The 72,089-nt window shown below is 42.8% G+C and overlaps 1 protein-coding gene across 2 annotated transcripts; it reads right to left on the bottom strand.

Moving 5' to 3' along the window:
- Nucleotides 1–22,821: 22,821 nt before the first annotated feature.
- Nucleotides 22,822–71,780, bottom strand: LOC147896204 (glutathione S-transferase 2-like). 2 transcript variants are annotated; one of them, XM_087382942.1, is made up of 10 exons: nucleotides 71,758–71,780; nucleotides 71,589–71,664; nucleotides 71,434–71,490; nucleotides 71,191–71,276; nucleotides 69,646–69,717; nucleotides 54,350–54,403; nucleotides 54,179–54,254; nucleotides 53,637–53,698; nucleotides 53,470–53,526; nucleotides 22,822–23,066 (listed from the first exon to the last, which is right to left on the bottom strand). In XM_087382942.1, exons 1-10 carry the CDS (start codon nucleotides 71,770–71,772, stop codon nucleotides 22,968–22,970), a joined length of 654 nt encoding a protein of 217 aa, XP_087239068.1. In that variant the 5' UTR covers nucleotides 71,773–71,780; the 3' UTR covers nucleotides 22,822–22,967. The 2 variants fall into 2 exon arrangements, with proteins under 2 accessions (XP_087239068.1, XP_087239069.1); XM_087382943.1 differs by having other exon boundaries at nucleotides 71,589–71,661.
- Between the last annotated feature and the right edge of the window lie 309 nt (nucleotides 71,781–72,089).

Raw genomic sequence — 72,089 nt, 5'->3', positions numbered from 1 at the left:
CCCCCCAGGAGTCAGCACTACAGACTCCAAACCACCCCACACCAGCTGAGATCACCCCAGCGGAGTCAGCACAGCCTAGTCGGCTACACAGCGTAGGCCCATCTCCCATGCCATCTTATGTCCCTTCCCCCATGCCATCTTATGCCCCTTCTGCCATGCCGTCTTATGCCCCTTCCCCCATGCCGTCAGGAGGTCCTTCTGTCTCGCAAAGCCGTCGACGTACTCCTACGCAGTCGAGACTCGGTTCTCCAGCTACGAGTGGTCAGCGTAGTCCCGTGCAGTCTCTTGCTACGAGTGGCCAACGTAGAGCTCGACACGACACGGTAGCAGGCGTAGTAGCAGGGAGACCGGTGGGGGATGCATGGCACAGTGCTTTGGGAGGGATGACGGTGGGGACGATGATGATTCAGATGATTTAAACGTGCCTCCGGGTGATGGTACGATATTCTATGACATCATTCAGACAGGAGGCATCTTGATGGATGCGCAGGGGAAGGACATCATGGCCTTGATACGCTCTGTAATTGCTAACAATTACAGAGATTGCTTTATCCACTTCAAAGACCAGCCAAAGAGGTTGGCTGATGAGACCCTCGCTGCTCGCTCTAGGTATCCTAACCCCCCCAATCGCCAGTTCACAGATAAATGGGCCAAGTCAAAGATTGTTATGATACTTGGCAATAAAAGATCTTCGCTTTAAAAGGCAGGCACTAGCAGAGCTTGCCAGGCTTGAGGGATGTCAACCACCAAGGGGCCCGCCCCACACCGCTCACAAGCATGAGTGGAAGAAAGCAATGAAGTCAACGAGGGAGGACCCCAGTCTGCAGCACGTGGAGGCATGAAGGATCCAGATGGAGGAATATGGAAGCACGCATTTTGGAGCAGGGGGTGTTGAATCATGGGAGGCCCAATTTGTAAGTATCGATCTCAAATTATATTGCTTATGTAGTTTATTAGGAGGTTGTTTCTTTGTACTAATGCCTCCGCAAATTGTGTCGTCTTGCAGCTTGAGATCGTGGGCAGATACCCCACTCCTATGGAGACAACCTACCACCGCCACCATCACAGAGGAGATACATGGAGGCACTTCTATGATGACGAATTGATTACTGAGGAGCAGTATACTCGGGCTACTGGAGCGGCCCCCGAGGTATTTGAAAGTAATTAAATAATGCCAAAAGTATAAGTAAAGATTTGATTTTTCATACATTGATATATGTTGTCCCTTGTTTACAGGCCCATGCACAAGACGACGAGGAAGACGAGGAAGGAGGCGCAGAAGGGAGCATGGAAGGCAGTGAGGATTAGTCATAGAAGTAGTGCTAGCTACTCTTTTTTGTACTTAAAGCCACTGGCTTGGCTTCGTGCCTCTTGTATATACACTCCTCTTATTTTTTGTACTTGAAGCCACATGACGTGGCTTAGCTTCCTTATTTTTTGTACTTGAAGCCACATGACATGGCTTAGCTTCATGCTATATGTACATACAAGCACTTTTTGAGCTTTCAATTTTATTGCGTTTTGGAGTTGTAATGTTTTATTTCGAATTGTAATTAAAATGCGGTTGGCTGTAAGAATTGAATTACACATGTGGATATGGGATTCTTGTAACTATATAGCATACACAACATACACAGCATTCTGTAAATTAAAAAATATATATTATAAAGCGCATCTATCAGGGCGTCTATAAACATGTCTATATACGTGTCTGTCTGTTCGACAAGCGTCTATTTTTGCATCTATAAATGCGTTTATAAGAGCGTCTATTTACGCATCTAAATACACATCTATACGCACGTGTCTGCTATATAGACGCGCTGGTAGACGCGGGTCTCCAGATGCAAAAATAGACGCGCAAATAGACACGCCTGTAAGTTTTTTATTTAGTTCAGTAAACGCGTCTGTGTGTGCGTATATGGGTGCTTTGTCTTGTTGTGGTAGGTCGAGATTTAGGACTTGCTGAGTGTTTTGGACGGCGTTGGGATGAGACAATGCATTTGCAATAGTGTTTTCTTTACCTAGCATGTATTGAATTTTGAAAGTGTAGTCGTGCAAAGCCAATATCCATCTCATCAACCGAGTAGGGGGATGTTTCTTTTTGAGAAGGGGGATTATGGGTCGATGATCTATTTGCACTAAAACTTCAGTTCCATGCAAATGTGGATGTAGCTTGTTGAATGCCCAAAAAATTGCTAGAACCTCTTTCTCTGTTGTTGAATAATTTATCTTTGGAGTAGTAAGAGCGTGACTGATGAAGGCAATGGGCCGTAAATCCCCACCATCTACTTGTAAGAGTATAGCCCCAAGCCCTTCGTTGGACGCATCCGTCCGCAACAAGAAAGGTCTGCTGAAATCTGGGTATTTTAAGATGGCTGATGTGGACAAGAGTTTCTTCAATGCTGCATATGCTTGTGCACAAGAATTGGACCAATGGAACTTTGTTGATTTCTTTAGAAGATGCCACAATGGAGAAGACACCTTTGCGAATTCGGGGAGGAACCTTGTTGTGAAATTTATCATTCCAAGAAATGTTGCAACTGGTTGATTGACTGTGGGGGTGGATAATCTAAAATGGCATGGACCTTGCTTGCATCCATGTGAATACCTGCATCTGAAATAATGAGCCCCAAGAATTTTACAGATGTTGACGCCCATTTACATTTTTTGAGTTGTAATTTCAAATTGTATTGTTTAAGCTTGCGAAGTACTTCTATTAAAACTTCCATGTGTTGAGACCATGTGGTTGTGTGAACCAAAACAACCTTAAGGCATAAAAACAATTAGTTTTTCCATGGATTCAAGAGTTGATCTTGCCTCCGAAATACAAATTCCGTAAAGAAAGACCACATAATACTGACTTGCTTGCTTACTTAGATACTTTCTACCCTACCTTTGCCTATGAAGAGCTACACCACACAGTGTAGAAAAGCATTGTCAACTTCAATTTTGGTGAGAACACAACATCCTTTTCAAGAACCCCTCTGCATGACAATGCAAACAACCACTCCATCCAAAACAACAATATAATGGAAAGTCTTACCAATTTTGTTTCTTCTGCCTCATGGCCCTTGGTCGCACTTTCAACCACTCTTTCTTTGTCCTCTTGTACAATGGCCATTCAGTTTCTCAAGAAAGGGAGTGGGCAACATAGAAAACCTACAAAGCACATCTTGTTGTTAATAAATAAGACTACAAAACCTACCACTGGGTGGTTGCAAGCTAAGGGTCTCCGCCTTTTGGCCACTGCCCGAACTTTTTAGGGGTGAAAAACAGGCTGTTTTGCATAGTAAATGGGTAATCTCACCTAGTTCCCTAAGGATTCACTCTTTCAAGTCTTCTAACACAACATCACAATGTGTTTGTGCACACAATGACATGGTCTGATCTAAAATCATAGATATATAGCTCCGCTTTTCCACTGGTGTCATAGTAGGTCATAGGGTTGGTCACACTTTTAAGCAAATACATAGTGTGACATTAAACCATTAATATCTTACTCATTCTACATGAAATGGTGCTACAAATTGATAGGAATACACATCACATATTCTAGATCTTAACTTGATTTTTTGAGATTTTTTTGAAAGCTTTATCTAATTAAAATATATTTTTTATGTTTAATAATTAAGGGGAAATGTATTTTTTGGTGCACCATAGCTTGTTTGGCCCAGTTTGAATTATTTTTTACATTTGATTTGATATGGGGTTAATGGACACATAAAGGTATGTGTAGCAAGTGTTAAATCTTAAATCCAATGGTTAGATTTTATGGGATCTACATTTGAAATTTACCTCAACTTGTTAGAGGATTTTGGTAAAGGAAATTAGAAAAAAATATAGTAATTTGTAGAAGTTTTGTAATACACCCAAAATCACACGTATATTAGGCTTTTACTTGATCAAGCTATTAAATAGAATTTGGTGAAATTTGCATAAGAGAAGGGCCAATTTGGCCTTCCCCAAGTGAAAACCCCTTCATGTATGTAAAAAGGGTCACACTAGCCAAATACCAAGGCTAGACAGGATTGGTGTTAGGAGTGGAAGTGTAGGTTTGGGGAGTTACCAAGCCTAGTGGCAACATTTTTGGTGGGGTATCTTGTCCATGTGGAAGGCTGACACATCATCATCCTCAAGAGTGGTCTTGCCACCTCAGCAAGCCACATGGGCATTGAGGACACGTCAGCACATCGCCTAGTGCCACTTGGGACTCACATGCCATGTCATCATACCACATCATAGGTCACATCAGCCCCTATAGTTCCACATCATCACACTACCTGAAACTTGACGTTCATTAGTTCAGTGAGCAGTCTTCAGTGGTATTGGCATTGTTCAGTGAGCAGACAACACATGATTTGATTTCACACACATATGCCATCATTATAAAGACTATTAAGCTATTTCACGGCATTGTGCACTTTATTCCAGCCTTGTAAAGCCTCTTGGCTATTCTCGACATTATTTGCCACAAGCCTTGTAATTCAGATCGGATTATATATTGCAGTTCTACCTTCACCGACAGTTCAGATTTCACTTGCCATAGTCTGTGTTTTGCAATTGATTCAGACAGTGATTTTCATGACACTTTGAGTACATTTCTTGCACCATGTCTATGTCTAGCAACCTCAATTGGGAGGCATCTGCCTAGACAACTCCAATTACGGCACATGGAAATACCAAATGGAGACCATTCTTGTACTTCAGGACAAATGGGAGTATGTCGATGGATCTACACCTAGACCATTGAACGATCCAGCTAGCAGTAGCTCTACTCCACATGTTGTCATAACACGCTCAACGGGATCTCCAACTACGCCAACATATTCCGCACTTGTAGTAGATCCTGCCATTGCCTGAGCATAGGCAAAATGGGATAAGAAAGATAAGTATGCATATCATCTCGTGAAGCAGAATGTGCAAGATGTCATGCTAGGACAGCTCAACACCATCAAGACATCAAAAGACGCATGGGATATGTTCGTAGCTCTCTACGACTCCAAAAACACTTCCAAGATTTTCACACTGAGAAACCAAATCAACCAAAGTTTTCGCAACAGTAATGAAATTGATCATGCTTACATACTCATGATCAAAGACTACAACAATCAACTCGCAATAGAAGGAGGGAATATGAATCCCACAGAAATGGTTCAAGTCGTCCTGAATGGACTAGGAGAGAGATACAAGAATCTAGTCCAGAGTATTGCCATCCAATGGCAAATTCTGACACTGGAAGAATTGCCATCAATTTTACTTGGTGAAGAACTCCGGACTCAGGCCATTCATGCATGTAAAGGTCATTCTAATGATTAGACATTCACAACTTGAGATAAAAGCAAAGGCAGAGGCAGAGGCAGAGGCAGAGGTAGATCATTCCATTGAAGTGGTCATCATCAACAACAAAATCATCATCAAAGTAAGAATTAACATCAGCACCAGCATCATCTGCTTCAACATGTATCCACTTGCTTGGTACTATTTCTTTTTGTTTTTCAATAGTATGCTTATTAAGAAATGAAATTTTTTTCTACTGTTCAGTTACGGACAATGGGGACTAGGTCTACCATTTAAGGGTGGACCCCCTTGCTTGGGGTTATGGACATTAGTGACCCACAAGAGTGATGGCCTCTCTTTAAGAGGGACATCTGGAAACCACACCCCACCTGAGTACCCAAACATGGGACCAATCAAATGCACAGATTGCATATCGACCTAGGAACCATTCAAGAGAATGTTCCCTGAGCTTTGGGCGTGGGCCTGGCAGCATGCCAAGAGTAATGGAGATACAAGATAAGACGACAAACAAATGAGCTCAGCATGGCTCAATTATGACCTTAGAGTATGTCAATAAATAGTCCAAGCTGTTAGGAACCCGTGGGTGCGATCAGAATTGAGTTCTGACAACTTTGAAATTTTAGGGTTTTTGGGAGTGACACGTGGCAGCTGACACGTGGCAAACTGCCACATGGAATTTGAGCTAGCAGGTCAGTCCACCTGTCCCACACATTGGGCAGCATGCATGGCAAGTGGAAGGGCATGCAGGCTAAGTGTTTGGCCCCAAATCTGGTAGATTTGGGGCAGGTTGTGGGCTGTCCTCTTTGGGACTCCAGTCCACCAAAAATCTGGGACAAGTGTCCACCTTCCACTCTAGGCCGGGGGGGGGGGGGGGGGGGGGCTGAGCCTATAAAAGAAGGCCTCTCCCCTTCATGGCGGATTTGTTTTAGCACTTTGTAAGGCCCCAACTAGTTATGCATTAGGCTTTCAAAAAGACCCTTTTTTCATACAGGATAGTAGATGGACACTAAATCTATAGGGCTATACTGAACCTCTGCTCTGCTTGTGTCATAATGCTTCTTTTGTCGTTCCTGAGCAATCCGTAAATTTTTTAATAAAGCAGACCGGAGGAGCGGTTGAACAATGTTGATACCAATCAATGGCATCGGAGAATCAAGAGGGGATCTGCACATCTGGTATCTGTGGTGGAAATTGTGAATCACAACCATATAAAGCTCTAAAGGGACTCATTCGAATATAAGCTTGCACTGTTGTACGGTAAGCATGGAGAACGTATGGGAGAATCTGATCCTAGTTATCATCTGTTTGAAAGTTTTATTCAATCTTTCTGTCAGCCCGATAGTTTGGTGATGATGTGGACTAGCAAATGACAGTTGAACTCCCAAACATTTGCAATGACGGCCATCACCTGTGATTTAAAATTAGTGCCTTGATCTGAAAGGACTGTGGTTGGACAATCATGCCTTGTGATCACATTGTCAATGAAAATTTTTACAACAGTATTTGCTATAATGTCCGCAACAGTAGCAGCTTCGCACCAACGGGTGAGATACTCGGTGAGGATAGTAACATATTTGTTTCTTGCTAAGGATTGTGGAAAAGGAACCATGACATCCCAAGACACTAATTCGAACAACTGATTGACTCGAATACTCTAAAGTAAACCTGGAGGTTTAGCGGAGCTAGGTTTTGTAGCTTGGCAGAATCTACATGCTTTCAAATGTTCTATAATGTAATGATGCATATGAGGCCAATAGTATTTTGTTCTGATGGTTTTTAATACTTGATATATCCCTAAATGACCAAACAAAGGATGGGCATGAAAATAATTGGTGAATACAAACCATAGTGAACTAGGTACATAAAGACGTCGACTTTTATTAGGAGCAACAAAGTACAAGAGATTATGCAATAATTGAAAACGACCTTGATCAAAGTGAAAACTAGTCCACCTAAGATGACTTATGATGTTTATTATATCTAGATCTTTTTGTTGTAAGGACGGGAACACAGACATGTCAATTATTGGACACTTATGATTTTTTGGAAAAGAAAAAAGTGACCTAGGGTCTGTGGATGATGATCCAAGATTTAGGTCAAGATTTAGGACTTGCTGAGTGTTTTGGACGGTGTTGGGATGAGACAATGAATTTGCAATAGTGTTTTCTTTACCTAGTATGTATTGAATTTTGAAAGTGTAGTCGTGCAAAGCCAATATCCATCTCATCAACCGAGTAGGGGGATGTTTCTTTTTGAGAAGGGGGATTATGGGTCGATGATCTATTTGCACTAAAACTTTAGTTCCATGCAAATATGGATGTAGCTTATTGAATGCCCAAAAAATTGCTAGAAGCTCTTTCTCTATTGTTGAATAATTTATCTCTGGAGTAGTAAGAGCATGACTGATGAAGGAAATGGGCCGTAAATCCCCACCATCTACTTGTAAGAGTATAGCCCCAAGCCTTCGTTGGACGCATCTGTCCGCAACAAGAAAGGTCTGCTGAAATCTGGGTATTTTAAGATGGTTGATGTGGACAAGAGTTTCTTCAATGCTGCATATGCTTGTGCACAAGAATTGGAGCAATGGAACTTTGTTGATTTCTTCAGAAGATGCCACAATGGAGAAGACACCTTTGCGAATTCGGAGAGGAACCTTGTTGTGAAATTTATCATTCCCAAGAAACGTTGCAACTGTTTGATTGACTGTGGGGGTGGATGATCTAAAATGGCATGGACCTTGCTTGCATCCATGTGAATACCTGCATCTGAAATAATGAACCCCAAGAATTTTACAGATGTTGACGCCCATTTACATTTTTTGAGTTGTAATTTCAAATTGTATTGTTTAAGCTTGCGAAGTACTTCTACTAAAACTTCCATGTGTTGAGACCATGTGGTTGTGTGAACGAAAACAACCTTAAGGCATAAAAACAATTAGTTTTTCCATGGATTCAAGAGTTGATATCGCCTCCCAAATACAAATTCCGTAAAGAAAGACCACATAATACTGACTTGCTTGCTTACTTAGATACTTTCTACCCTGCCTTTGCCTATGAAGAGCTACACCACACATTGCAGAAAAGCATTGTCAACTTTAATTTTGGTGAGAACACAACATCCTTTTCAAGAACCCCTCTGCATGACAATGCAAACAACCACTCCATCCAAAACAACAATATACTGGAAAGGCTTACCAATTTTGTTTCTTCTCAGCCGTTGATTTTGGAATGCCTCGTGGCCCTTGGTCGCACTTTCAACCACTCTTTCTTTGTCCACCTATACAATGGCCATTCAGTTTCTCAAGAAAGGGAGTGGGCAGCATAGAAAACCTACAAAGCACATCTTATTGTTAATAAATGAGACTACAAAACCTACCACTGGGTGGTTGCAAGCTAAGGGTGTCGACCTTTTGGCCACTGCCCGAACTTTTCAGGGGTGAAAAACAGGCTGTTTTGCATAGTAAATGGGTAATCTCACCTAGTTCCCTAAGGATTCACTCTTTCAAGTCTTCTATCACAACATCACACATGTGTTTTGCACACAATGACATGGTCTGATCTAAAATCATAGATATATAGCTCCGCTTTTCCACTGGTGTCATTGTAGTTCATAGGGTTGGTCACACTTTTTAGCAAATACATAGTGTGACATTAAACCATTAATATCTTACTCATTCTACATGAAATGGTGCTACAAATTGATAGGAATACACATCACATATTCTAGATCTTAACTTGAGTTTTTGAGATTTTTTTGAAAGCTTTATCTAATTAAAATAGATTTTTTATGTTTAATAATTAAGGGGAAATGTATTTTTTGGTGCACCATAGCTTGTTTGGCCCAGTTTGAATTATTTTTTACATTTGATTTGAGATGGGGTTGATGGAATGTGTAGCAAGTGTTAAATCTAAAATCCAACGGTTAGATTTTATGGGATCTACATTTGAAATTTACCTCAACTTGTTAGAGGATTGGTAAAGGAAATTAGAAAAAAATATAGTAATTTGTAGAAGTTTTGTAATACTCCCAAAATCACACATATATTAGGCTTTGACTTGATCAAGCCATTAAAAAAAATTTGGTGAAATTTGCATAAGAGAAGGGCCAATTTGGCCTTCCCCAAGTGAAAACCCCTTCATGTATGGAAAAAGGGTCACACTAGCCAAATACCAAGGCTAGACAGGATTGGTTAGGCGTGGAATTGTAGGTTTGGGGAGTTACAAAGCCTAGTGGCAACATTTTTGGTGGTGTATCTTGTCCATGTGGAAGGCTGACACATCATCATCCTCAAGAGTGGTCTTGCCACCTCAACAAGCCACATGGGCATTGAGGACATGCCAACAGGTCGCCTAGTGCCACTTGGGACTCACATGCCATGTCATCATACCACATCATAGGTCACGAAACTTGACGTTCATTAGTTCAGTGAGCAGTCTTCAGTGGTATTGGCATTGTTCAGTGGGCAGACAACACATGATTTGATTTCACACACACATGCCATCATTATAAAGCCTATTAAGCTATTTCACAGCATTGTGCACTTTATTCTTGTCTTGTAAAGCCTCTTGGCTATTCCCGACATTATTTGCCACAAGCCTTGTAATTTAGATTGGAGTATATATTGTAGTTCTACGTTCACCGACAGTTCAGATTTCACTTGCCATAGTCTGTGTTTTGCAGAGTTGATTCAGACAGTGATTTTCATGACACTTTGAGTACATTTCTTGCACCATGTCTATGTCTAGCAACCTCAATTTGGAGGCATCTTCCTAGACAACTCTAATTACAGCACATGGAAATACCGAATGGAGACCATTCTTGTACTTCAGGACAAATGGGAGTATGTCGATGGATCTACACCTAGACCATTGGATGATCCAGCCAGCAGTAGCTCTACTCCACATGTTGTCACAGCAGCGTCAATGGGATCTCCAACTACGCTAACATATTCCGCACTTGTAGCAGATCCTGCCATTGCCTAAGCATAGGCAAAATGGGATAAGAAAGATAAGTATGCATATCATCTCATCAAGCAGAATGTGCAAGATGTCATGCTAGGACAGCTCAACACCATCAAGACATTAAAAGAAGCATGGGATATGTTCGTAGCTCTCTACGACTCCAAAAACACTTCCAAGATTTTCACACTGAGAAACCAAATCAACAAAAGTTTTCGCAACAGTAATGAAATTGATCATGCTTACATACTCATGATCAACGACTACAACAATCAACTCGCAATAGCAGGAGGGACTATGAATCCGACAGAAATGGTTCAAGTCATCCTGAATGGACTAGGAGAGGGATACAAGAATCTAGTCCAGAGTATTGCCATCCAACGGCAAATTCTGACACTGGAAGAATTGCCATCAGTTTTAATTAGTGAAGAACTCAGGACTCAGGCCATTCATGCACGTAAAGGTCATTCTAATGATCAGGCATTCACAACTTGAGATAGAAGTAGAGGCAGAGGGAGAGGCAGAGGTAGATCATTCCAATGAAGTGGTCATCATCAACAACAAAATCATCATCAAAGTAAGAATCAACATCAACACCAGCATCATCCTCAGCAACATCAGAATCAATAAAGAGGAAATGATTCCAACTGAGGAAGATTCCAAGGACAAGGGAATGCATCTACCAACATGTCAAACATCCAGTGCAACTACTATCATAAGTTTGGACACGATAAAAGAGATTGCTGCAAGAAGCAGTACGACCAAGGTGGTCAATCCAATATCAATCGAGGGAATTTCCGTGGAAGAGGAAATCATTGTGGTGGACATTCTAGTCACAATCATTATGCAAATGAACATGGGAATATGTTCTTGCAAATGAGAAAATGTAGAAGATTGATACAGTGTACCTAGATATTGATTGCGATTCAAAAGAGGATTTCAGTTATCAAGTCGACAAAGCAGATCAAGATCCTTGGTACATTGACAGCGGTGCATCATCTCATATGACAAATCATGAGGAATGGTTCACTAGAAGGCCAAAAGAATGTCATCTACATGACAGATAATAAACCAAATCCAGTTCAAGGGACATGCATTATCCCTATGAACAATTTCACTGGTACAAAAAGATCGGTGAAAGATGTACTCTATGTTCCAAAACCCCAACAAGAATCTCTTGTCAATAGGTCAAATGATGGAACACAACTACCGAGTCATCTTTGACAGAGATGAATGCACTATCTAGAAGATTTCAGCTAGTAGGAAAAGAAGTCAAGAAAGGACGCTTGTACAGAATGCTAGCTATGATACCAGAATTGCATGCCATGTCAGCTCAACCACAACTGATGCCACTATCCGCAAAATGGCACAAAAGATATGGACATGTCAATTTCAAGAGGTTGATAGATCTCAGGAATCAGAATATGGCAATGGGGATTCCAAAGCTACAGTTTCTTGGAAAAGTTTGCGAAGCATGCTACTTCGGCAAACAAAAGAGAACCAATTTTAGCAGAAGCACCTCTCGAGCAAGAGGTATTCTTGATTTGATTCATACAGATGTATGGGCTTATTCCCAAACCCGCAACATCAATGGTTCACTTTACTACTTGACTTTCATCGACGACTACAGCAGATATTGTTGGGTCTACTTTCTGAAAGAGAAATCTGAAGTTTTTTCCAGAATTCAAGAATTCAAAGCCATGGTAGAAAACCGGGCATGCAGAAAGATCAAAGTCATGAGATCAAAGAGAGGAGGTGAATACATGTCTTTAGCATTCATGAACTTTTGCAGAATTCACGGCATACGAAGACAATTCACATGTAGATAATCCTCATCAGAATGCAAGAGCTGAAAGGAAGAATGGTACTTTAGCAGACAGTGCTAGAGCAATGCTTAGTGAGAAGCATCTTTCAAATCAGTATTGGGCAGAAGCAATAGCCACTGCAAACTATTTGCTTAATCAGCTTCGTACCGAACCAAGATTCAGGGTATGACACCTTATGAAGCATTCACTAGACACAAGCCATGCATTGGGCATCTCCGCATATTTGGTTGCATAGCATATGCCCCCATACATGACGATCATCATAGGAAATTGGATGCAAAGTCACGGAAATGCATCATGGTTGGCTACAATGAAGAAAGCAAAGCATACAAGTTGTATGATCCCATTAACCGAAAGGTCATTATCTCCAGAGATGTAATCTTTGATGAGGAACCAGAATGGAAAATCTCAAATACACAGGAGATAGACGCACCAACTTCACAGTCATCTACAGAAAAGGTTGATGAAGAAGAGAAAGAATTGCTAGAAGCACCCCAAGCAGAGCCACAGCAACTCAAACAGTCTACTAGGGAAAGTTGGCCACCAACCAGATTGACATATGCTCAGAAAGGCAAAGCAATTCATGTTGAAACCACCAACTATGCTCTTATGACTACCATCATGGCTACAGAAGAGCTAGTGTACTTCGAAGATGCAGTAGAGAAGCCAGAATGGCAAACTGCTATGAATGAAGAAATGAATGCTTTGTACAAGAATAATACTTGGGAATTATGCAACCTTTCACCAGGAAAGAAGGCCATAGTAAACAAATGGGTATACAAAGTGAAGTACAATCTAGATGGAAGCATTCAAAGATACAAAGCCAGACTAGTTACAAAAGGAATTGCACAGCAATATGGTCAGGATTATGATGAGACTTATGCTCCAGTAGCAAAGATGGATTCCATACAGTCCTTGATATCACTAGCGACACTCAGCAGATGGAATGTGTACCATCTCGATGTCAAGAATGCATTTCTCAATGGTTATCTAGACGAGGAAGTCTACATGCAACAACCAATAGGTTATGTTGCACCAGGAAAGGAGAATCAAGTTTGCCATCTTAAGAAAAGTCTCTACAGCTTAAAACAAGCACCCAGAAGTTGGTACAACAGAATCGATAAGTATTTTGCTGATCTGGGATACATGAAGTCCAATGCAAATCATACTCTCTACTACAAAGTTCAAGAGGAAGACATTACTATTGCACTTTTGTATGTAGATGATCTGATTGTGACTAAATGCAAGAATAGCTTCATCAAGAAATTTAATCAAGACTTATCTGCAGAGTTTGACATGAAAGATCTTGGACTTATGCACTATTGTCTTGGAATTAAGTTCTGGAGAGATTCAGACATGATCTTTATGAGTTTGCTCAAATATGTTGACAGTCTTCTGAAGAAGTTTCATATGGCAGATTGCAAGATTGCAGCCACTCCCATGGAACAAAGTTTGAAACTTACAAAAGATTCAGAAAACCCTACAGTCAATGACAGGTACTACCAAGCAACTCATTGGATATCTTACATATCTAACTATCACACGGCTAGATATTTGTTATGCAGTAAGTTCACTTGCACAGTTTAAATGGCAAATCCAAAACAGTCTCATTGGAATGTAGCCAAAAGAGTCTTGAGATACATCAGAGGTACAAGGCACTTTGGGATAGAATATAGAGGAAGTCATCCACGATTGCATGGATACTGTGACAGTGACTATGTCGGAGATCATGAGACCAAGAGATCGACACAGGGATATGCATTTTTCCTTGGTCAAGGTGCTATATCATGGTTATCAAACAAACAGCCAACTGTTTCTTTTACTTCAACTGAAGTAGAATATAGAGCACTCACTACAGGTGCATGTGAAGCTATATGGCTCAGAAGACTATTGTCAGAAACAAATTATTTTGATGAATCAAAGCCAACAACAATATATTGTGATAATCAATTGGCTCAAGCATTGGCCAAGAATCCAGTATATCACTCTAGGACAAAGCACATTGATGTTAGAGAGCACTTTATCAGAGAAAGAGTGTTACTTGGTGACATCATACTGCAACATTGTGATAGCAAAGAGAATGTTGCAGACATATTTACCAAACCACTTGGTAAAGAGCTTTTCAAGAAACATTGACAAGCTCTTGGTTTGACGCAGAGGAAGGACATTCCCATTAAAGGGGTGTGATGGAATGTAATGCTCAGTCCTTCTTCGATTCCCCAAAATCATCATCTTGAGGGAAGGCCTACTTCATGATGTTCATCTTGAGGGAAGGTGTTTAGAGCAACATCATGTGAATATATGTGCATAGCACTAACACAATTTTCAACTAAATCTAGTGTACAGTTAGTCATTTGTGGTGTGATCTCTAGCTGTGCCCTCTCTCCTCATCTCCACTCTTCTCCTCACCCCTCTTCATATTTTGTCAAAGCCTTAGCAAAATGGGATCTATGAAACAAAGACAGAAGATTCGCATGGTAAATAGAAAACTTGTTCTTCAAAACCATGAAGATATTGGTATGCCAAATACTCTCTTTCACTTGGGTACACATGCACAAAGGCCAATTGCAAGGAACAACCCTTCAAGCAAAAACTACAATTGTGGATACAAACATCGAGAAACTATTACAATAAAAAATTTGGTATCGTGATTTTGTTTGTTTACGCACATATGCCAACTACAAGCAATGATCAAAATGCAATGTATTCGTGATGGTTAGACAGTTGGGTGCATCTACATTCTTTGTCACACTATCTACAGTCAATAAGTGGTGGGAGCCATTGATGTTATGCCTTCATTGTAATAGTAGTTGCTTCCAAGTGAAGGAACCAAAGGCTGTCGCGTGATGCCCATGAGCTTATTAGATCGGACCTTGTCACAACAGTTGAATACAATGCGCACAAATTCAAAGCTCTAAAAACACTTTTACACTAAGACAATACTGCATTAGGCCCAACTTTGGACTTTTTCTTCATGACAGAGTTCCAAAACGGAGGAAGTGCTTATGGGATTGCAGATAGGCGAGGATGATTTGGATGGGGTAGCTAGGATTTTCAGTCACCTTGCCCACTCCCCATTTTTTATGACATGGGGCTCAGTGGCTTGGCTTTCTCTTATAGGGCCTCAGGTATTCTATGAGAGATTTGACTCCTCTTGGGCCATTTCGGTTCGATGTCATCAGACTGAGTCCTGTTCGTTGGATGTGGTACCACACCTTCCTTTTATAGCTGTACATGCCTCTATGGATACTTCTTGGGAGATTCTAGTGAGCATAGCATCCTGGCATATCTGGAGAGCCAGATGCACAGAGGCTTTCGAGGGTACTCAGGTTCATCCTTCGCACACATTAGCTAGTACACCGTACATACTTTGATGGCCGTATGGACGGGTATGCAGGGAGACTCTCGTGCAACCTCAGCTAGGAGGGCTTCTTTCTTCATGGAATGGAAGGATTCTACTTTCTTCTCTGAGACTACTACAGGGTTGAGGTAGCACTTTCAGCCTCAGCCTTGGTTGTTTTCCACCTCACTCTGAGGGGGTTTTTTATTTATCCTCATGATTTCATGATGTATTCTGCTTGCTCTCACGGGTTTTTTCTCTTACTTAATAGAAGTCTCTTTCTTGGGAAAAAAAAAAACAGAGGAAGCCAACATAACCATAGTTTACTATGGACAAGCAAAGCGCCAACATATGAGAGTTGCGAGAATAGCATTTTGGAGGCATTCATAGATATATTCATCACAACTGATGGTGCAGAACTTGCAAATGCACATGCTAACTTACAAACCCATAGGCACAGGCAAACATGCCACGAAAAAGGAAGAAAATGCTAGTTTGGGTTCCCAAGACCACCAATACGAACAACAAAAATCTTGACACCACTGCCTGATACAGAGAAAGCTCTGGTCCACAAAAAAGATTTCAAGATAATCACATAAACACTACATGAGAAAGTAATCGCAACATTGGATTTTGATATGTTCTTGGAGAAAATATCCATGTCAGAAACTGATTACGAGCTCGCCCTAGGAACCCACATTTTTGAACCAAAGGTCTTCATGAAAAGATAGACAAAAGATATCCACAAAAACAATTTCAACCCAACTTTGACAAAACTATGGGAAGAAAATACAGACGTGCAATTCATTTTAAATCCTCATGGTGTAGCTTCTTACTACACATCATACATCACAAAGATTGACAAAGAAACTAATGATGATGTCAGGAACGCAATCATGCAAAGCTTCCAAGGCAATGCTTCTGTAGATGAATGTATCAAAAAGTTGGGAACACAATTTTGAATATGCAATACATCAGTGCACAATAAGATGTATATCTATGCCTTTCGCTCCCACTCACAAGCACTACCAAAGAATTCATGTACATAAGCACGAGCAGCCCCAACAATGAAAACTACTTTTAAAGTGGCATGCACAACTAGAATAACTCCATCTAGAAAGTACTAACATCTTCTTTGATGAGATAATCGCTAAATACACATGACATGACTACGACTTGCACGATATCTGCTTGGCATCTTTTGCAAGCTAGGTACACAGAGGGACAATAAAAAAAAGGAAGCGTGAGCACATAACTCGGTTCAAGAATTACAATGAGAATAAAGACCCAAAAAACCATTACAAGAAGCTTTCTTTATTATATTTTCCATTCCAATTTCAAGAACACACACTAAACAATGAATTCCAAACTTGGAGAGACATGTACAAGCAACACCAACAAACTATTGTTGAGAACTAGACCTGCTTCCAAAGAAATAGCTCATACCCATCCACATCAAACAACTCTAATACAAGCATCGTAGCAAACTCCAGCAATGAAAAATCTTTGAGATCCACATAGAAGTTCGTCCTTCAAAATGAGATTACCTCGCATAACAAACCAACAAACGGTCGTAGCATCCAGCAATGCAAGTAAAAAACTTTATCGAACATATCATATTACTCCGTCTTGAGAAAAATGAACTCTGAACAAAGAATCATACTGGAAGACATATTCCTAAAGAAGAGAAGACATCCAAGAACACAATTCCACTTGTTTTTATCAGGAAATGCAGGGGCTGGGAAAACTTTTGTAGTTTTAGCAATTGCAGAGGCATTGTGCCATCACTATTCACATAAGGACACATCAGACGTTGAAATCTCTAAGGCATTGCTATTGGCATATATCGATAAAGCGGCAACAATAGGCAGAAGTACAATACATGCAGCTCTTCACCTACCTTTTTTGACACACTTACACAAGTCTTTCACAAGACAAACTATAAACTTTATCTTCGCAATACGCAAACATCGAACTGGTAGTGATCAATGAGATTTCACTGGATGGACTCAACACCATTCTTGCAATAGACATGAGAATGCACGAAATAAAACATAAGCACAATGAATCCTTTGGTGGTGTGGATATCCTTCTCCAGGGTGACCTCTACCAAGCAAGCCCAGTAAAGGGCTCTTGGATCTTCAGTGGGCACTCAGAAACAACATCTATGCTTGGCTCATGCTAGAGATCACACGTCCAATACTATGAGCTGCAAGAACCAAAGCGACAAAAACATGACGTTCCTTACCGTGCTTAATAGGATTTGCACAACATCCCAAACTGATGAAGACATTAAAAATATAAATCCATAACACTTAAGCGATGGCATTGTGAATGGTGCAAAACGGCACTTTTAAAGGCTCCAACAGTGATACAAAACACAAATAATGACAGTACCGTAGGTGCAAAATCTCGATACGAAAACAAGCACTTATACAATGACGAGATACCAAGATCATGGACACCGATACTATGAATAATTCGTGAGTGCCGAATTGGTAACAACCACCTCAACACAATCACAAGAGCACAATTCCCAATCCAAGCTGTAGCTGCCAAAACAATCCACCACTCACAAGGCCTAACCATGGAAACACTAGCATTTGACCCAATAGGTATACACTGTGTTATCACGAATCCGTGACCTCGGCAACCTTAACTTCCTTAACGAACTTTTAAAAAAACATATAAAAGTCGACCCAATAGTCTTACCTCCGCTTGGACATTCGAACAAGTTGACTTCACAAACCCCAACGCAATTGAAAATACATTGCAAACCTTAAATACGAGGTCTTTACGCAGTCATGAAAGAGACCTATTGAGCTCGAAGAGCATACTCAGTGCGACCATCTTATGTTCGCAAGAAACACACATGCATTCACTACCAACCTTGCAACTACCAAAATTTAACAACATGGCGGCAACAATAGGTCTAGGATTAACAACATACTACAAAAAAAAATTAACATTGGCCCAGCATGTTGCCTCACACATTGAAGGTTGTGAATGCCTACTAAAATTACTAAAGACGATAACAGAAGAACAACTGGTAATTCTTAACATATACAAAACACCAAAGGCAAAACCTCAATCATTGATAGAAACTATACAAATAATGTTAGGCATGATACCACGCACGATTGTAATTTTTTCCTCATCCAATTAATTTTGCTATTTTCATCCCCCTCTTTTTCTCCCCCTTGCTCTCTCTCTTCTTCTTCTTCTTCTTCTGCTTCTTCTCTCTCTAAGCTTCCAGGGCAGGCCTCTTGAATGTATTCAACTTGCTTTTTTTTTCTTTGAGTTGTACTAAAATTGAAAGTGCCAACAATGCCCCCACATGGGGTGACCAAGATAGAATCCTGAGCTACCCTTGGGACTTGAACTTAAGACCCCGGCACATGCACACCCACACATTTTAGCCGCTTGGTCTAAATGTTGTTTCTTGTGCACGGAGAGTTTTCAATGCCAATATCTGTTTCAACTTCCAATCTTCTTTAGTCATTGCCAAATCTTTCGCTACCTCGAACCACTTGCCTTTCGAGCCTCCCTCCTCCTGCTACAAAAGACATGATAGAAGAGATTGAGCAAATGGCTCTATTCAAGTATGGAGCCTTACCACACAAGAGCAAGGCCACTAGTGTTCTAAGGGGTGACAACCAAGTATACAACGATTGATCCATTCCTGGAGGTAAGGAAGACATTTGATCTGGAGCCAGTCGCCTAATGCGGTGCTGGGATGGGTGGCAAGGTGATGAGCAATGACAATCACCGCATATTGGAAGGGCTATGCATTTGCTTGAAGGAAAGGCACTCTACTCCGGGAAGGGGTGACTTTTGCAGGAAGGGAAAGGCATTGCATTGCTATAGCATTGGCACGGTTCATCCATGGGAATCGGGCTGGTTCATGCCCTCTTGCTAATTGCCCTCTTGGTCGATTACTTGCAAATCTACAAACTGATTCGATCAAATTGGATTTTGATTGATAAGAGTCACCTGCAAATACTTCACAAAGAAGCGCTTAGCAACCAAGAGCTCAGAGCACCAACGACTCCATAACTTCAAAGCCATAGCCATTTCCGTTACATTGGCGAACCCAAGCTCAACCACCACTGGTTTCAAGATGGAGCACTTGTCCATTGGGGTGGAGTGCTTGAACACCGTGTCTTCTCGTTATGTAGGTTTGACAATCATTAATGCACGATTCAAGTTCCTTTTAGTGGTTCTTGAGGGCTTGTAGCTGCTGATCTGCATTTCTTGTTATAGACGAATATGCATGCTTAGGTGGCATGGAAAACGATCATCCAGACTTAGGCAACAAGAGGACTTGGCATCAACGATCCAGAGGTCAAGAGTCACAAGCCCTTATTCAATCTCCCTATTTAAATTCTATTAATTAGCGTGAGTGCCCTCCCTCCCCCTTAATGTCAATTAACTTATGCTATGACGTTATTAACTTAATTAATCTAAATGAAGCTAAGCTACCTGTGGCATCACAACCTATCTCTCCCCTTGGCCTTTTCCCACCTCGCCGCCCTGCCTCTCCACTCCACTCTTCCATACGTGAGATCCGTTGTAGCGTCTCGACAGAAAGATTGCCTGGAGCTCCATCGAAATCTTTGAGCGATCGAGAGTTGTTTCTCTCTCTCAAACTTGCACTTTTTGCAAGCTCCATCCCCGCTCCTCTCCTTGCTCCTCTTCTTCTCCACTCAGCCCTGCCTCGCCCCTCTCTCCCTCAACTCCCCCTTTCTCAACCTCCCTCCCCATCTTATACTACCTCAGGTCGGCAACAACTGCAGAAGTTTCTAGAACTAGAACTCCACCTTGACAACCTATGTTTTGGCTTAGCTTAATCGCTCCATCAGATTAATTTTTCCTGAAAGCTTAGGTTAATTCGCTACCCAGCTTTCCTCAACTAATACTAATGCAAATTTCCCAACATCGTGGGCACCTATTTGGGAAAGCTTGTGGTTTGTGGACTCGCGGTGGGGGGGGGCGCATGGAAATCAGGTGATGCCATCTTTGCTAGGTGGAGCATTTTTCGAAATGGATTGACAACAATACCAACAAGTCATCCTTTGCTAGGTGGAGCATTTTTCGAAATGGATTGACGACAATACCAACAAGTCATCCTCGCAGGTTGGTGATGGTTTGGCAGTACCTTCAAAGCGCCTCAAATAGTAAAAACCAAGTTCACATCCTTGTGGTTAATCAACATGCATGCAACCAAGCTCTAACACCATGTAAAATAAAGGACATAAATCTAACATATCAATAACAAAGCAAATTCAATCGTTGATTGGCACAAATGAACTTGTAGTAGTACTACATATGAAGAGTGCATTGTGGAGCATGCATTTTCTAGCCCTACCTTCCATCAAAAGTGTGCTTGTATGTATTTTTGTGTTCAAGTGTCATTGAGCATTGTTCATAGCTAAAGCTTCATGTCTTTCGAGTTGACTGTTAAAGAAGTTATTTCAATCATGTTCTAGATATCGGGTTTTATGAAACCCTAAAGTGGACTTGTATTGGTGCATGTCTTAAGTCATTTATATTGTGTTCGTAAGCCGCCTATTTATGTGCTTCAGTCAGTTTTTCTCTTCAATTAAATCTCTTGCATTCTTAATAGATATGCTTAAAAGTGAAGATATAGTTTGGTCTTCAAACTGGTATCTTGATTAGCAAGCCCAATCAAATGCTCAAGTCGATATTGGTGACCATTTTGTGCTATGTATTGCTCCTAAGCAACTTAAGTTTATAGGATGTGGTGACAAGGCAAGTTCCCATATGTGTTTGATTGACTTGCACTTCGTTTTGTATGGTATTAGGGAGCCTATTGGCATCCTAGGCCTTATTGGACCTTAATGATTCCATTTCGTCCCATGCTTCATAAGCTTTCTACTTCAATTTCCTAATGTTACTAGCCATAATTTATTGCATGGGGTCATCTAGCACTTGACATATGCTAGAATCCTCTGGGTAGTGACTTCTCATAACCGTTTGCCTAGTGTTTTTTAGACACCTTTTATAGGAATTGGTGAATGGCAAGAAATTGGGAGGATTTTAAGCTTCAACTTGCTATGAATTTATATACATCCAAGAGGCACAGATTTTTGTGGAGTCTTTAGTTCTTTTGAGGCAAGGAAGAGACATGGGTGAGAGCACAATTTGAAATCTAATCTGTTGCCAAGTGAAGTACATTACAACTTCTAAAACAACTCTTATGAGAAAGCTCACCAAAGCTAGTTCTACAACATACAAATCAAGCAAACTAGATCGCCCTCAATTGATACCTTTGATATCTTCAATCAATTCTCATCAACAAGGCTTGAACTCAACCAATCTAGAGATAATTACACGAATGCTAAAACAACCATGTTCTCCAAATAATTGCCTACGTTTTAATCAATTAAGCATCATGAGTGTTGCAAGAAACTTCTAATGCCCCTTTGCATTATTGAACTTGGGTTGGATGCATGCATTTATGAATTTTGTTTTCAAAATGAACTTTGGTTGCAAAAAAATAAGCTTCCAGTAGCTCGCATTTTATGGCCTTTAGAAATGTGCTACAAGTTTTATTACTCCCAAAAAATTGTTACATATATATGATCCGTGCAAATCACGTGCACATAATTTCCTAAATTTGTTGTCAATCACAAGATTATGAAAAATTCTGATAATATGAATCTCATGCAAAAGATATGATATATAATGATTGAAGCTTATAAAAATGATATTCAAGATTTAAATAAGCCTCAATTAAGAGGACACTTACATGCTCCGCATGTAAGATCGCACGTAAGATGACTTCTTTTAATGTCTCCTCCTCGTTAAATGTCATATCAATAAACAAATGAACTTATACACAAATCCACAATTCTAGGAATTAATAGGGCTAGTACGGTAGATTGTCCTCCCAAGCTTTACAAATCTAATGGCAAACATGCCACAATCATTCTCAGCTGAACATATCCAATCTTTAAAGTCACAATAACTTTTACAGAAATTATTCATTAAGCCAAACATCCTATAATTTTTTATGCTCACAACGTCTTTTTGTTAATTCCCATTCGTCTATAAGCACGATAACTTGTGTTCCCAATTGACTTCCAAAAAAGGACGATTGTATGAAAATGAGATGATACCATCCTTCAAATCCCATCCAGCAAGCCCCAAATCTACTCATCATGCCGGGTGTTTTTAATAATATATATTCAAAATAGAAATTATCCACATTGGGTAATTCAACTTTTTTGATCCACCAACAAAAGAAAAATCCCCATGTTACAAATGTGAATCACTATGCATATAATATGCATGGTCTAGCCACTCTTAGGGATCAACGAGATCCTCTTTCTTAGTACTTATTCAATATATTGATTTTGCGCCATTGACCTTCCTAACAAAGTCAACATGTGCTAATCAAGCATCCATACACATATTATGAATATCAAGCTATATATAATATTAGAGCCTTCAAAACACACGAGCAATCTCATGAAATATAAATGACTAGCCCACAGAAGCAATCTCATGAAATGTAAATGACTAGCCCACAGCATCTGGTTGCCTCTCTGGTGAAGACGCTTCCATACAAGGCAAGCCTCTCAGATCTTGACCTAATCTTTTCAGCACTGGAAACTTCGTCTGCAGAAATTCGTACTCCAGATTATAAATATCATCTTTTAGAATCAATCACCCTTTAACTCCTAGATTGTCATCCACAATTAAACAGTAACTTCATGGACATCAACCCTATTGTTGCTAACCTAACATTACCTTCCAAGGAGATGCAGGATTGTTGCTAACAAGAAAGGAAACAATGTGGTTTTCACGTCACTCCAAAAGCATGTTGAAGAGTTCAGCTCTAACAGCCTTGTGAAAAGGAAAAAACAGCTAGTTACATTAAGGTGAATTGTTTTTTATGTCATGTTTAGATCCAGGCTAGCTACAATTAGTTAAAAATAATTCATAGTTATAACTGAAATCAGTGACATGTTTACTTCCCGTTGAGATAGTTCAGCTCATGAAACCTGATTTATTACTGGTTTAATAGCTCCACTCCTACAGATTTGCAAGGTGGTGGGCTCTATTCATGTTGGTTAGCCCATGGAACCTGATTTGAAAAGATTAATCCATATACCGGTCTGGTCTGGTTTAAATGACCAATTACTGTTGGTTCTATACATATACAAATTCCAACTCACCATTTTGCCTTAACTACAATAGCCACTACCAAGTTTGGTAGGGGCAGTTTGGCAAAGTTCGCTAAAACAGACATGACAAGTTTGTCTTAATTATACACATCTCTAGACAAGTTGGAAAGGAAAAAACTCCTTCCTCTGATGACTCGTCAAATAATGTCACTAGTGGGCATACAAAAGTCTCAAGTCACATCCCCCATTCAATTTACATTACATTGCATTACACCTAATCGGATGATTTGGGCTCTGTTGGTTCTTGATTCAAACAGTATATCAAGGCAAACACACCTAGAGACTGAGAAGTGCAGCAGAAATGAACAGAAATGGAGAGAGAGAGAGAGCGAGAGAGAGAGCGAGAGAGAGAGAAAACCCCTCACACACCACACTGAGAGGGAGAGGGGTAACAAGAGAGAACTGCAAGTGACGTCAGGCAAAACCCCACAGCCTTATGGGGAAAACCTCTGCTATACAATGGGAGAACTGCCCCAAGAATGAGATGGAAAACAAGGAGTGAGGGGGGGGCTATATATAGCCCCTCACCCTCCTCCAGTCAGCTGCGGCATGCTTGCCAACTCAGCCCTAGGGGATCGACCCCCCTCTGCTCTCTATAAAGGGCTGACACTCAACCCTACTGCACCTCCTAGGGGGCCGACCCCCTTTCCCTGGGACCTGCCATAGGAGAGGCTGCCACACAGCCATATAGAGGCTGCCAAGTGGCTGACCAGCAGGTTGACCAATCCGTTTTCCTTGACTTGAGACGTAGAATCATTCAACGTTGAAGAGTACTAGACGCGCGGTGAGATTGGCGTATCTCGGCTGTCGTGGAGGATTCTCACCTATGTTGAAGTGGCTTCATTTGCTATGATTCCTGAATAGAGTGTGTATATGAGAGGGAGGCGAACTTCTACGGCATCTGGTGTGTTTGTGGGAGCTTGTTTGTCCCAATGATCATGTTAAATGACAGATCATCAACTCTCAATTCCTTCCTTCTTGGAGAAATTGAAGAGTTTTTATGCACAGTGTGCTATTATGCACTTTTTATCCCTAATAGTCCTCAATACTTGAGAATTCTGTTGAACATCATCTCATCGAAACAATTCATATGGACATCTCAAACCCAGAAATCTTTCAAGCCTCTGATGGAAGGAATTACGGACCTGCCAAGAGGCATTCAGGACGGAGAATTGGATCCGCAAATCCAACGAAGAATTTGGCGTGATTGATGTAGACGTGACCCTTGTTTTCTCAGAGACTTACGTTTAAACAGACTGACAGGTGCACCTTTGGAGTTGAGCGAACACCCATTCCAGAGATTCAACTCATCGGATACATTCATGAAGGGCGGCAGTCAAATATCCCTTTTCAACCACGTATTGACCTTTCAAACAATTTAGGAGACCATGAGCTCAGGAAAGGGAAACAGAAAGAGGTAGGCTATTAATACATTGCCTAATCCAAACTCATCTCATCAAGTGCCCCCTCCAGCATTTTCTACTGCAAGTTCATGTTCAACGCATTTATCGACTAGGATGCAAAGTCGTCCTCAAAATCCAAATCCACGTGCAGATCCAATCATAGTTGTGCGTCTAGTCCCGATTGTTCTCCCGCATGGGATGCCTACATTTACCCAATGGTCTAGTATCCCCACTTCCGATTTTCATGGAGTCGCAAGGGAGGATCCACACTTGCATTTAAAAGAATGCGGTCTTAGTGCAAAATGTACATAAGATGGTGCATCTTGCTCAAAGTTTCAAAGGCCATGCTTCTACTTGGTATGTTCAATTGCAACCTGCCTCAATACCTAACTGGCAAAGTTTCAAAGATCTATTTGAAGCAAAATTTGGTACAACAATTACTATGCAAGGGTTCTTTTCACGATGGCACACTCTAGAGCAGGGACCTTTGGAAATTGTGAAAGATTACTCCCACAAGATCCAGGAGTTGGTTCACCAAAGTGATGGTAGATTGGCACTCTACAGAACTCTCCATCCGTGGGTCGAAGAGACAAATCCAGATGTTTGTGCCAAAGAAAAATCCACAAACACTGACACATGCCATTGCTAGTGCAAAAGCTGACCACATGCACTATAATCCAACAATGGGAGTAGGAGAGCATCTCACTCAGGTGGAAGCTCCTGCGCCGATGTTGATCCCAACACACCTAACAATTGTAAATCCATTGATCCCCATTGCGCATATCCGATCCCTCCATATGATAACACTAGACAGTCGATGAGAAGTTCAAGGCTCTGGCTGCTGATGTTTCATAACATGCACAACCGCAAAAGACTTGATGTTCCAAATGTTGGTTTTACATGCTGGGCCTACAAAATGAATGGTCATTAGTCATACAAACGCCCCATTGTGAGGTGTGGATACTGTTCCAGACCAGGTCACAAAGAGAAGATCTATAAGAAGAAATTGTACGATGCCTGGACCTGGAAAGCACCCCTTAGACAGGGTCAAATGTGAACACCATAGCAAAAGGAAAGGCTGTCGATGGAGCTTCAACCTCGAAATCAATGCCTATCATCTTCATGGGCTGCAAACCAGTTATATGAACCCACAATAACAAGGTATACATTACGGGTCTTAGACCTCCTAAGTTCGCAGTCATATCTTCTAGAAAACTAGCCAGGGACCTCAAAAGGGTTTGTGGACTCTATACTATACACTTAGCTAAAACAGAGGACAGCAATGGACTGAGGGTGGAAGACAAGGATATGCAGGAGTTGCTACAGCAGTTTTCAGATGTTTTTGCGGATCTTCCTCATCACTTACCTCCCAAAAGAGATGTGGAGCATCCAATTATCCTTGAGCCAGGGTCAAAACCAGTAAATCAACCACCTTATAGGCTCTCAGGTTTAAAGGAGGAGGTAGCCAAACAAGTCCAGTTTCTTTTGGACAGGGATTTCATTGCACACAGCCAGTCACCTTTTGCTTCCCCGGTTCTCTTGGTTAAGATAAAAGATGGCTCATATAGGATGTGCAAAACGACTGTGAAAAACAGGTTTCCTATCCCTAAGTGGATGATTTACTTGATGAGCTGAGAGGAGCCAAGTGCTTAGGAAGATGAGCCTAAAACTGCCTTAAGGACTGAAAGGGGGCTCTATCAATTTAAGGTAATGGCTTTTGGCCTTACAAATGCTCCTGCAACCTTCCAAGATCTAATGAATAAGATCCTACAGCCCTGCCTATATATATCTTTTTTTGTATTCTTTGATGATATACTAATCTGCAGCCAATCCAAAAAAGAGCATCTACCGCATGTAAGGCAGGTTTTGGAGGCTCACCAACTGTTTGCCGAGGCAAGCAAGTGCACATTCATGGCAGGGGAGGTGGAAATATTTGGGTCATATAGTCAGCAGCAAGGGAATAAGACCAAACCCCAATAAGATGAATGTGTTAGGGATTGGCCTAGACCCACTAATACTACACAGCTGAGGTTTCCTTGGACTACCCTCCTCTTACAGAAGGTTCATTGAACACTTCGTGGAAATTGCTGCACCTCTCACTAATCAACTAAAGAAAGAGGCCTTCTTTTGGAGAGCCATTGCACTGAAGGATGTCCTAACACCAGCACCCATTCTTGTATGCCCTGATTTTTCCCAGCCTTTTACAATTGAAGATGATGCTAGTGGACATGGCATTGGAGCTGTTCTTAAGCAGGGTCTCATATATACATTGCTTCTATGGAAAAGTTTCTACCTCACTCTCATATACACAGACTCTATGCAAGGATCAGAGAGAGCGAAGCCTTTTCAACGTAGGTGAGAATCCTCCATGGGGCAGTTAAGATATGCCAACCTCATCACTCGTCTCGTCTCAACACTCTTCAATCTTGAACGATTTCCACAATCATAGCCCTTGCATGTCTCCATGGAGTCTACTTTGCACACCTCTTCATACCTTGCTGTCTTCTTTTGCCTACATTGGGAGCATTCATTGCGCGTCATTCTATCCAGTGCATCTTTGGCTATATTGTCCTGCCCAAATACAATAAACTGAGAACCATTTTCATTATAGATGCTATATATATATATATATATATATATATATGACTTCTATTAAGTAAGAAAGAAACTCGTTAGAGCAAGCTCTGAGTGAAAATACAACATCATGAAATCATGAGGATAAATAAAACCCCCTCAAAGTGAGGTGGAAAACAAACAAGGCTGAGGCTGAAAGTGCCACCTCAACCCTGTAGGAGTCTCGGAGAAGAAAGGAGAATCCTTCCATTCCCTAAAGAAAGAAGCCCTCCTAGCTGAGGCTGCACGGGAGTTTTCCTGTATACTCATCCATACGGCCATCAAAGTATGTACGGTGTCTGTCCAAATACTAGCCAAAGTGTGCGAGGGATGAACCTGAGTACCCTCCATAGCCTCTGTGCATCTGGCTCTCCAGATATGCCAGGATGCTATGCTCGCTAAAATCTCCCAAGAAGTATCCACAGAGGCATGTACATCTGTAAAAGGAAGGTGTGGTACCACATCCAACGAACAAGACTCAATCTGATGACGTCGAACCAAAATGGCCTGAGAGGAGTCAAGTCTCTCATAGAATACCTAAGGCTGTGTAAGAGAAAGCCAAGCCATTGAGCCCCATGTCATAAAGAATGGTGAGTGGGCAAAGTGACTGAAAATGCTGGCTACCCCCATCCAAATCATCCTCGCCTGTCTGCAATCCCATAAACAATTCTGAATAGTCTCCGAAGCAGAGAGGCAACGAGGGCAAGTAGGGTCGGCTCCGAACCTGGATCTCCAAAGGTTCACTGCAATCCCACCATGGATAGAAAGCCAAAAGAAGAGAGTGATCTTTCTATTCATGTGGGATTTCCAGAGTCTCCTCCAGAAGCACCTCTGCAGATCCGCAGTGATATCAAATGTCTCCCAATCAGGAACTCTGGAAGGTCTCCAACCTCTACTACTGAGCTGAAATCTCCTAGGATGCTCTTCTCTCGATGCCCTGCGTCAATCCACTCCCACTCTTCAGGGTCCCACTGCAAATACCTAATGGGAACTCCCCCATAGAGCCAAAGCCTCCAAGACCCGGTGGAGAGTAGCCGGGGGTCTGGGTCGAGGAACCACTCTGAATTTGATCCCTGCACCAAAAGACCTACAACCCTGATAGGCTGAAAAGAAGACTCAAGCAAGATGTCCTCTGTGGATCTGAGCAATCTGCCACCATCCTGCATAGTAAAAACCAAAGCATCCTCCTGTGCATCTCAAAAGGCAAAAACCTGAAGCAGAACACCGCCTCTCGTAAAAGTACCTACCTAAGTGGAGCAAGTGAGTGGCATATCATCTGTGTCTACCCACTCCTCTGGAAGGGCTGCCTCAATCTGCAAGATCCTCCCTGCACTCCCTCTGAGATGTCCTGTCAACAGAGACTTGGTCTCCTCTGAGATGCTATATTTAGGCTCAAACAGTTCCAAAAGTTCTTGTGCATCCTCAACATTCCAAGAATCTTCAGTCCTCACAGTAAGGCCTTCAACCCTGGGCTGTACCGCTGTAATTTTCCTCTAACCATGGCACCCCTACGGTCTGTCAAAGCTGCACATGTGTAGCACTTCCAAGATGAAGTCCTCATCTGCAACTAGGCATGGGCATGGCACATGCCATCATATAAAGAACCTTGCCCTCATCATCCATTTGAAATGATCTGAAATATCCTTCCAAAGCTCAAAGCCATTCTTCCCGCTCATTAGGATTCTTGGTTTCTTTCTTGAATCCATGGTCCGTCAATATATCTTGTAAGTGTCTACCACACACTTGTCCGACTAGGCCTCTGCCACTAAGTAAGAAAGACAAAATAGCCCAGCCTCTGATGGTAGGCCCATGTAATCATAGTGCAGATTTGACAAGGTAACATTAGTGTACCACTCGCCCTGCAACCCATGTGCGTATTGGGTATATCGCGTCCTTCCACATAAATCTGTCCATGCTGCATTTCAAGCGGTCCAGACTCTACGTAGTGCCTCTTGGTTGATTGAGATAGAGGCCAACTCCTCTCATAGGCATTGTGATGAAATAGAGCTGAAAGAAAGAAAGTTTATTAAAGTCTCCGGAAGACTGATGGGTCTATGAGACTGTGAGAATCCTGATACAAACAAATTGTGAGGTTGGAGCTACTAAACGAGCATCCACACCAATGCAAAATGCAAAAAGCTAGTGCTAAGTACTACATAAACATGTTAGAGTGATTGACTACACATCATCATCATCATCATCATCATCAGGTCATCAAGGTGGATGAGACAATGGAATCATGAAGTCGGCGATAGAGTGTTGTCGGCTGCTCGCGGGCGTGAACCTGTGTTGTCTCTTGGGGGGTAGACCCTCTGCCCTACCACTCTCAATGCCCGGGACAATGGGCAATACTTGGAATATGCCACAGATGCAAGGAGTGGGACCTGGAATGCCAAACCCCACCATGGGTACGGTTGGAATGGCTTAGAATGCGGGAGCAGTGATGCCCCCACCGTTTTTACAGCCCCCCGTTTATGACAATCTCACCCCTAAAGGCAAATTGAAAGATTACAAGGAGGGAGGGGCAACTGTCAAGTTTGAGACTTTCAATGGGATGCATGACAGATTGAAGGCTTTGACATTCGTGCAACAGTTTGATGCTGCCTACTCGGGTGAACACTTCACAGAATCCTCCAAAGTCCGAAAGGCAACCACCTTTTTGAAGGGCAATGCGCTACAATGGTGGACCAACCTCCTCTTGCAAGGCAGAACACCTACCACTTGGGTCGAATTCAAGCAGGTTTTCTCAGCAGCATGGCTCACGACCACTTTTAAGGTGGATATCATGACCGCTTGGTACAGGTTGGATGCTGCAAATTGCAAAAATTTGGAGGACTACAATAAGAAGTTTTAGGAAGCCCTACTGCCAGTGAATTCTTACAGACATGCACCGTTGTCCAGCAAATTAAAAGATATTGCTGCGGGTTGCCAAAGGAGATTTGGGACTACTGCACAAATACAAGGGTTTCCAATTTGTCTCAGTTGGTTGAGAATGCCACTATAGCTTATGCTCTAAGGCAAGGGAAAGTTTCTGGGTTCAAAGCAAGCTCACAGGAGACATCAAGGTCAAAGGACAGCAAGACGGAATCCCCTAAGAAGTTCAGAAAGTTTTCGCAGCCCATGAAGGCAAAGTTTGTTGGAGGACAGAGGCGAGTACCAACCCGCATGTCTGATGAGGAAAAGCAAATTCTTTATGATGCCAACAAGTATTATATTTGCAAGGAGGAAGGCCACAGGGCTTTTGAATGCCCACATAAGAAGCGGAAGTTCCCTCCTACTGAGCAGGGTGAGCACGAGGAAAAGAGGACTGATCAGAAGAATAAAAAGCCCAAGCCCACTGCTGGTCTTTTGCCAGACTTGATTGGGGCTGTTCAAAATACAGATGCTATAGAGTTATGCCGAGCATGGCGCAAGACAAGAGACCAAACAGCTCTGATGTTTTTCGATCCAGGAGCCAAGGCCAATTTCATCTCTCCAGAGCTGGCTGGAAAGTTAGGAATAAGGGCAGAAGAGATGGGTCCTTTGTGTGATGCAGATATGGCTTGTCTTGGACTCAGCCAATCAGTTACTCCAGTGATAGGCAAGCTATGGATGCATATTCAGAGCTACGTGGACACAGAAGAGTTGTATATTATGCCGTTGAATGGTTGTGATGTGTTACTGGGGATACCTTGGCACTTTCGTGTTGGGGCTGTTTTATATACAAAGAATAAAACAATCACAATCACTCACTGTGGCAAGACCCACGTTCTGGATGCTAAATTGAAGGGAGAATCCATCCCTATTGTATCTACTTCTGCCATTGGCAACATAACGAAAAAGCATCTTTCAGCATACTTAGTGTTTGCATCTGAAAAGAAGTCAGTAGAAGAAGAGTCTCATTTTTCTAAGCTGGAAAAACAGTGGAAAGATTTTCTTTTTCAGTTTAGGGACTGTTTTTTTGACTCACTTCCACAGGAGTTGCCCCCTGAAAGGCCAGAAGACCACACGATAGATATAATCCCTGGTAGCAGTCCTCCTAACCGACCTCCTTACAGGGTCAATGCAGCCCAACAAGAGGAAATTATGAACCAAGTCAAGGACCTGCTGGTGGAGAAGGGGCTGATTCAGCCTAGCTCTTCACCTTACTGCTCACTTGTGCTCTTGGTCCAAAAGAAGGATGGACCCTGGCGGATATGCATTGACTATAGAGCCCTCAATAAGATTACCATTTATACCTCAGATAGATGATATTTTGGATAGGTTACAGGGGTCTGGAATGTTCAGCCGCATTGATCTAAAGAGTGGCTATCACCACATTAGAATTCAGCCAGAGGATGTTCACAAAACAGCATTTCGTACCACATTTGGTCTGTACGAGTTTCTTGTCATGCCATTTGGGTTAACCAATGCACCTGCCACCTTCAATAGAATGATGGACAGGATTTTTAGAGAGCACCGAGCCTTTGCTGATACTTTCTTCGATGACATCATCGTGTTCTCTTAGGATAAGGCTGAACATAGGAAGCACCTGGCAATTGTTCTCGAGGAGCTACGGAAGCATAAGCTACTTGTCAATGCCAAGAAAAGTGAATTCTTCATGCATGAGATCCATTTTCTCAGGCACATTGTTTCCAAGGATGGAGTTAGGATGGACCCTGCCAACGTAGAGGCCATCAGGAATTGGCCACACTTGAAGAACATCCATGAAGTACGCAGCTTTCTGGGCTTGTGCTCGTACTACAAGAGGTTCATTCGGTATTTTGCAGAGATTGCATCTCCTTTACATGCCTTACAGAAGAAAGGGGTCACTTTCAGATGGGGTCCCAAAAAAATTGCAGCTTTTGACCTACTGAAGGAGAGACTCTGCTTAGATCCTGTGATTATTTTGCCAGATCTTCGCAAACCCTTCGCTGTGCAAGCAGATGCATGTGGGAACAGCGTAGGAGGGGTACTTATGCAGGATGGAAGAGTCGTGGCATACGAGAGTAGAGTGCTCTAGGATGCTGAAATGAATTTTGGCATCTATGAGAAAGAGATGTTGGCTGTCATACATGCTCTTTCGACCTAGAAGCATTATCTTTTGGGTGCTGATTTTCACGTTCAGACCGATCATCAATCACTGCGGTACTTTCTCACTCAGAGAAAGTTGTCTGAGAAGCATATGAGGTGGGCAAATTTTCTTTCTATGTTTCATTTTCGGATTGTGCATGTGCCTGGGAAGAAGAATGTTGTTGCAGATGCACTCTCACGCAAGCCCACTCCAGATGCAGTGTCTGTTAAGCCACAAGTTTCAGCAGTGACCATTGCATATCATGATAAGCTTGATGCCATGAAGGATCAATATGCCAATGATGCTGATTTTTCATGGATTTATGATCAGTTGGTTGATGGACAGAGGCATGAGCACTATACTCTCAAAGACGGATTTCTAATGATGCATGGCAAATTGTGTGTCACGAAACAGTTGAGGCCCAAAGTGTTGACAGAGAGTCATGCTCCACCCTATGCAGGACACAGAGGCATTGATGCCACCATCAAAGCTGTGGAGCACTATTCCTTTTGGCCATCATTGAGGAAGGATGTCAAGGCATACGTCATGACATGCATCACCTACCAAAAGGTGAAATATGACAGGCAGAAGCCGGCTGGACTGCTGCAGCCTCTACCTATTCCCGATCGACCCTGGCAGAGCATTGCCATGGATTTTATCTTTGATCTTCCTCGTACACCAGTGGGACATGATGGGATATGGACCATTATTTGCAGATTCAGTAAGCATGCCCACTTCATTCCTGTAAGGAAGAAAACTACAGCAGACCAGATGGCGAGACTCTTTATGTCTCATGTGTTTAAACATCACGGGATGCCTCAATCAATTGTCAGTGATAGAGACCCGTGGATGACAAGTCTTTTCTGGAGAGGTATCTTTGAGAATATGGGTACCACGCTGAATTTCTCATCCTCTTTCCATCCTGAATCTGATGGGCAGTCCGAAGAAGCCAATTCCACTGCCCTTGATCTTCTCAAATGCTATGTTTCGAATCAACAATCGAAATGGGAGCAAATTTTGCCACTTGTTGAGTTCGCGTATAACAACACTGTACACTCATCCATGGGAAATTGTGGCAGGAGAACGGAAGGTACCTCCCATTCTGCATACGAAAGAGAAGATTTTTGAAGCTGACAGATTTGTGGAAAGTTTGGATGTTGCTTACCAAAAGGTCAAAACAGCCCTCCAAAAAAGCCAAGAGAAGCACAAACGGGCAGCAGATAAGCATCGCCGCGAGTTACTCTTGAAAGAGGGCGATTGGGTGCTGCTGCGTTTTCAGAAAGCATGACTCAGGAAGATGAAAGGCAAGACGAAAGTGTACACAAAGCTGAAGATGCGGTATTATGGTCCATTTCAGGTTTTTGAACGCATTAATGATGTAGCTTACAGGCTGAAGCTACCTGCCACTTGGACCATACACAATGCCTTTCATGTGAGTTTATTGAAGCCTTTCCAAGGTGATGTGCCTGCTAACCTGCTCATGAGGATCAGCCCGACGTGGAAGAGTTGGATATCTTGGTTCCGGAACAGATTTTGGCATATATGGAACGAAAAGTGAAAGGTAGAGTTTCCCGTCGCTACCTGGTGAAGTTCAGGAATTATCCTGCACTGGAGGTGGATGGAGGAGGGTGACCTGGCAAACTCACCTTAGACTTTGCAGCTCTACCTCGACCCGTTTCAGCTTACACCACTACGGTACAGGTTCCTACAGGTTCAGCAGAGCAGAGATCTGGACCATTGCTGCCTGGTGCTCAAGAGGAGGGTAGCACCTCCCCTTCCTTGCTTCAGACTGCTCATATATCTGGAGATCGCTTGGTGGCACCAATTGTCTCACCCGAGATGCTGCTTGCTGACATGTGCCGTGAGGTCTCCATGATGGGTGTTCGCGACACTCGACACAGAGGATGCATTGATGTATGGATGGACTCTCGAGCTTTCCTAGCCCATATTATCATTGCAGGTTGTATCTTACAGATGATGTATATTCTAGTATGCGCTATTTCTGCCTATTTGTACTTTTTCAACAGCAACCTAGGTAGTTTGTTGTTTTAAGAGGAGGGTATGTCACGAGGATGTGAAAAGTGATGTAAAGTATCTTCGTAACTCAACCTACGCTTAACCCAGGGTTAACCATGGTTAAGTGTTGTAATGGTTTGGCCGTGAGGGACTGGCTAGAGGAAGTGCACACTTCCTAGAGGTTCCTAGGGGCAAAGTCTAGGTGCACTACTAGGTCCTAGGGACAAGGCAAAGGCTCTAAAAGAGGGGTCTAAAAGTTGGGCCCAAGGACAACTAACGTTGTCCTTGGTATGGGGGTTAGGACTTTAATGAAGGGGCAAATGGCAAGGAGGAGGTGCCATTTGTCATGCATGTGTATGCATGCCCTTCCCCCACCTTCCATCCCTCTCCCCTCACTCTCCCAAAGGTGTTGGACGTTTTTAGTTGTTCTTGTGCAATTTTTGAGCTGTTTGAGCTGTTTCAAGTCCGTTTTCAGCCGTTTTAAGCCTGTTTTGGATGTTCCAAGTCATTTTTGAACTTTTTAAAAAATTTCATGCAACCTGTATGGACATCCGGATTGACGTGTGCAGCTGCCTTCAGCAGCTGCCCAAGGTTGTCTTTTGCTGTGAAGGCAGCTGCCCAAGGTTGTCTTTTGCTGTGCTGGACCTTTCTGCATGTGTTTCTGGCTGCGTGGTAGCTTCTAGAGCTGTTCTGGACCAATGCAGGTTCTAGGAGGAACTTTCCCTGTTGCTTTTGGCACCCTCTCTCAAGAGGACTCATGCACAGATCCCGAGGCAATCATTTTGGGAAAAATCTATGGACCATCTTTCCACTACAACTCTTTCTTGTTCACCCTCCGCTCTCTACCTTCATTTCTCTCTTCTCCTGATTGCTGGAAGACACCTGCACCCTGCGGGGAGCCTAGATATAGATGCGAGGAAGGAGCTCGCCCCTCTGCCACAGACAACGGGAGTCGGTTCCAAGTTCTGTTTTTCCTTGTTCTTTCTTGCTTTGCAGCTTTTTGCAGTGCATGCGTGTTGTTTGCAGTTCTTTCAGGACTCCTACGCGTTCTAGCAAGCACCGAGAGGCAAGGGTGATCTTGTGGAAGGCCTAAGGATTGTGGAAGCATGTGATAGCCTTGAGCTCAGTTTGCCAGTGGTTTGGATGCCTGAATGCCTCTAAGTTGGGTCAGATCAGAAGTGAATGCATGAGTCTGCCTTGCTAGTGGGAATTCTAGTGGTGCACTTGGATTAGATGCCTTGAAGACAAGTAGAGGATTCGCAGAGAGGAACAGTGCAGGGTTGAACCCCTGTTGTAAAGCATTTCCATTCAGAAGCATTAAATAAATACCGTAAGGGGCGCCAAGGCATTTGGGGCCAGTGCACCCAGTGGGTGCACTGTGTACTATTTTCATTGAGCAGGGGCATTCTAGCCTCACCTTTGTTGTTGTTGAAGCTTGTTTCTAAGTTGTGCTAAGTGATTAAAGTGACTAAAGCTTGCATTGTGGCCATTTATGAAGTTTATGACTCAGTAGAAGAAGATCACTGCCCTTTTGTTTATCGAAACTGATCTCAGAATCAAGCACTGATGCATAAATCTTGGACATGACATGTCTGATCATAATATACTATAGTTCAAAACATTTCCCCCAGAAAAACCACCCCTCTTTACTTATGGACTAACAAATTGTTTCCTAAAATTGGATTAAAAATCCCCTCTTGCTATTGTAATCTTGTAAAAATTCTCCCAATAGTTGAATTAAAATACCCCTCCTTTTAAATGCACGTGGTACACTAAATGGTTTTGAGGTGAACCTAGCTCATGGCTGGATGATTTGGGATATCGTAGACCGTTCGTGCATAGTTATACCAGATCTGAGTGTCTGTGCGTGGTGAGGGGGATCGTCCCTCTAGAAATCTCCGCCAAAAGTCCTTAGAGTTGTTACTAAACAGAATATTCAACAGTTCTTCCTCATTCTAGCGAACGAAATCTAGCTTCTTATTGCGTATCAATCGACGATACTCACATAGAGTCTCCGGTTCGTTCAGAAGGTTGTTTTTGTTTCGAATCTGAGCTGACGGCGTAAAGCCTTGCACTCATCATCATACCAGGTACGGTCCCAGGTGGTGGTGGACGAGTGGAGCGAGTGGTGTGAGGAAAAGCGTGAAGGGCAGCCTCGTGTAGTGAGTGGGTGATCACGGTAGCACAGTCCTCTAGTAGGGATATGAAGTCAATATATGTGAGAAGTGGGTAAAGGCGGGCTGAGTATATAGGTGAAAAATCGTGATCGAACTGTACGTCATGATAGGTGGTGTAGGCGATCTGTGGAGTGGGAGATGCTGTGAGATGGGGTGTAGAGATGCTAAAGAAGAGATATGTATGATCAGCCCCTAGGGGAGGAGGTGCGACAATAAAATCAGTGATACGAGATGTGAAGGCAGGGGGTCCCATGATGTAATCGACAACGCTAGAGCCCCCACCATGTGGGAAGCACGTGAGACCACCTCAAGCGGGCCATCTATCAAGACCATTATAGATAATGAGATCATGCATCCTGTCTATATCTAATAAGGCCTGTCCATAAGATGTGACCAGGGGCTCGCCTGTCAACCGAAACATGCAGCTCCCTACTCCCTCAAGATCAATGTCTAGCTGTAGAATAGAATCGTCCTTGAAGTCCAGGAGTGGTTAATCGCAGTCATCTGATCGCGCAGATTTTTCACCCTGGTGATGAACTTCTCTTCTGTTTCAGACTCAAATAGTTTCTCGTTCGCGAGTTGAGTCTCCAGATTCTGAATCCACGTCTGATTTGTGGTCTCGTATTGATTTTTCAAGACCGTCCATGCCTCCTCCGCTGTGGTGACATGTTGAATTAACTCCATGACAGAATCACTTACACTACAGATAATAGAACACAACGCATCTGCATTTCTTCTTGTCCACATGAGAATCTGATTCGCAGTTGGTACTATCTAATGTCCTGCATTGGTTGGATCCGGTCTCACAACCGGCTTCACGTCCACCCTAATAGTAGTATCCCAAAGCTCGTATGCGCTTAGGATGGTCTTCATCTTGAACTTCCAGAGTGGATAGTTAGTGCCGTCCAACTTTTCGCTTTCGCCGAATGGTGGGGTTCGCTGTCTTGCGGGCTGGGCCATCTCTCACAACCTGCTCGCAAACAGAAACACACTACCAAATCTTCTTGCTAGAGCCCAAGCTCTGATACCATGTAAGAAAACAATACAACGTCTGTGCTTAACAGATAACAGGATCTCGTATGCAAGAGAGAAAAGCAGATAGTATGGAGAATCAAAAATTTGATTACTGTAAAACTGATACAATAGATGGCGCTGCCTCCCAGCCGTGCGCTCCTGTGTGAGAAGCTTCGATGGGGTGCTGGAAACAGTAGAGGACAGAGGCTGGATGCTAAGGAATCAGGGTTGCTATAGCCAATGATGATGATGGGCTTCACGGGCTTGCTCTTATATAGCCACCAGTCGTAGTCGGTTAGACCCAATTGGGAGACCGCCGACCCAGTCAGCCCAAAACGGCCGACTAGAGCTGGGATCATCTGGGGCTCCAAACGAGTCCCGCAACCCGAGAGTGGGCTACCCCAGAAAATGCTCCGTCTACCCTCAGTGCGGTCAGTCATGGGATGCCTTCCTGCACTTGCATGTAGCCTAGTTGGCATTGTGCCAAATCTATCTGAAGATGTCCAGCCATCAGGCCACACATAACCCCCATTTGTGTCCAAACGAGGACCTACCAGATAACCGAGCTACTCAAATGCCTTCTCCTCATATGGAGGGCTTACAATAGAGTTAGCTGGTTCCCGCATAGTTACACGAGAGTGGAGCATTGATATCTAATAGAGGCAAGGTAAGCATTTGAGGTGTGTTGCACAGGTCTCACATGATAATATGATGAAAAGGTTATATGAGGAAAACCAGCTATCCTATCATATCTAGCAAAGTCCATAATGCCTTGCTTTCCCTCTCATTATTCCTCTCCATTCCTTCATTTTATACTTCACATTCACTCACCCATACTGCACGATCACTAAAAAGGCACCCTCTTGGCACTTCATGAAAATTACACTCTACATTCTTTTTTTCATTCCTTCTTTCTATACTTCACATTGGCACACCCATACTGCACAATCACGAAAAAGGCACCCTTCTGGCACTTCATGAAAATTAAACGTCTTACCTTGATTCCATTAGCACGTTTCCACTCTATGCCTCTTCCCACTCCTTCTTGCTATACTTCACACTCACACACCTATAATGCTTTCACAATCACGAAGAGGCACCCTCCTAGCACTCCATGAGAATTACACATATATTCACACCCTAAAAATGACTTGAAGGCTAATCTTTGTGACTTGACTACAATGACCTTGCTAGCATTTACACAATGATGAGAAGCTCTAAGCATCCTTCAAATGAAAATGTATGCACTACCCTTAGAATTTAGTCCGTCACATATCTTAATAGGTGCACCCATGACATCATACTTAGTAAACAATACAAACCTATTCTCATTTGATAACTGCAAGATTAGACGTTGTAATGTTCAATTGACCTTGTAAGCAACCAAGCTATGATGAAAGTGAAATTTTTATGCATATTCTTATGTATCCTCACCCATCTATTTTGTCCATAACAACCCCATGAACATGATTTAGGTTCCATGGTCAAACCATTGAGTTGTGGCACCATATAGTATGAGTCTCACTCCAAATCATCCAAATTAGCATATGGTACAAGTCTCATACTAAGGCAGTGAAGGCAGACCCCAGTCTACAACACGTGGAGGCACGAAGGATCCAAATGGAGCAATATGGAAATGTACATTTTGGAGCAAAGGTGCTGAATCATAGGAGGCCCAATTTGTAAGTATTGATCTCAAATTATATTGTGTTTATGTGGTCTATTAGGAGGTTGTTTCTTTGTACTAACCCCTCCACAAATTGTGCCATCTTGCAGCTTGATATCCTGGGTAGGTACCCTACTCCTATCGAGACAGCCTACCACTGCCACCATCGCAGAACAGATACATGGAGGTACTTCTATGATGACGGGTTGATTACTGAGGAGCAGTATATCCGGGCTACTGGAGCACCCCCCAGGTATTTAAAAGTAATTAAATAATGTCAATATTGTAAATAAAGATTTGATTTTTCGCCTATCCTTGCGTTGAATTCCTCAACTAGGAGAACATCCCCGCGGCTCGAGAAGTCGACAATGGCTTGATAAAGAGCTGCATATGGTGATGCCTCAGCCTCCTGTTGGATATCTTGAGCACAGTGGGAGGTTTCGGGAGGGAAGTAGCTTATTGCAACAAAACAAATCCCGGCTGTCCATGTGTCGGCAGATACGGATCCAAAGAAATCTGGAGTGTGTATCTCTCTGCTCTACTGAGATGGTTCCCAAAAGGGTGGACCTGTAAAGAACTTCTACCCCTCCTAAGCCTCGCACTCCCCCTGTGTTCCTCGTCTCATCTCGTAAGCAAACTCCAATGTGTAACCGTTGACTATTGGTAGTGGGTGCTCTGGACTTTGATGTCTCTCTATATAAAAGACTATGTCAAGACCTGTATAGGATTCACGAGAAGTTCCCTGGTTCTGACCATAAGGTACCATTGCAGTTCCAAATGGTACATTGAGAAATAATTGCTAAAGGGACAGGCTCTCCCAAAAGCATCCACGCGAGGTTGAGATGGGCCAAATGGTAGTAATGAGGACCAGCCTCTATTCACTGTAGCCTTACCTTGGTCTTCTTCAATAGCCCATGTTTTTCGTCATCATGCATTATCTTGCTGCAGTACACCAATGTACTGGTGGAACGGTAACTATTTCGACAAATATTGTTGTGCAAGGGCTGCTCGCCATCCATATTACTATGCCCATTTTCAAAGTGCCATAACAGCCATCGTCCTTTTGCTGTCCATTGTCCTCATAATTTTGACTATCATTTTCAGGTTCTACCCTTAAAGTGTCATAGTAGCCAATTATCCATTTGTTGTCCATCGTCTTCATAATTTTTGGCTCTCATTTGTACCATGTAATTGCAGCTTTTGTCATTCGCAGCGGTCATGAACATATAAGAATCAGCTGTAGGGACCTACCATCTCATATTATCCCTAAAATCTGCATGCTTGGCCTGGTTTCCATTCCCACCATTAAGTTCAGTCCCCCATGAATGCATCTCTAATGTGTGCTTCACATGTAAGCTTAGCATCTCAAATTTTGATTATCTTTGATGTAGGCTAACCTTGTGGGAATCTAGGAGGCTCTTTGGGTCAAGAACCTTTTTGCATCTGTCTCCTATTCATGCTACGCATTGACTGGATACATGCTTTGCATTAAAGCTCTACATTTGACTCTCAAGCATGTGCTGCATAGGCCTTTGTTCTGCAAAGACTGACATTGCCAAGGCCTGCAATGCACTAGGCTAGCTCCTTGCAAGAAGGTCCCAATTTGACAGACACAGCTGCCCCCACAAACCAGTACTGCCGTGCAATGAAGAGAAGGAGATTCAATGAGATGGGCAGTGTGATAAATTAGTAGACATTAAAACATTATTATATGTTATACACCAATGGTGTAACATGTATGTGTATTTATGATGGACACCGACCGATTTGTTATGGCAGTGGATCATCTCAGTAGATAGGACTAGTCGAGCTGGATCCACTACTTCAGACGGCATCGAATTTTGGACACGTGACACACGTATTCTATTAATAAAAATGTGCACCCACATGTCTAGGTCCTAGGGGCAATAGGAAGGGAAGGGTGCATTAAGGTGCATTGAATGGTAGATACATGGGTCATAGGCTAAGGGTAGGTATAAATGGGAAGGTGGAACTTAAGTGATCTTAAGGGACATTAATGAAAGGGTATCACCCTTTCATTGTGAATCTCACGTAGCATTCTCTCTATTCACCTTGCATTCATCCACCATCTCTCTCCTGCCTTGCATGTAGGTCAAAATAGAAACAAGTACTCTCACAAGGGCGCTCTTCCCCATCGGAGGGCCAATTGGCATTCAAATTCTACATGCATTGTACACATTAGCATTCTTGAGAAACCAGTTCTTTACATTTGGTATCAAAACCAGGATGATCCACTACCACAATGGAAAGAGAAGAAGAAGAAGCGAGGACAAGGAAGGGCGCAAGCATGCGGGACAGCAACCAACGCAGCATGCACAAAAGGGAGCCGTACGCGAAGACGACGCGTAGGGAAGACCGCACGGAAGCCGCAGCGGGAGAGTGCCGCAGGAAGGCTATGCGTGCGGGGAGCCAAACGGAAGGCAAGGCACACAACAAACCCGCAGATCTGGACACGAAACAACGTCTCTAATGAAGGCCGACGGGAGGCAGGATGGCTGCAAAGGCCGAGCTCGTGTAAAGGTTCTCCCTGATCTTGGGAACCCTGAAATCTTGAGCCCCTGAGGTAAGGGCTTTCTCTGATTGTTTTGGTCTTTGGACAGGGAACGGGGTGAATACCCCCCCCCGGTGCAAATAGACCCTTGAACTCTTAAACCGTGAGGAAAAGAAACCCCCCCCGCTCTCCCCAACGGGAAGTCGGTCAGAACAAGATTTTAAGGGGTTGATCCACCAACCAAGTACCCCCTATAACGGTATCTAGAGCTCCAACCCACTCAAAACAAGTAGCCCAAACGGAGTGTACCAGTTTACAGCATTAAAACAAGGAAGAAAGGCTAAACGAGAAGGAAGAAGAGGTCATTTTAAGTGGTTTTTTGACACAAGTGAAGCGGGAGTCGACAAGACTTGACTTTTTCTGTAAATAAACCCCTTTTCTGAAATTACAGCAAGTCATTTTCTCTCTTGTATTACCAAAAAGAAAGAATGGAAGGAGAAGGGATATTTAATAATGAACTTGTCCTTTTTCCTTCACTACCAGAAGAAGATAGGGAGAGAACACCATCACCTCCTCTCCTGAAGAGGATAATGTAGATGAGAGTTACACATATTGAGTATGATAACCCATGTATAGAATTACCTTCATCTCTGCTTCAAGAATCTCTTGATATGGAGTTTTCCTTTAGAAATGAAGGGAGAAACGAGTCCATCCAAGAGCAATGCACTAAGTTTACACCTTTAGCTCGAAATCCCGTACACATGGATCATAATCCAAGTGCAAGAGGAAGAGAGGAGTCTCCTGTTGATAAGATGGTTTCTCAGCTTAGCCATATGATTGAACAGTCCACGATGACAAAATTTGGGACTAAGAGAGTTGCTGAATTTTGGGGATGGAGATTTAGGTACCCCCTTAAAAGAGAGCCAAATTTCAATCTCGAGAGAGAATAGAGTTCCGAAAGTATGATGGAGTAAGAGAGGCGGATAAAATCCTCAATTGGATTCACCATTTTGAGCTATATTTTGCCCATCAAGATAAGACCGAGCACGAGAAGCTTGCTCTTGCCACAATGCATCTACAGAAGGACAGTTTAATGTGGTGGTCCTTATTACAAACGGGAAAAGAGCCTATTCTTCAATGGTCCAAATTTGTAGAGCAGCTTAAGGCCACTTTCATGTCTCCAAGGCATGAAGAAGAGTTGACCTTCCATTGAAAAAGGTTAGGCAATTAGATAACGAGAGTAACGCTGAATTTACAGCTAGGTTCTTGAAACTCTCTTTAGAGTTGCCTGAGAAGAGCGAGGATGATAAAAGAAAGAAGTATTTAGCAGTCCTAACTCCGAAAGTGAGGTATGAGGTTGAAATGTTCAACCGAACCACCTTGAAAGACCTCACTAAATTGGCTGAGATTGCTGAGAGGAAATTGAATCCTCGGAAACCTTTCAACAAAGGAAAAGAGAAAGCTATTGTACAAAATGTTAACAACCAATCACGTCCTAGATGGATACCGTTTCCTTCCATGACTGACGATGAGAAAAAAAAGCTAATGAAGGAGGGTTAATGTTTCGGATGTAAGAAACATAAGCTAGGGCATCCATGGCATAAATGTCCTCATAAATGTCCTACTCTATTAGCCAAAATTACCAAAATCAATTCTGTAAAAGGGAAAGGCAAAGCATCCAAGCAGAGGGTGAGGCTTCTACCTCCTCATCACAAGACTCTATAGTGAACATAGAACCAAGAGTAAATGCTATCCATTCAGCCAACACTGGTGTATGGATGTGTGAACTGAATAGAGAGTAGGCATATTTATTATAGAGTATGGACAGAGAATAAATAATTTTCTCCTCTGTGTAGAGCGTCTTATAGGATGAATAGGGCTGAAATAGAAAAAAAGAAAAGAAAAAGATATTGAAGGTCTATACGTTTCTATATACCTTTGTAAGACTAGAATAAGTCCAATCATACGAATTTACATTTTTTGTTGTTCTAAAGACAAAAAATCTACACAGAAAATAAAAGAGAAAATGAAAGAGAAGAAAAAAGAGGTAAACAAAAACTTTTATGAAAAACAAAAGGAAGACATACTTAGCAAGCAAAGCAACACTTATGTCGTCATCAGTGCCCAAGCATAAGCAGCTATACTGGGTTTCTAAAGACCCGCGGAGTCTCTTGGGCAAACCCAGTGCTTACTAAAATACGTCAAATAAACAAAAGAGAAAGAAAACAAGAAATAATGAAAAAGGTGACAAAGCAAAAATAAACAAGTCAAGAAACAAAATCTTCCAAAAAATTGGAATTATCTCTCTCTCTAAAAAGCTAAACTAACTTAGAAACCACAAGCATACTCAATCAAACTCTCTTTTGAAACTAACAGAGAAACAGGCTATTCAGCTCCCAGCTTTTTGTTTTCAGTTTATGTTCAATCATTCTAAACATACCTAAGGCCGATACACCATAGATAAAAGACTTCATATCTAAGATTGTGTGTACTTTTTTCGTTATTTTTCTTGGATTATACCTCTTTTGTAATAGTAAAGTGATCAAATTACTACATTGAGTGATAAAAGACTCCTTAGTTATACAAAGGCGGGAGAATCTATGGAATTGGAAAGAAATGACTCCATATTTTGCCAAATTAGAAATGTTTGAATCAATGTGAGGCATTTTTTTAATGTGTAAACCACTATATTCAAGTTGTTCACGTTTATTGTATATATCAACCTCTAATCCTATGGTAGATTGAGAAAGTCTAAGATCTAAGAAAAAACAAGAATCCCCTCTTGGAGTGCAGTTCAGTTCACAAGAGTCACGAGGATAGATTCCTTCTCCAGCACAAGCGTCTTTGTACATAAAGTCTTGAAAGTTAGGAACATCTGGTACAAATAAATCATCTATAAAACGGCTAACGTGGCTAAGCTTATGTAAAATGATAGGGCAGGTATTGATAGAAATAAGACGTTGCATAAACTCAAATTCATAAGTGAAAAGATAAAAGTTTACTAAAAAGACGGCACAATTAGTGCCCATAGGGATTCTTATAATTTGTTGAAACAAAGAATTGCCTATTGTGATGTAAAGATTATCTTAAAAAAAATCTATCCAAGAGCAAACATCTTCAACACTTACTACCTTTGTGTATCTTTTCTTTTTAGAATCGATGTCATGATCTTTATTTTTTAACCACAAAAAGTCAAAGCATAAGGCTATTTTCTCAACTTTTGGCACTTTGCATCTATCTTTGTTAAATCTCAGCTTGAAAACTTTAGCCACTAGCTTTTTTATTTTAAACTTCAGGTCTTCCATCTCGATCTTTGTGTAAAGCATGGTAAAATCATAGGTTTGAAGGAGAATAAGATACTCTTTTTCCTGAATGCTTCGAGAGGAATTAAAAAATTTTACAACAGGAATCACTCCTACAGAGTCATTTAAAATCCAACTTGAGTGCGAGGGGACATCTGCCTCCTTTAATAAGTCCCTCCAAAGTTCATGGACACTAGGCAACATGGCTTTGAAGCAATAGCTTAGCTATTTAGAGACATCCGTCACAGTAGTCTCACAAGAAGCTGCAATAAATCTTGGCTTTTTTGGAGTTTTGTGGAACTTCCAAGCAGCACAAAGAAAATGGATACTTGGATTGCAAACAAACCCAGAAGGCTTACAAAAACTCTGGTGTTTTGAGATCAAATCCTTTTGAGAAACTACGGCAAGGGTGTAAGTTTTTGCAGACGAGTTCACTTCTCTCAAAATACATTCTAAGTAAAACTTTTTGCAAATAAAAACAGAGTTATTGGAACACTTATCAATATAAGAAATGACAAAATTCCTATGGAATTTTCGAAGAAGAGTTTCATCTTCTTTAAAAATATGGCTACTTTGCTTTGAGCAATTAACCAAAGGGACGACTTCTAGTTTCAAAGCAACTTTCTTCAAAATCTTCCCTTTCCATTCTGATAAGATATTTTGAACTCCTAAACATTCTTCTAATTGCAAAACAAACTTTGAGATTCCCTTATCAATAGCTTTTAAAAGGCAAGACTCTTTAAAAGAGTACAATCGAAATTTCGTGCCTTTCATGAAAAGGTCTCTTAAGTTACTAGAAAGAAAAATTGAGGTATTAGCTGTGACTACATGTCCTACATCAGCATCAATAAAGCTTTGGAATCTCTTACTTTTACAACAACAAGGTTCTCTAAGGATAGAAGATTTTGAATGCTCTGAAAGCCTTTTACCTATCTCTCCATAGTTGAAAGCCTTTTGTCCCAAAGTTTTTACATACTTCCAAGCTACTACTGGATGCTTCCAAATTCTTCTCACAAAATGAGGGGGAGAATTACTTCAAGAGACTTCAAAATTGAGTTTAAGCCTATCTTGTCAAGAGTAAAAATACAAATCAAGAGTTCCTTATTTAGATAGACTTCTTTGCTTTGAAAGGAAGCTTTTACTTTTAAGAAGCGATCCAACGAAGTTTTAAGTTGTATATAATGGCACTTATTTAGATTCAAATCCTCAAAAGAGAAGTTTTCCAAGGTGTATTGAAGTTTAAAAAGAACTCTGACATTATATTTTTCAAAAACTTTTATTGAAAAAAGACCCAGAGACATTAATCTATCTAGGTAGAGTAGTTTCTTTTATAGCCTCGAGAAGCAAAAATTCTTGAATTGAGAAAGTTAAAGGAACTAAAGAAGGAGGAAGTGGAGGAAGAGAAAGTGAGAGAGGCACCTCATGAGCAACATGTGAGATTGCACGAGAGCTAGGACAACCCCGTAACATAACTTTAGGTTTCCATACGAGGTTAGGTGTATGACTATGTTGGTAAAGAGAAAAATGTTAAAGGGCTTGATATGAGTTCTCCACATCAAAGCGTTCTTTTAGAGGTTCTTTTATTTTTACGAAGAGTTGATTTTCCTTCCAAATTAAAACCTCTTGGGAAGAAAGTGTGTAAAGTTCTCATCCAAAACAATTCACCAGGACGAGCTGCCTTGTAAAAATCCTTGGCATTATTAAAATGGCCCTCTATACGCACAATGGGAAAGCAACAAAAAGCTCATTGCCGAATATAATTCTCAATTAGGGAATTCTTCCTATGAATTCTTAATTAAGGAATTAAGTCTATAGTTTCTATAGACTACGTAGTTCTACATTGCAAAATCAATTATGGCCAAGGTCTACCTAGTTCAATAACACATTTGGGTGAGAGAACATCTTTTGAATACTGACCAGTTTGTTAAGAACATGTTTCAGATTATTGAGGAGGTTAGTATGAAGAGATTTCACAACTTGGTATTCAGAAGAGAATTTTGAGTATGAAGAGATCTTGAGGAGGAGCTGCAGTGGTACTTACGCAAGAGGAACCAGTAGTTCTGATTCAGAAGAGATCGTGTACTACCAAGAGAAGACTATTTGCAGATTATGAATAGGAGATGCAAATGTACAAGTAAAAGAGAAGCGTACGCAAGAGAAAGAGACAAGAGATGATCCAAAAGAGGACTTCTGTCCATTCAAGCAGGAGGGAGTGTCATGACAAGAGAAATCACTAATCCATGATTAGTAGACATTAAAACATTATTATATATTATATGCCAATGGTGTAACATGTATGTGTATTTATGGTAGACACCGACCGATTTGTTATGGCGGTGGATCATCTCAATAGATAGGACTAATCGAGCTGGAGCCACTGCTTCAGACGGCATCGAATTTTGGACATGTGACACGTATTCTATTAATAAAAATGTGCTCACATGTGTTTAGGTCCTAGGGGCAATAGGAAGGAAAGGGTGCATTAAGGTGCATTGAATGGTAGTAGATGCATGGGTCATAGGCTAAGGGTAGGTGTAAATGGGAAGATGGAACTTCAGTGATCTCAAGGGACATTAATGAAAGGGTATCACCCTTTCATTGTGAATCTCACGTAGCATTATCTCTATTCACCTTGCATTCATCCGCCATCTCTCTCCCATCTTGCATGTAGGTCGAGGGCCAATTGGCATTCAAATTCTGCATGCATTGCACACATTAGCATTCTTGAGAAATCAGTTCTTTACTTTGATACTGTGTATAGAGACACTAGAAATGTTGATGGAGAGGCTTAAGAGAAGGGTCAATGAGGACGCTTTAAATGGTGCCCAAATGGGGCTGAAAACATCTTTGTAAGAGCTTGTAAAGGGCTTCAAAAATGGGCTGTAAAGGCTTATTTTTTTTTCTTTGGGGGGGGGGGGGGGGGGGCAGAACACCTAGTCACTAGGATAGTTAGAATGCCTGACCTAAGACCACTAGGATAGTTAGGACTTTTTCTAGCCAGCCCCAAGTTAAATAGACCTAACCCTAATTAATCTAACCCAAGCAGAGTTAACTCAAGCCTAACAATACATACCTATCTAACCTAACCCAAGCTTACATATAGGTACACTAAGCCAACCCAACTGTACCTAACCCCGGCTAAACTAACCTAATTAATTTAAAAAATATTGGCATACAACAATGTGTGGCGATTACGTAGATAGAAATGCGCAACAAGTGACAACGGTGATGCAAGGAGAAGCAACCAGCGGCGAAAAAATTCTATCAGCAGTATTGGGACCTCAGCTGTTCACTACTCACCTCTCAAGCTATGCCAAAGATTTGAGCAGAAGGACACACTACTTTGAGCACCATTCATTGGTGCCAAGGTTTTGGGGCTTCTTTCAGATGGTACACAGGAGGAGTTGATGGGCAAACTGCACTGACATATGAATTGTAGGGGACAGCCCCGGTATTGGTGTTGAAGGACCAAGGAGATAGCAAAGGTAGCAAGGTCTGTCCAGTGGTAGAGTGGAAACAAAGGATGCTTCTTCCTTCAATCACCAACTTAGGAAGAAGCATATCCCAAATACAAAAAGTCTTCCTCGTTGCACCTGCTAAAAGCGATTCTATGGGGCCTCATGTTTTTGATGCGTGGTGCGTCAATTTTGTTGCTACCTCCATGAGATCGAGCTATCGACGCCCTCTCACTCCATTCAGCCGGCCGTACACATGGCCTCCACAGTCGGACAATTGATTAACTCGCAAAGTTGTTGTTTCCTGGGATCCAATTGAGCCTCTTGTCTCAGAATACAAGTTGATCCACCACAAGCTAGTGAAGTTGGTATCAAAATTCTCTACACATCACTCTACCTCACTGACGTAACCTTTTGGAATGACAAGCCGAAGCTAGGCATTTTCCCACGTAGTTTTGGGCATGAAAACTGCCGGTACGATTGAGAACATTGGCATGGGATTCACAAACGAGCTAGAAGAGCTTGACAAAAGGGGTTGATCAAGCACAGTATAGAAACTTGAAGATGTCGGAACCACTGAGGGCCTGTTGTGTTATATTGTGTTGGCCAAAGCATCGCGTACGCGACTCGGTTAATTGTCTTCGAGTCTATTATAGTGTGGTTTGCGTTAGAGTTCATTGTGAGGGAACAAGGTAGCAAAGGTGCCACGCCGATATCAATGTAGAAAAGAGATAGCGAACATTCAGAGAACAAGGCGGAATTAACAGAATGAGAAAGAAAGAAAGAAAGAAAGTTTATAACATCTATGAAACAAAGGGTCTATGAAAATGAAAAGAAGAGGTCTACCCCTCCTCTATAGTCTCTGTTATGTGATCACCTATCTAACAAGTACTATCGTCACTCCAGTGGTATGTCTCTCCACATAGAAGAGGGAGAGGATATGTCTACGGCCCTCATGTGAGTGTCCACACGGGGTCGAATGTGGCAAGTCATGTCCACTGGCACTCTCCTGCATCTGATCCCCTTCTGTCCCTAGCTCGAGACACTGAGGAAAAAATCCATGATCCTGCTCTAACTAGGTTTAGCCAGTCTCTCATGTGCTCTCCTCTATGCTTGTGCTAGCTGATCTCTATGTCTCTAGGACTAGAGAAGGAAAATAGACAGCAACCAATGATCTGGATATGCCAAGAACTCTCTGAGTGGGCTGAAACCAGTACTAAAAAGACAATGGTGCCCCCCACAGATCTCATAGCATACCGGGCATTTGAAAGCATAGTGATCCTCTAAGTGCAGATCCATCTCTCTCGTGGGATGCCCTCTGCTCGTCCTACTCAACCCGTAGCCTCTGTGAAGATATGCAAAATTGACCCATCGAGATCCTCTATGCATGGGGAGATGAATCTGGGTGTAGCCCGGCAGCACAATGAACCCTTCTCTGAGAACGATAATCAATCATCTTTGTAGAAGCTGATTTTCACCGAGAGTTCAGAAGGTGCTAGCCACCCTGAATGTGTAGAATTGCTGCAAAAGATCCTCTCTGATCACCTCCTGACAGGTAAGCGGAACGGATGGAGCCTCAAGGCTATACTAAAATGGTGGCAATTTGTCCATCTGTAGACCCAAACCTCTATGAGTCTGAGGATACCAGCTCCTCTGATCTCCCTCTGCCTCTAATGCCATAGATGAAGTCATGCTAGTCGTCCAACCGTCGTGGTACCAAAGTCCCTGCCCCTATGGAGATAGCTGACCGCCTAGAAGACTGCATCAAGCTATAGAGGGGCAGCCCCAAACTCTGCAAGTATGATCTAATGCGGGACCGATGGCTTACTGCACATCCTTCAAGTGAGAAGTAGAACCTAGAGTCTCTCTATGGAAGACCAATCTGTCTCCCATAAGTTTGTCCCCCAAAAGGGACTACTATACATCCCTGCCGGGTGAACCAATGAGTAAAAAAGAAGAGACTTGTTCTAGGATCCTGAAAATGTGAGTGGAAGTTGCTAGTCGAGCTCGAGTGTCCTGGAGCATATCACAAGAGGCTCGTAAGATGTCCTCCGACCCACCATGCACTCTCAATGCCATGCTCTGATTCTCCCAAGGTGGAGATAACAAAGGTGGTAGCGTTTGAGATAGCTGAACTCGTGCATGTGACCCCACACACCCTAAAGTTGAGAGCCTTACTGGCTTTCTACTGTTGCTCAAGTAAAGTGGCGGACATAATTGCCTTCGCAGGTCCTTTCACAACATCCACCCACTTGGAAGTCCCCTCAATACCATCTCCATCGTGGCAATTCTCTCCTCCACAGCAAGACTACTCCCTGGGGCTCCGTCTATATGGCGTTGGAGGTCATCCATCCCCTTTCGGTAATCATTTGCCACTGTCTCGGCCATGAGGACATCCTAACATAGAGTCTCTATCTATCTCTGCTACTCCTGTATGAAGTGAGCATGCTCCACCTCCCATGCCTCGCGTGGAATCGTGTGTGCCTAGTGTGACAGGTATGGATAGGGCATGAAGGGGGGCTGACTAGTGGAGGGTAGATGAGTGATGGGACTTGTGGACATAGTGGTATGAGTGGTATGACACTAAAGATGGGGAGGAGGCTCCTTGATGCCATCTTTCAAACATTGACTTTCATCCATAGAGACTGCGACTTGCCTCGATGGAGATTACCAAGACTAGCCTTGGAGTCATCCAGACGACTAGCAGAGAGTGGAGTAGACACATGGTATGCACAGATATCCACATGGTTTACCAAGCATGGTATTTGGACAGGCTCCCTCCTTTTCAGTACAGCATGGATGCACTCCTTGAGTTGATCCCGCTAGATGAGATCAACCGTATCATACCGTTAGATCTCCTTTTGCTCCATACGTCTCGGACTTGAGGGGGACCCAGGAGCTCCCCACCAAGTCCCAGTTCTACCGTGACCAGTTCCTAAGAGTATCGTAGGAGGGATTCATCATCAGACCCCAGTATCTCGAGGATAGAGGAGTCTCGCATGCACTAAGGATTGCCATTGGACAGATGCGCAGTTCATCTCATGAGTTGAGGATCGAGACGGGAAGAGCAACATGCATACCCAAGGAGCAGCGGATATGTATGCTTTGCACACTAGGAGTGACTGAGACAGAGGAGCATTTCCTATGAGCCTGCCCATCCTATTATGAGATCAGGGGACGATACCATTGCCTCTACCAAGAGGGGAGTCTATCTGAACGTTCTTTTTGTGCAGCCATTCTTTGCCTTACACCATCTATGTGCTCAAGATTCATAATCATAAAATCGAGCACCTTCGTATAATCTAGTACAGTGATGGGCAACTACACCGTCTTCCTTTTTCAGATCTGCCAACCTGCCAGCTGATCGACTCTGTAGACCTGGTCACTTTGTATTGTCAGCACTCTCAATCTCTGCAAAAGTTTAGCATTTATGAAATTGTGAGTGCTCTGGAATAGATGTAAACAGTCTTTACCATGACCGTTCCATACATGCAGTAATACTTTTCACCTCTGCTGCATTAAAGGCCTTCTTTTTCCCTTTCAAGGGAGAACACTGCATTCGTGTATGTCCTTGCTGCCCATAGATGAAGCAACAGCCCTCCTTAATGTATTGAAGAGCTTGCTCCGCTTTCTTGACTCGCTTTGCACCCGCTTCAGCCGGAGTTGGAGAAGAACTCAGCTCTTGAGTCCAATTAGCCCTATTGTAGCTAAACCTCCGCTTCCTACGTAAAGGTTGTTGATCTGTCTTCCAAGTGAATTGGTCTTTCCTTGAGGAACCTCCTTTGGGATTAGCTTCATCAAGGGTTTTTGCAATATTGTTCCTCACTTGGAGCTTGTGCTCCCTAGCCAGCCCTCTAATAAACAAGGTGGTGGCATCCATGTGTACAGCTTTAGCTTGCAACTCATAAAATTGTTGCAGGTAAAAGTCATCTTCTTCATTCCAATCCCGCAAATTTTGCAATCATGTCAAATTCATTTTCAGTATGAAGGAATTCCTCCGAGAATACCCTTTCAAATCCAGCCCAAGTCTTGGGCTTCTTACATAATTCAAGCCACCAAATCAGAACTCTCCTTGCGACATTTAAATTTTAGAGCATCCGAAAAGGCATCGAATGAGAAGTGTACCAGCCACAGACATATGAAACATAGGGGACAAGGGTGGGCCACAAAGAAAAAGAAACAAGGTGTAGCATAGAAGCAAAGGCAGGGGCCAAGTACTTGGGATGGTCCATGGCAGAATGCACTAGGAACTTGGAAGAGAAAAACAGGGGAAGGAACGGGACGGGGGATTTTCAAAAGGGATAAATGGGAAAAGGTAACCAAGAGAGGAAGGTTGTGAAGAGAGCAGGACTACTGGAACTACTGAAATGTGATGGTGAGCTGAGGAAGGGGTACAAAAAGGGTGCAGATGAAGCAGGAAGAAATAGACAAGGGGTTCCACAGATGACACTGAGGTGATGAGATGGGATAAAGGGAGAGAATGGTGCATGGAGATGCCTGACAGGATATGAAACCTGAAGTCACCATTAGTGTCCTTACATTAGTATCAGCAATTTTGTTTGAATCTGTTTTGAGCAAGGATCCAAACGAGGTAAATACTTGATTTAGTTCTAAAATATTCAGTTGCAGCGTTGTGAAGCATACCATATCGACCTTAAACCGAGCAGCATTGCCGATTTGGGGAACCAAAACAACATCTGCCTGTAAACACATCAACCACAGCTCAGAAAAACAGACGTACTTATTTCCACACAATCTTACAAGAATGCAAACAAGAACAAAAGGCCTCTAAGCTCAACAATGCACCATACCAGGCTGAAATCATCTCCAACAGAAAATCTTCCCGATTCCTTCTGTAGTAATGCTTCTAAAGCTGCTTTCAACAACAGTGCGGTTTGACATTCAGAAAAAAGAATTAGGTCAATCTTCTTAACTTGGCTAGCACTACACTTCCAACAAATTCGTTTTATGTAACAAATAATGTGAGTCTCTCATTTTGAACTCAGATCAAGTATTAGAATTTGAGATGCTATACAAGAGAGTTATATACATAGGCAAAAACCATGAATAATTCAGGTTCGAAGATATAAAGAGTAATTAAAACAAATAATTTCTTAAAACAATGCATGCTATACCCTCCTTCACTAGATGTAGAGCTGGGTAAAAAGGAAAATCTTACTTCTCAAATCCAAGTCACACTATTTTCAATCTATCAATACTTCCTTTGCAAGAACAAAATGGACTTAAGCAAATGCAGCATTGGAACGATTCCTGAGGAAGCTTCAAGAATAAATGTCTTTGTGATACTATTATGAGCATAGAAGTGAAACACAAAGTTAAAATGATAAATTACCATCAAAACCTCTTTCGATATAATACTGTGCCCACTGTAGCCTTTCCACTGATCCCAATTTTTCTTCTACTCTTTTCTGTAATGTTGTCAACCAATAAATAGTCAGATGTGAGCATAAGACCCTTGATCACCATCAAATCAAAGGCAGAAAGTTGAAGCACAATCACATACCAGAACTATAAGATTTTGCAATGGCTGTATGGATGCCACAATCATGTTGACTACCTGTTGTCAAGCCTCAATTAAATTCTCTCTCTCTCTCTCTCTCTCTCTCTCTCTCTCTCTCTGCCCCCTCCCAGCCCCCCTCCTCCCCGACTCTGCCTTGCAGGCTGCATTAGCCCCGACTGAGCTTGTCCCAGCCCAGTCGGGCCAGTTCCAGCACCCAACCAGCACCAGGCTGGTCTGCACCATAGCCGTGGCCCCAACTGAGCTTGTCCCAACTCCGTCAGGCCAGTTCCAGCACCCAACGAGCTCCAGGCTGGTCTATGCCATAGTTGCGGATAGCTTCAGCAGTGCCTTGGATCACTCTGTCGTATGTCTTGAACAGTCCTGTGTGACCAGCCAAGAAGAATGCAGCTCCTTCAGCACCAGCAGCTTAAACATTGAGGTTTCCGTAAGGAAAGTCCTGTCATTGTCCGAATCAGCCCATTATGTAGCTTGTAATGTGGATGATCAAGGTAGTTTGGCCTGCAGGTCCTGAAATAAAATTGAGCTAGCCACCTCCTCTGTTTGGGAGATAAGTTAGACTGAGATAGGAAATATTTGAGAGTTCTATGATCAGTCTTTACCTTACAATGACTTCACTATATGTAGTGATGCCATTTCTTGATTGCATGCAATATGGCTAGCATTTCTTGGTCATGTATGTGGTAGCTCAGCTCTTTGTCATCCACCTTCTGGCTCTCATAGGCTATTACTCCATTAGCATTGCCCAATGCTCCTACCAACTAGCATCAGCCTCAATAGAAAATGGTTGAGAGAAATCCGGACACAAGAATGGGAGCTGAAGTCAAAGCATCCTTCAGATCCTGGAAACTCTTCTCTACAGTGGCTGTCCAGAAAAAGGCCTCTTTCTTAAGTTGGTTAGGTAAGGCGTGCTTGATGAACCTCTTATAAACAGAGGAAACCCCTTGACTGAGTGGTATTCTGAGGACATGGCCATTCTCTCACTCACTTAACCTCAGTGGGGTCCACTCTTATTCCACTGCTAATTGACAATATGACCAAGATATTCCACTTCATTAGCCGTGAATGTACACTTGCATGCCTTGGCAAAGAGTTGGTGGGTCCTCAATACTTCAAGATCTTGCTTTCTATTAGATGCTCCTCCTTATGCTTGTTGTATAAGAGTATATCTTTAAAGAAAACCAGGACAGATTTATAGAGGTAGGGCTGTAGGATCTTATTCATCAATGCTTTAAATGTTGCAAGGCTCATCCTCCTCCGTCCTTATTGTTAGAATTATTATTATAATTCAGCAGTGACCAATGTAATGTAATAAGTAGGTTAGGGGCACTTTTCCCTCCTTTAGAGGTTTTTCCCCCTAACCACAGTTAGTTCACTAACTACGGTTAGTGAAGGATAAGGTTTTGTCACTTAGACAAAACCCATCCCACTTCTTGTATTAGTCACTTCTTCTATTGCAAGCACTACGTTCAGCTCTCTTGCTCTCACACTCTCTCGTTTCTAACATTTGGTATCAGAGCAGCAAGACCCTACTCCTGGCTTCCTTGCCCGCAAGCTTCCTACCCAGCTACCCTGCTCCCTGCTCTTCCTACTCGTCATCCGTACAGCTTGTAGTCAGCAGCTCGACTTCCGTACTGCAGGCGTCACTTCGTTCGTACTACTCCCGTACCAGCCTACGCTAACATCCCGTCCGTACATCTGATGCCAGTACAGTCGTACATTCCGTACATCGAGCGCGTACAGATCTCGAACCTTCCGTACAATCGCCGTATAGATTCTGTACACTCCGTACACACCGGCCGTACATATGTACACATGTTGTCCGTACATCTGTACACATGTCGTCAGTACATCCGTACAGTCTCGTCCATACTTGCGTACTCCTTCCGTACAGTTCTTCTGTACGTCCATACAAGTTCTATGGGATCCGTATAGTGCAAAGCATGTACCTCCCGTACACTTCTGTTGCAGAACCTTCTGTGCAAGCTCTATTCTTACAAGAACTCTAGCAGTTGGTTTGAGGCATGGCATGTTAGAAAGGCTTCAGTGGACCACTTCAGAGTTTTTGGTTGTGTTGCATATGCCCACATGCCTGTGGAGTTCAGACACAAGTTGTCAGATAAGGCACTAAAATGCATTTTTGTGGGATATAGTTCACAAAGCAAAGGCTATCGTCTCTACAATCCTGCTACACGCAAGATTTTTGTCAGTAGAGATGTCATATTCTCTGAAAATTCTGCACATACAAATGCTGAATTTCAGATTCCGGCCTCTTCAGATGATGTGTTTGAGGGGATGCTTCCTATAGCATTTGGTTCCCCCCGCTGAAAATCAGAATTTACAACAACCTCCGCCAGCTCCACAAGTACAAATTCAGCCCCCAGCTGAATTGGTACAACCTCAGGGTGTGGATGAAGTTGTCAGGCAAGAAATTCAAGAGATACACGCAGCCAAAACAGTCCCGCATTGGTTGCTTCAGACTCTCAGGGAGAGTAGGCTTGAAGCTCCATTGCCTGGCAGAACTCGTAGTGCACTAAGGCACATGGAGGGAGCTCATTCAGTTGAATCAGCTTATGCAGGTACTCTTCTTGATGAGGAGGAGCCTAAGACATTTGAAGAAGCAAAAGATAATGTGCATTGGATGAATGCCATGCACGATGAGTTGCAGTCCATTCATAAAAATCAGACTTGGGATGTTGTGGATTTGCCACCAGGTAAAAATGCCATAGATACACGATGGGTTTTCAAAGTCAAAAGAAAGCCAGATGGGTCTGTTGATCGGTACAAGGCAAGGCTGGTTGCATAAGGATATGCTCAGAAAAAAGGCATAGATTATGAGAAGACTTTTGCTCCTACATCCAGGATGACCACCATCAGGTCAGTTATAGCCATGGCTGCAAATTTTGAATGGAATGTTCATCAGTTGGACATTAAAACAGCTTTCCTTAATGGAAACTTGTTGGAAGAGGTTTATGTCAAACAACCTCCGGGCTTTGAAATTTCAGGAAATGCACTTCAGGTATGCAAGCTGAATAAAGCTTTGTATGGGCTGAAACAAGCCCCACGTGCATGGTATGCCAAAATTGATGCCTTTCTGACTAGCAAGGGGCTGCACAATAGTCCAACTGAGAGCACCCTCTACATCAAGAAGGATGGGGGGGATATTCTGGTCATCATTCTTTATGTAGATGACATGCTGCTCACCGGATCAAATGAGGAAGTAATTGCAGATTTCAAGGCCATTGAAAGCTACATTTGATATGTCAGACTTGGGCTTGTTACATTTCTTTTTGGGGATCCAGTTTATTCAAGAGAAACGTGGCATTGTTATGTCTCAATCCAAGTATGTTCAAAAGCTCTTGGATAGATTCAACATGCATGATTGCAAGCCTATGTCCACTCCCATGGAGCTGGGGCTGAAGCTTACAATGCATGATGCGGGTGAATCAATTGATGTCACACTATATAGTCGGGCTGTTGGATGCCTCATTTATCTCTGCAATACACAACTTGATATTCAGTTTTCAGTTTCTCAAGTGAGCAGGTATATGCACAGCCCAAAGATTAGGCTGTAAAACGCATCTTCCGTTACTTGCAAGGTACAAAGTCTTTTGGCTTAATGTTTCCCACGGGGGGTGACTTGCAGATGCATGCTTACAGTGACTCAGATTGGGCTAGAGACTATGATACTAAGCAGTCCACCAGTGGGAATTGTTTCTTTCTAGGACATGCTTGCATTTCTTGGTTGAGCGAGAAACAGTCTACAGTGGCTACCTTCTCATGTGAAGTTGAGTACAGGGCAGCTTTCACAGCGACAGTTGAATGTGTTTTGCTGCGTCGTTTATTTGCTGATCTTCATCTTGTAGGCCATCTTCTGGTGGTTCTAGTGATGCCCTATAGGCCATGGTATGTGCCCTGTAGGCATAAATGTAGGCACTTGTAGTGTTAGTGCCTTTTAGGCCACATAGGACACTTAGTCCTATGTGACACCTAGGACACTTAGTCCTAGGTCTAGGTACAAGTACCTTGTACTCCTATTTTTCATTATCCTAGTTTTGACGTGACAGACTCTATCGACTCTTTGCAACCTGCACTTTCTCTTTTCCTATCGATCCTACAATGGTATCAGAGCCACGTTTAGATTCGTCTCCTGCACCCGCTCCTCTCATCCGTACTGCTCTCTGTACATGCGCCATACAACTGTACGATTCCGTACCTATCCAGCATTGTACCTGAGATCCTACGCTGTACATGCGCCGAACCTGATCAACATCGTACCTACTATTCACGTGCTGTTGTACAACGTACCTGCGTCGTACATCTACGTACCTACGTTCAGTACTTCGCCGTACTACATTATGTACCTACGCCGACGTACGGACGTACACTCAGCTCTGTACCTGAACCACCGTACAACTCTGTACATGCGCCGCCGTACAGTCGTACACTGTACTCTACGGATGTACAACCGTACAATGTACTCTGCATTCCATACCTGAGCAGTCGTACAACTCCATACATGCACTGCATACTTGTCCGTACAAGGTACCGTACTGATCTTCGCACCTACATTCCGTACAATCAGCGTACTCTGCATCCGTACAATTATATGATCAACGTACGTTGTACCTGCGTTGTACTTGCTTCAGGATTTGGTAAAACCTTTGCACGTGTGAAATCACTTGCAGAGTATTCTCAAAATTTGGGGCTTTTGAGGGCTTTTGCTCTCCTTATCTTCCTTCTACTGTTTGAAATCTTCTCAGGCCATTTCAACAGCTTGGAAAGCCTACATTTTGAGGTCCATACTTGGGGAAAGGTGCACTTTTGCAGTCATTTTGTGGACAGCAAGTCCTAATTCTGCAGTTGCAAGCCTTGAGGCTATATTTTTTGGGATTTGGTCTGCAATTTCTCTTTTGATTGCAATACATTGGGACAGATTGGAGAACATTGAGTCACATTTGCAGGACATTGAGTCAGATTTTCAGACATTGAGTCACTTTTGTAGGACATTGAGTCAGATTTACATACATTGGGTCACATTTGCAAAAATTTCAGAAAATTTGGGGCTTTTCTGCATTTGCCCTCTTTTTGGCCTATTTGCCCTCAATAAATTTGGGGCTTTTGCCAGATTTTCTATTTTTTGCAATGAACATTGCCTGTCACAGTCACATTTGGGTCAGATCTGCATTTGCCCTTTGATTTGGGTCAGAAATTTGCAGATATTTGCTGTCATTTTTGGACAGCCAGCTTTTTGCAGTGATAGCCTTGAGGCTTTTGGGTTTTCAGGTCTTTTTTAGGGTATCACATTTGTTATGGCTGGGAACAATCAAGATTTATTTGGAGTTCTTCGTGAAGATGATAAGTTGGATGGCACCAACTATCCGATGTGGTCTTATCTCATGAAACATATTCTTGTTGCAAAGCATTTGTGGAATATTGTTTCTGGGGCTGATCTGAGGCCAGCCAATGCTACAGTGGTTGCCTCTACTGCTCGTCCTTCTGCAGGGGGTACTCCTCCTAATGCCTCTTCCTCTAGCACTCCTGCTGCTGCTCTTCCAACTCAAGAACAGTCAAGATGGGATGCAAGAGATGCAAATGCACATTCATGCATCGCTTTATCATGCAAGAGAATCATTATTCCACACATCCGGTCTTGCTGGACAGCAAAGGATGCTTGGGATAAATTGGCTTCTCTCTATCAGATTCGCAGTTGATCAAAGATTTCATAGCTCTGGGCTCATTTTAGCATGAGCTAGTTTGATTGCGTCAAGCCCTGACTCAAGCTCACGACAATAGATAAAAAGGTGGCTATCAGTCGAAATAATCAGAAGGCAATTCAGAAGGGTCATGTGAGGTGTGGAGGGTCACTAGATGGACTCGCAATTTCTTGTATTCCCTTGATTCTACTCTTGGGCGGGTAGTTATTCGCGGGTCATAAAAAATACTAATGGTTTGTAATGTGTGATCATAATATGGATCCATGAAAGAAGTCGGTGTAGTACAAGTCTGATTGTGTTATTGTTTGGCAGTAAGGGAAGACCATTGTGTCCCTTGTATAGTAGACCTGCATAGATGGAGGGCAAATAGTTCAATGGTCTTTCATTTGGTCATTAGCAAAGCTTTGGGAAGCATGTTGAGCTGGTTTATGGCAATAGTAACAAGTGATTGTGAGTGGAGGATTCCTTTGATTGTCTCTAAAAGGAAAAGGACATGTTGAACATTGGAAGCAAGGTCCAAGGCTACATCCAAGCTTCTTGGCATCCAGTCGGTCATATTGGCAACAAAGTTCTTCTTTCTAATCCTACAGGGGTTTCTTTACGAGTTCATGAGATTCAAGAGATTGTGATTGACGTATGCCTCGATGCTCTTGTATAGCTATTTGTAGCTATTGGTGCATGGTGTTCTCTCAGCGTTTTCCAGTCTGTGGTGTTTTGAGATCGCCGCATCTGCGAGTCTATCCGACACCTCTATCAGGCAGCTACTGCTTCTGCTTCTACATCAATCTCCTATATGTAGCTTCATGCTGTTGTGCCACGTGGTGTCACGCCTATTTGCTGTCAGTCCCACTACTCTGCTGACACGTCCCAGCACTCCTGAAACCTCTGATCTGCAAGCAAACACAAGAACACACACTACGTGAGGAACTGAGCAGGCTGCTCACCACCCAACCATGACATCTACGGGATGTGATCCCGAATCAGGAGATGTCCCCTCCAAGCCACGAGCTGAGCTACTGGCACGGACTCCCAACCAGATCCAAACCAGCCTGGTGTCCCATACCACCAGGTGGCGCTGTGAAGCCTGGGATCTGCTGCTGGGCCTTGGGCTACGCTATGATGCAAGCGCGCATCCGTGACTCAATCCAAGATCAGACCTAGCACCTGGGAACGAAACTTGCTCCCATCGGCTCACTAAGAACTGAACCTCTGGGCCCCTTATATAGACTCGGGCCCCAAGCGCCAAAAATAGTGAAGACCTCAAACTACTTCGTACCCTTGCCACTCAACCCGAGAATCAAGCCTGCCTAGCTCTAAGTCTCCCCAGGCTACCTGAGCTAGTCTTGTGTACCCAGTACACGTCAGATACCAATCCGTGCACATGACATACTTCCCCTCCTCTAAGAACTCACTCCTGAGTTCGCTAAGAAACGCGAGAATGTCCTCTGGAGGTTTTGTAATGTCTCCCATGTTGCATCTTCCTCAACATGATCCTTCCACTTGATCTTGTATTCCGTGATAGTTCTATTACGAATCGGTCTTTCACGAAATTCAAGAATACACTCAGGTTCGTGTGGAATGAAAGTCAAATCTGTAACTTCTATTATTTCTTGAGGAGAAACAAGTTGATCATCCACACCCAATACTTCTTTCAGTCTACTGACATGAAATACTGGATGTACTTTAACATCAGGAGGCAATTCTAGTCTATATGCAACTGGTCCAATTCTGTTTCACAGTCTGAGGGATAGGCCATTCTAAAACCTTCTGGATACGATCCAGATCAATGCTAATACCTTCAGAAGAAATCTTGTGTCCTAAGTAAATGATCTCCTTCATAAAGAAGTCACATTTACTCATCTTGGCATAGAGCTCATGCTGTCTTAGAATAACTAAGACAATCTGGAGGCGTCCGATGTGATCCTCTAACATTCGGCTATATACCAAGATGTCATCTAAGAACACTACAACGAATTTGCCCAGGAAATCTTGGAATAAATCGTTCATCATTTGCTGGAAGGTGGCAGGAGCATTGGTCAAACCAAAAGATAATACAAGAAACTCGTAGTGGCCATACCTAGTTCGGAATGCGGTTCTATCTATGTGTTTAGCATAGATACGGATTTGGTGATAACCCGTACGCAAATCAATCTTAGTGAAATACTTCGCTCCGGCCAAAAGGTCTATTAGATCATCGAAACGAGGTAGAGGGTATCGATTCTTAATTGTCACTTTATTCAATCGTTTATAATCTATACACATTCTCCATGTAGAATCCTTCTTCTTTCTTAAGAGGACATGTGCTCCCCACGATGATTTACTTGGGCGAATATAGCCCATATTCAAATAATCATGTAGCTGTGAAGCTAACTCGTCCTCCTCAAGCTCGCTCATCCTATAAGGTGGAACACTAATAGGTTGAGCCCCAGGTACTAAGTCTATGCGCGATGATCTACTGCCCATTCTGGAGGTAAACCTTACGGCAGTTGAGCAGGGAATACATCCATGAAATCATCTAACAACGTTCTCAATTCACGGTATTCAAATACACTTAAATCATTTTTGTTATTAACAGAGACAACAAATGAAGAAAGCGGAATCAAAACACACTGATAGACATCATAATGAGAAGTGTTTAATATATTCCGAAGTTGCATCGCAGATACAATAGGTCCCTGAGAAGAGGGAATGTTATCACACTGAATACAAAATTGGGTGTCCTTTTCCAAAAAAGAAAGAGTATGGTCCTTCCATCCAATCCAAATATCATGGGTTTTAAACCACTCTATTCCAATTAACAAGTCCACATGCTCCAAGTGCATGACATAGCACGTAGTAAGAGCCGCTGTGTAGTCTTGAATCCGGATAGAAAGGGCTTCAATCTTGCGATCCCAAAACTGCTTCCCAGCTGAAAGCTGCACCTCATAGGTGTGATCGCTAGGTATCGTGGACAGCCCCATCTTCTGCACAAGTTTGTAATTAACAAAGTTCTGAGAGCTGCCCAGGTCAAAGAGAATGTGAACTCTTTGATCCCTAACTTCTCCATAAACTCGAAAAAGATCATGGGAACCAAATAACGAAGTATTAAAAGTGCAGTTACAAGAAAGTGGGCAGGTAATGACATTTACAGAAATACATGTCATCGCAACTTGATTAGCTCCCTTGGCTTTGGTACCCGGACCCGCCTGGAGCTTCGATCCCGACGCTTGCTTCTGGTTCTTGCGCTTAGGACAATCATTCTTAGTGTGGCCCCGCTCCTCGCAGAAGCAGCAACGTCCTTCCCTCTTTAGCTTCAAGGTACGAAGGAAACGGGCACGACCATTCTTCGCCTGAGTCAAGTGTTTCTTGAAGGCATTGTCTATAGACTTCGACTCCCCGGTACCAATGGTAGACTCGAAGAACTTCCTCTTGTTCTTCCCACCCATGTCGGCAACTGTGGTTCCCTTTGCACTGGCCATGGTATCATCATAAATACGCGCGTAATTCATGGCCTCTTGCAACGTGGTACACTAGCTGTTCTTGATCTGTAACTTGTACGAATCAGGCAAACCATCCACAAAGAAACCTAACAAGGTCACTGGATCCATCTTTGTAGCTCTGGTCTGCAAATCCCAAAACCTCTGAAGATAAACCTCAAAAGTCAAATTCAGCTTGGACATATCGAGGGCTTTAAGCTTGCCTACGATATCGTAATCTTCCTCCTCCTTCAAAAACTCTTTCCTGAAGACCCCTTCGAATTCGTTTCATGTTGCAAGCTTGGGTTGGAGTTCCTTCCACCACAATAAAGCCTTTCCTTACATAAACCCGGCTGCAAGCTGTATTTTCTTGTCATTTGGATAAGGGTGAAACTCGAAGTATACTTGCCACTTGTGCAACCAAGTGTCAACAACCTCCTTGGAATGAGACTTCTGGTCTCCTAGAAAAGGATCTGGAGTGATGTTTGGACCTAACACTAAAGCCATGGCATCCACATGCGTGAGCGCCTGAACAGTGCTAGTCAAAAGTGTGAGTGTAGTCTGAGTCCCTTGGAGTTGCTGTGTCAACCCCGTTTGATTCGTGTTAACCTGCTCAAACTTTTCATCAAGAGCAATGGTGAAGTCACTGAAGGCCTTTTTCGTAATCAGATCATCGTAGAGACTCTAGTCATCCTCCGCATGGTAGTTCAAATCCTGGTCTCCCATCGCAAGCTCAGGGTCTACAGAATCAGCCATAAAGGATGTGGAGTGAAGGAGCTCGGAAGGCCAAAGGGAAAGGAGAGAGAGTCGTGAGGAAAGGAGGGGGCAGCAGAGAAAACAGAATCCCACAGCAGGCAATAAATAACGATCCGCCTGGAGATTTCGTTAGAGGGGAGAGTGGTGAAGCAGAGGAGCAGCAAGGTAGCGAACTGGAAGGGTAGGAGAGAAGGGCTGTTCCGAACTCAGAAGTGCGAGATAGCAGCCTGAGCTAACGGGTCGTACTAGGTGAGGGTGGGTGGAGGGTTGGCTATGCGCACTCATGGACTGCGGATTAGAGCAGGCGAGATGGCTGCCTTAGCAAAGAGCGCCTCACTGCAGGATTATAGCAGCCTGCAGGCCAAAAATAAAACAGTCCCCTACTTTTGGTAGGGCTTTTGCTTTTTTAAGCTGTCCAAGCCTAATTTGGACGCAGCTCTTGCACGCCAAAAAAAACAGTCCCCTACTTTTGGTAGGGCTTTTGCTTTTTTAAGCTTTCCAAGCTTAATTTGGACGCAGCTTTCCCCTGCCTGATTCGCATCCCAACCAGTCCCTCGAGACTGTCATCTGCTGCGCACCTCCATCCTCACTCCAGCCATCAATACCCGCTCCCTAACTCTCATCTTGAAGGTTGCCCGCGGCCTTCCATCACGTCCTTGCTCTCTGCTTTTATTCTGAAACTCGCTCCTACTTCTTTCCTGCGCCAACTCCTACAACTAACGAACTGCTCCCAAGCTCTTCCCCTTACAGACTACCTTTCTCATGGCCTCTCTTCCACTCCACCTTGCTTCTTGCGAATTCACCTTTTCTCTCTGTCTCTCCTTCCTTCTTTCCACCATCTACCCGCCACCCTTAACCTTGAACCAATAAAGCACATGCAGGGTAATAAACATGAATTTCGAAATTAGGGCATGCCTGGAGGAACAAATCGTCCAAAATTCATGGAACAGAAGTTCCTACCTCAGGAGTTGGCTCTAATGCCAACTGACACGTCCCAGCACTCCTGAAACCTCTGATCTGCAAGCAAACACAAGAACACACACAACGTGAGGAACTGAGCAGGCTGCTCACCACCCAACCATGACATCTACGGGATGTGATCCCGAATCACGAGATGTCCTCTCCGCGCCACGGGCTGAGCTACTGGCATGAACTCCCAACCACATCCAAACCAGCCTGGTGTCCCATACCACCAGGTGGCACTGTGAAGCCTTGGATCTGCTGCTGGGCCTTGGGCTACGCTATGATGCAGGCACGCGTCCGCGACTCAATCCAGGATCAGACCTAGCACCTGGGAACGAAACTTGCTCCCATCGGCTCACTGAGAACTGAACCTCTGGGCCCCTTATATAGACTCGGGCCCCAAGTGCCAAAAATAGCGAAGACCTCAAACTGGTTCGTACCCTTGCCACTCAACCCGAGAATCAAGCCTGCCTAGCTCTAAGCCTCCCCAGGCTACCTGAGCTAGTCTTGTGTACCCAGTACACGTCGGATACCAATCCGTGCACATGACATCTACGCCATAATTTCGCACGTGGACTGCTGTCAGCTAGTCTTCAGAACGCCGCCTTCGTTGCCCGTGAGTGCTATCACGGTTTGCTCCTGGTATACCCGGGTCCCGTGGCATCTGACTAGCTGGCTTGCCTGCTGGGTCTGGTCACTTGTGCCAATTTGCTACTATAATCTACCATTGATCAGCTGCCGCGCGTCCAATCTGGTAGCCGATTCTATGAGCTCTGGATCTCTGGGCTTTTTGGGCAATGTTCGTTGGTGCATGCCATTGGTCCGATGGTCTATGTGCCACCACCTCCCAAGTGTGTGGTTTCTTTATGAGCACCGCTTCCACGTGTGGCTTTCAATACACATGATGTGTGCCGTCTGGTCCCCTTTTTCTGGCTTTCTTCTTTTGTCGGCTTCTTCTTGTGACAACATGTGCCACCTTTGGTTGGCGTGCACGGTTTCCTCTTTGCCCTCAATGGCCAGGATCACTCTGCCTGCCTCCTCTTGCAGGGCCAGAGTCTGCTCTGGTACCATCGGGAAAAGAAATAAAGTCTGCAGTTTCAGCATGGTTTTTGTAAAAGAGAGAGAGATGGAAATGCATGCTGAAATAAGTGAGGCAGATCAGAATAAATTTCAGTTTCTTAAAATTTTTAAAGATTGCTTTTCTGACGCTTTGCCAGGGGAGTTATCCCCTGAGAGACCTGAGGATCATGGCATAGAACTCATTCTTGGCAGCGAGCCACCCAATAGGCCCCCATACAGAGTTAGTGCAACTCAGCGAGAGGAGATTATGACTCAGGTGCGAGACTTGTTGTCCAAGGGGCTGATTCAGCCCAGTTCTTCTCCCTTTTATTCTCCTGTACTGCTAGTACAGCTAGTACAGAAGAAAGATGGCTCATTCTGTATGCGCATCGATTACCGCGCACTGAACAAAATGACCATCAAGAATAGATTCCCTATTCCGTGCATTGATGATGTGCTGGATCAGTTAAATAGAGCTTCAGTTTTCAGCATGATAGACTTAAAGAGTGGCTATCACCAAGTGAGGATACAGCCTCAGGATGTGCATAAGACAGCGTTCCGCACTACTTTTGGGTTGTATGAATATCTGGTGATGGCTTTTGGCTTGACAAATGCCCCAGCTACTTTCAATAGGATGATGGATCGTATCTTCCGACCCTACAGACAGTTCACCGGTACCTTCTTTGATGACATAATTGTCTTTTCTAAGTCCGAAGAAAGCACAAGGAACATCTTGCTACAGTGTTTCAAGAGCTGAGAAATCATCAGCTCTATGCAAACAGCAAGAAAAGTGAATTCTTTCTAGAAGAGATCCATTACTTGGGGCATATAATATCCAAAGATGGGATACGGATGGATCCGGCAAAGATCCGAGCCATTCAGAAATGGCCAGAGCTGGGGAAAGTATTGCAATGGACCTCATTTTTTATTTGTCAAGATCAAAGTCAGGGAATGATGGATTTGGACTATCATTGATAGATTCAGCAAGCAAGCTCATTCCATTCCGGTTTGCAAAACCATAAAGGCAGATCATATGGCTAAGCTTTTCATGGCACAGATCTTTAAGCACCATGGTATGCCTAAGTCCATTGTCAGTGATCGAGATCCCAGAATGACCAGTCTATTCTGGAGAGCTTTATTTGGTAATATGGGGACGAATCTGAATTTTTCTTCTTCTTTCCATCCCCAGAAAGATGGTGAAAGTGAAGTAGCAAATTCTATATATAGCATTGGATATGCTAAAATGCTACGTGGGTGACCAAGGTTCAGATTGGGAAAAGTACCTACCATTGGTAGAGTTCGCTTACAATAATACAGTTCACAGCTCTACAGGGAAAGCCCCCTTTGAGGTCATCTATGGGAAGGTGATTCTGCCACCTATCCTAAGGACCAAAGATGAAATTTTTGCAGCTGATCAGTTTGTGAGAGACCTCCAGACAGCTTTCAGCCAAGTCCGAACAGCAATTGAAAGGTCTCAAGAAAAGCATAAAAGAGCTGCAAATAAGCATAGGAGACAGTTAGATCTCAAGGAAGGGGATTGGGTACTTTTGAAGTTCGAGAAAGCTAGGCTCCACAAGTTTAAAGGCAAACAGAAAGTGTATCCGAAGTACTATGGCCCTTTCAGGGTTACATAAGAAATAAATGAGGTTGCATACAAGTTAGCATTGCTAGAGCATTGGAGGATTCACAATGCTTTCCATGTGAGTCTTCTAAAGAAATTCCTAGGGCTAGAGCCTACAGAGCCAATATCAGAGGATCCACCAGAAGTGGATTAGCTGGAGGAGGTCCTTCAGCCAGAGCCGATTGTGTACCATATTGTACGCAAAGGCCCTCGAGGCAAGGAATTTTGCAGGTATCTCGTGAAATTCATGAATTATTCGGCATTGGATGCCAAGTGGATGGATGAGGACATGTTGTCTGATCATCCACAGCTTTTGGTGTTTACAAGAAAGCTTTTTAGTTGAGGTCAAATGAATAGAAGCCGAGGGGATGTCACCACAATGTAAATATTCTTAGTCAAAGTACAGTTAACCATTTATTTGATCATAATTAAAGACTTTTCCATCTAGGTTAATTGTGGTCAAAAGAGTTCTTTTAATGGTCAAAGATACTTAACTCTGGTCAAGTAAGCCTGATTTCGGTTGGGGAGACTTGGTTTATTACCAAGAGGGTTAACTAAGGTTAACCAAAGAACCACAGAGCTGACTACGGTCAGAGAGTGTTGACTTCGGTCAACGAGACTTGGTATGCATCAAGAGGGTTAACTACAGTTAACCAAGTTGTGCCAACTTCGGTTGGAGAGATGTGCCAGCTTCGGTTGGAGAGACTTGGCCATAATTAAGGCGCCTCGACCATTGGTCAAAAGCCCCCTTAATTATGATCAAGAGCGTTGACTCCGGTCAACCAGAGAATATATGACAAGTGACATGTTGCCATTTTGGAATGAGCTTGAAGCTCTTGTAAAATGGATTCACGTTTGAAATTTGTAACAGACAGCTCTACGCTGAACTATGTACTCAGATTCTCTCTTCACGAATAAAAACCTTCCAGGGGTCCAGCCCGACGATTGTCCTGGGCCTTAGTGTGTTTGTAGAGAGAGAGAGAGAGAGAGAGAGAGAGCGCTTAGAGCAAGAGAGAGTGTTTGCAGTAGATTCCACAGAGAAAAAAAGGACGTCACCAGCGTTTTGCAGTAACACGACTCAAATAAGGACAACAATACCAATTCCATTTTTGTGTACACTGCGTCTTCAGAAATGAATTTCCAGCAATCAAATTGCCCCACCCAAATAAACATGTAAACGTGGAGGAGCCCACGACGCCACACTAGGGACCAGAAATAAGAGGCGGGTCCCCCCCAAAGGTTCTATTGCTTGTAAAAGAGATTACAAGGAGTAACAAATCATGCTCAAGCTTGGCAGGAAACTGAGAAGAGAGAAGCGGAGGCAAGACGTAGCACAGGAGGGGAGCACAACTAGCAAGCAACTGGGCAACCCACTGAGTGAGCGCTCAAGGGAGGGTGGTTGTCATTAAATAGGAGGGGCGAGTGCCCAAAAGCTGGGCACCTCACCCTAAGAATGGCCTTGCTTTTGCTGTGTTGCTTTTCCTCGCCGCTGAGCTTTTCTTTTATTAGCTTTGCTTTTCAAAAAGCTAGGCGGTTTTAGCTAGAAGCTTCTGGCTTTTGGTAATCCTGTGAAAGAAATTAATTATTTTATTGTAGTCTCTCCCAAACAAAAAGCGTGAATATTACAAACATGATAGCTTATAAAAGCATACACATAAAAGCAGCTTGGACTCGTGATTCTCTCAACACTAGACGAAGACAAACACTTACTTGGCGGACCAATGCCTTCCTTTTTAGGTCCACAGGGAACAAGGATGGTTCAGGATACTTTTCTTCAAGATACTGCAAGCAACAAAAAAGTCACGTGAAATGCAGATCTATTCCATATCATTCCATTACTACAATGTTCCAAACCTGTATTTCTCTAGGCTTCAGTAAAAGCAGATTTGTTTATCAATGTACATTGGGTATTATCTTTCCAACTGTGAAATCTCTCCATTCAATTATAGTTTACATCCAAAGTAACCAGTAAAATTACCAATTTCAGATGACAATAGGAGGAAAGAAGAATAACAATTTATAACACTATAAATCACTGAGTTTCAAATCTGGAAAAATATAAATAATTGACATCGATAGTAGAGTATTCCTTAATTAATCAAAAAAGCTGAAAACATGACAAATAACAACCTAAAATAGCCACCATATTCATATTTTTAGTCCATCCTATCAAGTTGACCTTCAATTATCAATAATTTCGGGCATATTCTATCCCCAAAATAATGTTTTATGAAACATTCATGCCAAGGGAAAAATAAATTCCCAATTCTGATGCACCTTCTGCTGTATCAATGTCAAACTCCTTGAGGGCTGAAGCAAGTGGATATAGCTCTCTTTACATCATTCCTCGTTATAAAATTGGTCAATGAGTCAAATGGGACTTACCAGTCATATGGACTATGCATAGTCACTTCCAAATCGTTTGATTAAAGCCAGAATACAATGTTTCAAAATGTAAGACGCAATAGATGGTCAGTCGCATGGGTGGCAGACGAGAGGTACATGTCCTCACAATCAATGCCCCTGTTGAGGAAAGATACAGCAACCGTTTGTTGGAATATTGTGCTGTGATGTCGACCTTGTAGCTATTTCTGCTTGCTGTAATAACTCAAAATTACTGAGTCAAATCAAGGTGCAAGTGTACTGCTTGGCAAAGGCCAAAGATGTATAACAACCGTACTGTGAGACTTCATCTAACGGTCAAAAGTCGAGATCTAGGTTGGTGATCTTTTCTAACTTCTGATTGACACATGGCAGCACGGTGCCACATCATCGGTCCATGTCAGCACGACACATGTTCAAATCTGTTAGGAATGTATCCAAGTCAATTTTGCATTGATACACACGGAGCTATGTTTTGAAACTTGCACCCTCTCAAATCTTGAATTTCAGTTTAATGCATTCAGCTTTCTCCTTCCTCGTGATGTGATTGTGTCTCTTTCCTGTGCATCTCTTTCTTCTCCTCTCTTCAATTTCTACACGTTTCCCCCTCTTCTTCAAATAGTTCCTATCTTAGCGCCTCTCATGGTAATCAATCCCACTGCTTCCAAGTCAAAACTAGTCTCTCTTTCAGTCTAGTCCTATGAAATGTCTGGAGAAAAAGACAAACAAGTTTGACTACGACAGCTAGGCTTTGGGTGATCTTTTTTTTTTTCCTAATAACGGCTTGACTGATACGATTTACTAACTTCTCCTGCAAAAGACGTCCTCTCACATTAAGTGACAAAATCAAAGCAAACTGTCAAGGGCATCTACCTCCAGGATGGCAACGGAGTCCGAAATAACAAAGCCATTGTCCACTAAGGCTGGAACCGTAGCAGATGGATTTAACTTTTTGAAGTCTGCAGTAGCGCAAGAGTTCTTACAAATAAGTGTGGCTTCAATTGTAGGAAAGCAACAAGTGATGGATCTATTTACGACTTGTACAATGAAATCCAACATGCTGTGACATTCAAGTGTAGGAACACAACAATTGACAGACATAGTTAATTGAGCAACCTGCTGTCAAGTGTTCGCCTTCCAGCAGGTTCACTGGTACGTATTCATATGGAATTCCTGGAAATGAGCACGCTTCAGAGGTTGAGCGGTCCATAGAATCCATGATATGTTTACATGCAATCTCAAAACAGTTGAAAGCGATAATCCTGTCGCACCTTTGTATGCGAGTGCAATCCTGACTCGCCATGAGCAGGAGCTCCGCCAGTAACTGTAAAGCTGGAGATGATCCTGCTGAAGCAAAGCATACAAGAGTGCTAATTAGAATGATGATGACACTGTGAAATGGGCTCCTTTTACACGAATTTGTAATCACATAGTAAGCACCTGGGAGGCAGCCATGGGGTTGAACAAGCTTAATTAGGCCTTAGTGAAGGTTTCTCTAGGAGATGGGCGAAATTCGGAAATTTTTAAAGTTTTTATTCCTGAATTGTTTATTGGTCCACTTGCCTGTTTTTTTTTAAATATGATTGATTGATCTCCATCTCTCTCTCTCTTTTCTATTTCAATGCAAGCCCTCGCCCCTCTCTCTCTCTCTCTCTCTCTCTCTCTCGCTCTCTCTCTTCCAAGTTGCGCATCTGAGGCACGCCTTATGAATTCTTTAATAAAGCATTCATCTTATTGATCTTACATACGCCTAGAGTGTGTGATGCTTCTTC

This window comes from Dipteris shenzhenensis, chromosome 12 (assembly GCF_047967505.1).
Source record: "Dipteris shenzhenensis isolate YYH24624 ecotype China chromosome 12, Dip_SZ_1.0, whole genome shotgun sequence".
NCBI lineage: Eukaryota > Viridiplantae > Streptophyta > Polypodiopsida > Gleicheniales > Dipteridaceae > Dipteris > Dipteris shenzhenensis.
The sequence above is the reverse complement of the archived record's forward strand: the minus strand, read 5'-3'. Positions and strand labels throughout refer to the sequence as shown.

Bases quoted from the DNA above. Each gene is read 5' to 3' on its own strand.
- LOC147896204 (XM_087382942.1), bottom strand. The intron at 69,718-71,190 runs GTAGATGCCCTT...TGTTGCTTGCAG, and splicing joins ACTCCGTTGCCATCCTGGAG to TATCTTGAAGAAAAGTATCC. The intron at 23,067-53,469 runs GTATGCTTCACA...GAATTTCTGCAG, and splicing joins CTCGGTTTAAGGTCGATATG to ACGAAGTTTCCAGTGCTGAA.